The sequence below is a fragment of the Cryptomeria japonica genome, chromosome 11 (assembly GCF_030272615.1).
Source record: "Cryptomeria japonica chromosome 11, Sugi_1.0, whole genome shotgun sequence".
Lineage (NCBI taxonomy): Eukaryota > Viridiplantae > Streptophyta > Pinopsida > Cupressales > Cupressaceae > Cryptomeria > Cryptomeria japonica.
The window spans coordinates 77122766-77194854 of NC_081415.1; the positions used below are offsets into that span (position 1 = coordinate 77122766).

Genomic DNA, 72089 nt, shown 5'->3' on the forward strand with positions numbered 1-72089 from the left:
TTATCAGAACTATGACATTTGCATAGAATATGATATTTTTGTAATAACCCATACAAAATATTTTCAAGTAAAAATCAAACCAGAAAAATCTATTTTAAGTTAGCTTTTCAAACACCCATTTTTTCCTATATTGGTTGATACAAAAACTAGTAATTTTAGCACCATTGTAATGGGGATCGTATTTAAACCTAAAATTTAATTAAATAAAAACACATAGTAGTAATGGTATAAAATTTTGATAGTATAAACATGAAATTTTTAATATTTAATAATAAATACCAAATTGCATATGAAACTCAAAGTATCAGTATATTTTATTTCACTATTAAACACATAAATGAAAATTACAAACTCCACCTTATATAAATGGACTTGATTTTTCAAATGAAGAAAAAGAAACATTTCTAATGCCGACCATAATTTTTCTTTTCTCTAATCTTAGTTTATGTAGTCTAGCCTCGGTCTCTAGCTCTAGTTTTACTACTATAACTATGGGAGGAGATTTAATACAAATAGAACCTAATTGTTGTGAGAAATTTAACAAGAATGAGGCCCTCTAGGAAAACGTGGTGGATGATACTCTTGCTAGCTATGTGTAAGGAATGAATAGCTTTGATCCTTTTACATTAGCATAATTTTCCCAATCATGTTAAACTGAAGAAAGAATTAAAACCTAAAAATGAACAGATTAACAAAGGTTTGAAGCTTAGAGGCAATAAAGTTATTGATGCAATGTTGAATGCTGATAAGTAGAATAAAGACAAAGGTGGACTTGGCAATGAGAAAACTAAAAACTCTATGACTTATAGAAAAATGGGCAAGGGAAAGAAAAGGTGAAGGATGATCAACAAGGTTTCATCTTGGTCCAAAATAGGAACAATGTCAGAAGTACCCCTATTTATCAAATTAGGTATTTTACCTTCAATGGAAATTGTTTTTCATGTAATAAGTTTAGACATAGAGCTAGTTAACGTAGAAGTCAAATCAGAGCACAATCTTTTAGTGGATAGTGTTCAAATTATAATAAATTTTGACAAAAGGTAAATGTATGTAGAAGTAGGATGAATTGGAATAGATATGAAAATAAAATTTATAGTAGAAAGGTTTATTTTTTCAATGGATACTACTATGCATGCAAAAAAGTTTGGGCACAAGGCTATTGAGTGCAAGTCCAACATAAGAAGAAATGGAAGTTTCAAAGATAATGGAAACAATGGGATGCATAGAAAAAGACTACAAAAATGTTAGACATGCTATAATTGCAACAAACCTAGACACCTTGCCAAATTCTACAGAGGAAAGAATGAGAGGAATATTCTAGGTAAGAAGATTGATTTGAATAAATAAAGGCAAAAGATGGAGATGACTTGGGTGAAGAAGGCATATGAGAATATTAAAGGAGATGCTAAATTTCGATCAACACACTCCATTGGTGTTGATTCTTCTTCTAGAAACTAATCAGATGTGCACTATCAATGGGGGGGAACTGAAGATAAATATTTTGTGCCTCTTTAAATCTTAATGCTATAGCTCATTTTAGAATAGAAGAGGTTAGGAGCATTTTCTTTGGAAGGCACTAGGTGATTTAATTGGTTTGGAATATTGTTTGTAGCTGGCAGAAAAATAGAGTATAAATTTTTGTGTTATAATGGTAAAATGCATTTACGAAAGCAAAACCCTAAGAGTATAGGAACAATGAATATATATTACTTTTTGAGTTCACTATGGTCACTTGTGAATTTAAGGGGATTTTGGATGAAATTTTTGATTGACCCAAGGATGATTCTTTTTTTACACAAAGTATTTCTTGTGACCTTGTTTTAAGTGGCAAATTCTAAATTTGTGAGCATTATGAATGAACCATGACTAATTTTTAAGAATAATATGTTCAAACCCACAAAGGAAGACCTCGTTGGTGCTTTCTCTTGTTCCTACTAGAATCATTCATAAGAAGAATACTTATTGATACATTCATCTCAGTGGATGAATTTGATCATAGAAAGATAGGTAATTCTAGAAGAATGCATTTGATTGATAGTATGCAAAGGCTTAAAATATAATATGCTAGTTTAGGGTTTATGAAGTTAGATGCTTGGAATTGATTTTTGGTGTTTCTTGAAGAATATATGATAAGATTTGCAATGAGAAAAAAACATGAGGATTTCATATGGCTAGATCAGCCATATCTGATTACCAAAAAAGCTATAAGAAATGTAATTGGTCTATGATCTACTAGAGAAGTTTTGGTTTTAAAATCAGTAAAGAATGAAATTATCACTAGGTTAACTGGGGTTGTATTTGATAAAAGAGAACTTCAAATTAATAGTATCATCGACCTTAGTTAAGATACACAGTGATGGGTATTTCGTACAAGGTTTACTTTACAAACAAAGAGGGATCTTCATCCTTTATGATTGTATATGTCTCTCATCAAATGGTAAAGGAGAATAGAGATTATTATTTTTTTGATCTCTTGAGGCTCCAATTCATGGATAATATTTGAAGGACGAAGAAAAAAATTTATCATTTCTGATATGTGTCTCTTATTATTTGTTGGGTATTTTATTTATTGATTACATTTCCTAGTAAAAGAAATATTATATGGAGAAAAAATATATCTATTGGTGCCCAGATTAAAAACTAATTAGATAATATGAAGGACAATAGGGCAGCCTATTATAAATATTGGATTTGAGGAAAAATCAGCTCAACAGCTCCCGAAGATTACCTGCATGCAAACCTGTCTCGGAAGAAGAGAAGAAAAAACGTTATGGGGGCCAGAATTCAGAGATCCAGAAAAGAGGAGTCATATTGATTGTGCAACTAGAACGCAATTCAATAATTACAATTGGTATAAAAATAAAAAGAGAGAATACTTACAAAATGATACTTGAAACCCTCAAGGAGAAAACCCTAAAGAATTATAAGATTCCTAAGTTTAGCTTAAGCCTAGAGTATAATAGACTAATAATTAAATAAATAATTATTAGCTAATAAAAGATTACTTTAGCACCCTCCCTTAAGATGAACTTAGGGAGTAGCTAAAAAACAACAAAGGACTTAAATAACATGTAAAAAATGCAAGAAAGCAACAATGGGTCCCGACAACTAGGCCTGATGAGGTACCCAAGTACAATTAAATCTATGTGAAGTGGAGAAAAAGGTGAAAACCCTATGGGAACAAAAATCCTCTCCAAGAAGAGATGAAAGATCAAGTGAAGGACTAAGAAGCCTCCAAACAAGAGTGTTCCAGAAGATAGGAACAAAAATAAGAGCAAGAAGAACACCACTTAAGCATGAAATAGCTGCAAACATTGTGGAAGAGTAAGTATTGATCTAAAGAACCTCCACTGAAATAAAACATGACCAGGTAGAGAATATTATAATTTGCATGAGTGCCCTCAAATGGCACTACTCGAATCAGATGGAAAACAAAGGCAAACAACTGAACTTGAAGATACAGATGGCATGAAACACCAAAGCCTAAAGAGTTGATCAATCAAACCAAGGAAGCATTAGAACAATAGGAAAAACCTCCTCATAACACTGAAAAGGGAGAGGTATAGGTACATTGAAAAAAATAGCCAACAAGAAGTACATGATGAAGAACCAGTAACATCGAAGGTGTAGAGAAAGTACATAGTGTCGTGGAAGGAACACTCACTTGACATACATCATGAGGCTAATGTCGTGGAAGGAAAACTCACATGAAAAAGGTAGATGGAAAACAAAGGCAAACATCAACCCCCCCATGGCACTTTATAAGTAGTGCATGTACAATAAGGCACAAGATGTGCAAGATCCCAAGTATACAATGCATGGTGACACTTTATCTCAGCGTGTTTGTATAAATAAAATGCTACAATGATCAAAAGAGATAGAAGACTGGAAACATAAAGAACAACCAAAGATGAGACATCCTAGTCAATGAAAGAGATCCCAGGACCGGAAACATCCAAGATATTCACCAGTGTTGTAAAGCAAAAAACTGAATAAAATATACCTGGAGCATAATCTAGAAAGAAAAATCATATGAATGGAAAGAAAATAGAACAAGCTTTCCAACAATATAAAGTTTTTGAAAAACAGAGTTCGCATGGTCAAGTTATGTCTCGCGAAGTGCAAAAAAGAACCTCTGGATTTGATAACAAACAACACCATCAAAAATGAAAAAATCAAAAGTTAAAACCTCTAGATCTGGATAGATCTCGGAAAGAGCTTTCCAATGATATAAGGTTTTGCCAAAAAAAACTCTGTTTACCCAAGTTATGGCAAAAAAAAAATTAGCCTGTAAAAAACTTTAAAAAAAACATAGCCCCCTACTAGTGGCGGCTAGGTGGTGGCTGAGAAGAGCAAGCGTAGGAAGCGGTTGGTCAAGTGGAACAATGGCTAGCTAGGGTGAGCAACGACACCTAGGCTGGGTGGGACAGGGCGGGGGGTGGCGGCAGTGGTGATAGGCGGCTCCTAGGGGTGGTGGTGGTTGTGACAGCCATGGTAATTGGTGGGTTACAGTGACCACCATGGGAGCTGACGGTGTTAAGACTGTCGAGTAAACCGCTAGGCTGGCCCCAACGAGTTATAGACCATCAACGGCTCCCATGACCAGTTCGACCCAGGCAAGCCATAAAACTACCAAAAACAAATATTTTTTTTCTCGAATGGTGTGCCTGAGGTTGTATGGTCAGGGCTTAAAATTTTTTGCCTCCAGAACACCTATTACCAAAATAAGTCAAATTTTATATCAAAATTCATGGAAACGGCCTCCTAAATCTAACCGTGAGGTCTGTGTGGCACCAAAATGCACCGAAAAATCAGCTACCCCTATAAATGGAAGAAAACAACTACACAAACCCCCGAATATACACATATGAAGAACAAGGCCCAAAAACTCTCATGAAGAGAACAGTGGCATGCAAATCTGGAGCTCTGATACCATATTGGAGCAAAGGAAAAATCAACTCTACAGCTCCCAAAGATCACCTATATGAAAACCTGTCACAAAAGGAGAGAAGCAAAAATGCTATGGAGGCCAGAATTCAGAGATCCAGAAAAGAGGAGTCATATTGATTGTGCAACAAGAATGTAATTCAATAATTACAATTTCTATAAAAATACAAAGAGGGAATCCTTATAAAAGGATACTCGAAACCCTAAAGGAGAAAACCCTAAAGAATTATAAGATTCCTAATTTTAGCTTAAGCATAGAGTATAATAGACTAATAATTAAATAAATAATTATTAGCTAATAAAATATCACTCTAACAATAATTTTCTTTTGAATATCTTGAAGGAGATGATCATTAGAAGTAGGGTTCCATCAAGATTTGTAGAGAATTATAGAAATGAGATTACCTTGATGGTCAATAAGGACAATTGCTTGAGAAAAGAAATAGAGCCTCAAACTTTATGGGTTACAAATCTTCCCTATAAAAACACAAAAATCGAATGCATGGAAATTGTAGAAATTCTCCTCAAATCACCTAACGATCAATGTGAAGAAAGGTTGGGACTTTTGATGAAAAAATAGGTACTAGTGCATATATTGGAAAGATAGGAGTAGGAAAAAAGGTGAGAATGTCCTTGGAAGAACATAATTTAACTATAAAGAGAACTTAAAGATTATCTACTTCATCTACATAGGTTTCTTCCTCTCACATGCAGTATGCTTCCAAGTTGATAAAATCTAAATAGGTGCATTTTGTCAAGGAGAAAAACCTAAAAACTACAATTGTAGAATGTGAAGAAGATGAACCAGAAAAAGGTAATGAACAGGAGAAAGGTGATGAACAAAAGAAATTCATGGAAGAAGAAAAGATGTCTTCCCATGTATCCTTTGGGATCCTCTTTAGGTACACAAAGTATTGGATATGATCAAACGTCCTGATGGACTAAAAACTATAGGTGATTTGTACCTAGTGATACCAACATATGATCAAGAGATTAATGAACATATGATTTAATCCCAATCTAATTTGAAATAAATTGGTTCCTAATAATGTTGTAGATCTGCTTCCAAAAGTCTTAGAAGAAGACGTAGTTGAGTATATGGCTTCAAAAGATATTAGCGCTGAAGCTACTAAGAAAAATGAAGATAAGGAAGACAAGATATTGAAGAATCTACATATTAAGATGATTAGAAAATGTGAAAAGGTGCATCATTGATTAAAATATTACTTAAATAATCTCAAAATATGTATTGAAGATCTTGTTTGGTTGCATCATTATTGTTTAAGATGGCCCAATGCTACCAAAAAATTCAAGGAAAAATTTGAGGAAACTCTGATGTAGCCAATTCATTTGATGTATACAAGGACTATGATGGTGTTGTTAGAACAAAGAAATACAATCTCCATTCATAGCTATACTTTGTGCAAGAACAGAGAGATAAATACAAGAAACAATTTTGTTCTCTCAAGGATGCAAATTTGAGTTACAATAGAGTTGCATCTTCAATGTGAATGTCATATTTGATTTTTCTCATCTATAATAGGCTCGTGGGATTCAATCCATTCAAGTCTTAGAGAATAGTACAAAAAAAATTTTCCTACTATGAAATGATGATGATTTTTTATGATCCTTTTTTTAGGAGTAATATGGTGAAAAATTTGAAGATTTTTAGGTCTTAGTTTTGAGGGAATGTTGTTGTAGGGGGAGCTTGTAGATGTGTACATATAATAAATTACCCTTTGTTCTTGATCTCAAAGGGGGAGAAGTATTTGGAGAGATAAGTATTTTAGATATTATGTACAAGTGTTGTCGTCAATGACAAAGGAGGAGATTGTTGCAAATACAAGTATAAGTTGATATCAAACTTGTTCATCTAGAAGTTGTTTGGTTGTTTCGAATATGGGTCTCTACAATGCAGTGCTACAAGTTGATGAGAGGTTCTCTCTAACTTTGTGATCATACAGATAAGTGAAGAAGGATTATGTCTAGCGATGGTTCCAACTCTATGTAATATGTCTTGTAGTTGGGCTTCTAGTAGATTTGTTAGTATGAAAGTTGGTATAGACTTGTTTGGTTTGGAAGAGATACTCAACTACTATCTAGGTCTAAAAGTTGTTCTATGGTGTACAGTTGATATATGTCGATGTAGATGTCATCTAGTCGTATGGAGTATGTGTATTGATGTTAATAATAAAAAATTTCCCACTCAACCTAGCCAAGCATGCCATGGCTTGAATTTGGGGCCAAATATTGTGGATTGAGGCACCCTAGGCCACCCGCTCTTAGAAGTGGGGTGCCCTAGGCACCTCGCTTCACCCAATGTGGCCTCAAATTAGGACCTAAGGTTCAAAATGAGAAGGAGAAGCTAGAATGGCATATACAATTGAGCGATGATATGGCCTATCTTAGAAATAAATTGCATAGGGATATAATTTACAATGCTATAACCTCAAGAAGAATAAATAATAACAACGATCATATGTAGTAAGCCATGCTATACTAGGTGACCAAGCTAAGTAATATGAATACTAATAGCTAGCAAACCATATTATATTGGGTGATTCATAGGTGAAGTGTGTCTTTCTACATGAATAGAGGAAACACATCTAGTATTTTCTCTTGTAGGAATAGAGGAAAAACAAGTAAATAATGCTTCATAATTAGCCAATATTACAAAAACTGATAACAACACCTTAGGGGACACATCAATAAGATCAAAGCTTACAAATCCACACGCCCCCATTAAAATATTAGTATATATTCTATGCTAATATTTTAAGGAATAAAAGAGTGAAGGGATATTCAAATAAAGATACATACACATTCCAAAAGAAGGAGATGGTTCTCAAACAACGATACACTCAGCTTGCAATATAATTAAAGGGAATCCTCAAACAAGGAACACCTCAACACAAGTTGTTCTTGCCCCCAATGTATATGCGAGAACAACCACACTAGTTCCACATACTTGACATGCATTATGCCTATTATTTCCCACTATGTTCAAATATTCATTCTCTATATACTTTATTACAATTTTATATGTTAGGTCGGTCCCATGAGCATGAAATTTGACTATTGATATTTTAATATTGAAAATTTTCTTGAGTATTGGACATTCTTTTCTTGATTTTGATAATTTGTTATATTTTTGTGCAATTTCGTTATATAATATTGTGCATAAATGAATTCAATTGGATTCATCTTTACATTAAGGAACACTCATTCTCTCATATATGCTAATCATTTACAAAATCATATACATAAAAGAGAAGAATCATTCTAGGAATTCTTCAATTATAGCACTAAAATTTAGATCAAATATACATGATCCTTGTAGAATATCTACACAGCTAAATATTGTTATAATTAAACATTTCCATTTCTGGAACATTGGCCTTTCCAAATGATTAACCTAGGTGAACTAGAACCTAGCAATCCAATTGCATCTCTAAGGCACTTTTTTAGCATTGCTAGTCCTCAATGGTCAGTACTAATGCAATATCAAGAGCAACTTGTTTTGGGGGATATAGATATTTTATAATAATATAGAAAATAGATTCTTTTATAATTCAAATAAGATGTATGTGTCAATGGACGCTTGGTCTATTGGTGAAGTTGAATGGCTCCAAATGAGTCCACCAGGGATCAGATCTTGTTGAGTGCAAGACTCCAACATCATAAGAGGTTCCCTCGCTTGACTGGCAGCTCGTGGACTTCATGCCCTTGCTGAGCTGTCGTGCTCGCAGATCTGAACCTCCATCACTGCTGACAGATCATAGAGAATTAATAGAAGCGGGTGCAATCTACATCAGACAAATCAGAACGTACTGTATTTTGAAGATTTAATTAAAAAAATGTGGAATATATGTCGATGCTCGATATTTAAGGATAGCTAGAGATTCCTTTGACTTTGAGTTTCCAGAGCCTTTTTAAATACCCGAGCACACAATGTATGCCAATCACTGCACTGCATTCCATTCTATTGATTTTCCTTGTGATTTGATTAAATAAATGGCTTCTCAGTTGCTGCTCCTTTTGGTTGTGGTGATAGTTGTTTTATTTTCTCAAAGTGAAGGCGCCACTCCACAAAACGGCATTCAATCTGCCTGCGAATTGGCTCCTGATCGTAAATCATGCGAGTCAAGCCTTTCTGAAAATCCAGGGTCTTTACGAGGAGGCCCAAAAGATATGACTCATATTGCCCTCAACATGAGCATATCTAACGCCCAAACGGTTGGAGGCTTCATTTCCAGTGACTCCCGCAGATCATCCATGAATGCTAAGCAGAGTCAAGCCGTCGACGACTGCCTCCAACTGTACGATCTGACCGTCTATTATCTGACGGAGAGTCTGTCAATCTTGACAGATTCTTCATTACAATGGAAAGATGCAGTGGATATTCAGAGCTATCTGAGTGCAGCCCTGACGAGCCAGATCACCTGTCTCGACGGCCTCAACGAAGCAAACATCGATCTCCATTTGCTGTCTTTCACAGATCATGTGCCAAACGCGTCCCGGTCAGTGAGTAATTCCCTGGCTATTGTAGAGAAGCTTTTTATCAGAGCCATGAAGTCCTCAAAAACTTCAGTCCACAGCCGACGCTTGTTATCTGACGCCCATCAAGTTGATCACGAACCCCTCGACGACGACTTCTCGTCGTGGTTATCTGGAGAGGACAGAAGATTGCTTCTTCAGACTGTAGCCGGCGTCAATTTGACAGGAAACATGGTGACGGTGGCGCGGAATGGCAGCGGTGATTACACCACAATCACTGATGCCATTAATGCCGTTGCAAACAAAAGTGCAAACAGATCAGTGATTTATGTAACCGCAGGAGTGTACGAGGAATACGTAAGCGTGGCGAGTAACAAATATAATATCATGCTCATTGGAGATGGAAAAGACGTCACTGTGATCACTGGTAACAGAAGCTTTGTAGATGGCTCCACTACTTTCAACTCTGCCACTCTCGGTGTGTTATGGAATCTCTCTCCCTTTTTTTAATTTCTCTTTCTCTTTAAGACAAGTAATGTTGTTTTTGGATTAATTTGTGTTTAATTTTTTAAATGAATATTTAAGATTATGTTTCATGATTAATTATTAGAATAGTGGAGATCTTAAAAATTCGAAAAGAATTGAATTTTGATAATCCAAAATAAGTTAAAAACCTACACAATTTAATTGACATTAAAACCCATATTAATGTAACATGATTCAATGGAATATATGCAGCCACGACTGGGAAAGGTTTTCTTGCAAGAGACCTCACAATTGAGAACACAGCAGGTGCAATAAAGCACCAGGCCGTTGCTCTACGGGTGGGAGCAGATTTATCTGCTTTTTACAGGTGCAGCTTCAAAGGGTATCAAGACACTCTGTACGTGCACTCACTCCGTCAATTCTACAGAGAATGTGATATCTATGGCACTGTAGATTACATATTCGGCAACTCCGCTGTAGTATTCCAAAACTGCACTCTTTTGGCACGAACACCATTGACCGGGCAGCAGAATGTATTCACAGCTCAAGGTAGAACAGACCCAAATCAAAACACGGGGATATCGATTCACGGCTGTAAGGTTACTGCGGCCCCTGATCTGGTTCCTGTTATGAGCTCTGTCCGTACGTACCTGGGGAGGCCATGGAAAGAGTACTCACGTACTGTTTACATGCAATCTTATTTGGATAGTTTGATCCAGCCGGCTGGGTGGTTAGAATGGAATGGTACATTTGCCTTGAGCACGTTGTATTATGGTGAATACGGAAATCAAGGTCCAGGGTCAAATACTTCACAGCGAGTTACTTGGCCTGGTTATCATGTAATGAACACAACTGACGCTCAAAATTTCACGGTAACTAACTACATCTTTGGTGATTCATGGTTACCAGCAACTTCCATACCTTATAATGGAGACTTGTTTTAAAATGTTGAAAAATCCACTTGACTTGTCTTGGATTATTGCATCATCAAATTTATGTGTTCTCCCCTCAGCTACCAAATAAGAGGAAATAAAACCTCCATGAAGAGAAAATGGTGAATTTGTTATTAAATCCTTGTTCTTTTGGCGAATTCAACTGCTTACAAATTTGAAGCATCTGCAAAGTGCTTAGTTGATAAAACTAATTTCAAGTTGTTTATAAATAATTTTAATTTGATTGTTTTATATATTCTGTTAGTATTTCTAACATATAATATTGTTTATTCATGTTAAATTTGTGAGTGTACATCCAAATTCTTACTGTAGTTTCATATATGTTTTCTTTTATTTTGTAAATTTTGATTTGATTTATATATCTTTCAATAGGTACTAATTTGGAGGCAATGTCTATGTAGTATCTAGGATACATTTCTCTCCATGTTTATTAATTGATTACAACTAAAAAAAATTACTGTATTCTAATTTTCAATTAATACATTAACATGGTCAAAGATACATCATGGGTGCTTGCATAGACAATGGTTTAACTTAAATGCTCCATGGAATCAATCTTTAAATTAAAATTCATCTCTTGTTCTTTATTAGTCTATGATTAGTTTAGTTCATGGCTTTTATTATGACTTAGTTCTATGGCTTATAGTTTGTGAACATATAGATGATAATACTTTAATGACTTATGAGAGAAACTTCTCTAGATTATTTAGATATAAAATAAGCTAAAAAGAGTTATACTAAGTAATAGAGTTTGATTTGATCTTTAGTTGCATACATAGTTTATTCTTTCATTTACTTAATTATAAATATCCAATGCTTAATTGTATTTCTTTCATTTAACCTCAAGAAAATACCCTCTTGGATTTAATAGAATTTGAAGGAGGACAATTTCTCCATTGATCAGTTGTTCCATTATAATTTCTCTTATTGATGAGTCATTCCTTCTTTTGTGGTCATCTCTCTTACCCAAGCATTCAATGTGTTCTTTGGAGGAATCAAGATAATAGTTTGAGAGAAAATAGGTTCCTCCTAGGTTTACCTATACAAGCTTCATTATCTTGACCATTGCCATTCTTTGATAATATTATTTTACTTTGTATTGGAAATATTCTCAAAGTGAATGAAGTAGGAGTCCTCTAAATTTGATACAATAGTATATATGTTGTATAGTAATACTTGAATTAATTATTTTTAATAATTAATTATCTAAGTATGTACTTTGAAAATTGTTGCACATCTCAATTATGTATACTAGAATTCCGTTGACATGTTTGATCATTTTAATCATACATCACTATACTTCCTTTCTATAAATGAAATGACCCTTTGCATGCTTTTAATTAACTATATTGAAAACATTGAAAATAACTTTTTTTTGTAAATTCTCTTTGTGGTTATGTTTTTTAATAAAAAAAGTTAAATGTTCAAAGATTTGAGAGAGTACACAATTGTAATTATTGAAAGTATATGAGAAAAAAAAATTATGATACTTGATCATTGAACAAGCATTATTAATGTTTGAAAGAAAGTATCCATATTGTATGGATTTTGTTAGTAACCATGTATTGCTCATCTTCATCATATGATGGTCACATGTTCTTGTAACTCATTGTGAAGTATATGTGAGATAGTATAGGAGTAGCAGATATGAATACCTCATGCCCCATACCATTATTAGGAATCAGATGAATGGCATACTTCATGTCTAAAGAAAAAAAATAAGGGTATCTCCAAATGTCTTACTTTGAAAGGACATATCAAGGAAGTTCAATAGAGTGAGGGAAAACTGATACCAAGGAATTCATCTCTTATGTATGCGAATCAAGGTATTTCCAAGCTACTAATACTAAAATGGTGAACATTGTCAATTGTCAAATATTAAGAATCTAGAACAGTTCAGAGAAGTAGCCAATAAAGGTGATTTCAAGACCCATGAGCCCAATAAGAAAACATAATGGGAGTGCTAGGAATTGGGGATTTAAGAAATATCTACCTGAGTAAAGGGATGGCAAAATTTTTGGCTCTAGAGGTAACCTAGTGCAAATGGTCAAGAAGCCAAGGTTTGAAGGAAAATCATGGAAGTAAGATCAAGACTAAAACATTGATAAAGGAAACAAAATGTCGAGGTTGGAAAAGAGGGGTATTAAGAAGGAGAACTCTAAAATCCTAACAAGAAAAATGGTTGAAGGAATAGTTTAAAGGTAGGCTTGTATGGAAAAGCACAATATCTTAATAGGATCAAAGGAACAAGGTAAAATTAAACGAAAATTTATACCAAAATGGAAAACATTGAAACTCCAACACAAAAAAATCATGCTTAGAATTATTTTAGGATTTTTCGCAAGTTTCAACATATGAAAGCCACATTAGGGATGATGAGGGAGAACACGCATGTGAGATTTGATTAAAGGAAGATTCATTTAAATATTTCTCAAATTAGTTAAATAAATGATGTATGTAGTCAGATCAAAATGCATGGGTGCGAACCAATGGGGGAGGGAGGAGTGACTATCATAATAGGACACAATAAAATTAGGCAACAAAATATTGGACATATGTTAAAAGGGTTTTCAAGTACATGAAGGGTACTTTGGATTATTGGTTAATTTATCATATTACAAATTGTATATGCAAGGATGTTGAGTGTCTAGGATTTTTTTTAACTCATATTGGACTAGAAATATTTGTCAATATATGTGTTTATTCGATTTGGAAGAGAGGTAAGCTTAATAAATAAGAGCCAATATAGAGTTGTTCTATCAAAATTATGATGCAAAACATATTCCTATAGCTTAATGCAATTGAAGATGTTAATCAACAAAATTGATAGTAAGAGCCATATAATTAAAAGAAAACATATCAATGTGTAATATCATTTTTGTGAATGAGGTGGTTAAAAATAGAAATTTTGAACTAAAGAAAATTAATGCGAGGTAGGGGAAACACACCAATAGTGGTTATAGCTAACTTTGCACACCCATAGATCCCAAATGATACATCGGATTTCAACAAATTCTTTTTGTCTCCTTATAATTTAACTGCTTATATCTATTGTTCTAACTTTTGGGTAGGTGAAGCATACTGGTAGTGGGTATAGCTACCTTTGCACACCCACAGATCCTAAATGGTACATTGAATTTCAACAATTTTTTTGTTGTCTTTGTATGCACCTTAACTACTTCCAGCTAAGGTTATAATTATGGGTAGTAATGAGGCATTTTGTGGGATCAATTGTGTGTACAAGGGTCAAAAGGTACACATTTCAAAGTGTCACCCAATACCTACTTAAAGATGTTCCAATAACTGTCCACTCAAAATTGCCAGTTCTTGTGGAAAAGTGTCCCAATAGTTGTGCACTTATATCCTAGTAGTGGTGCACAAATGTGTCAATTATGGATCAAAAATCTAAAAAGTGATCGGCTATTGGTACATGTGAAACCATTTAATGAGCTTTTTATTATCATTTTTTTTGGCCCCTTTAAAATTATAATTGGAAGGTTGGGTGCACAAGGGGAGATTGGTTATTGGAACAGGATCCACTACTAGTGCTCTTCCCCAAGTAACGACATATGCTTTGTGATCCGTTATGTGAACAAGGGTCAAACAGTGATCATTTCAAAGTGTTACCCAATACCTACTTTAAGATGTCCTAATAATTGTGAACTACAACCACCTCAAAATTGGTCATTACTTATGTACAAATTCTCTATTTGTGTGCACTATGGATACCAATAAATTTGTGCAAATTTTTCAATTAAATTAAAAAAAAATCAACTACTAAGAATAAAGTGATTGACTATTCATAAATGTGAAAATTATCAATAAACTTTTAATTATTATTATTTTGATTTCTTTAAAATTAGTAATTAGAAAATTGAATAAACAAAAATGAATGATAATTAAAACATAAGAAATGCATGATGCTCTTTCAAATAGAACGGATTAAATCACACACATTAAGCTTATAATTATAAGTTTAAAAGTGTTAAATATTCAGAGTTGACTGACATTTTCTAGACTTAATATGTTACTTAATGTAAGTTACACTAAAAATATACTTATGTACTTAAAAGTGTTAAACACTCAGAATTGACTAACACTCTCTAGACTTAATATGTTGCTTAGTATGTGTCTTTGACAGAACTCGTAAGTCCATGTGGAAAAAGAGAGCTTGCCATTGTGAGGTAGTTAGGGCAATTTGCGTATGAGAAGCAACGCTTTCACGCGACTCTTAAGTAGTCCGAGTCTTTAACAAGGCTGATCTGAGTCAAAGTCGTGAGTCTCACGAGACATGGCGTGATTGAATGAGGAGAATGGACTCGTGAAATCACTCTCTTTCCGTGATTTTGGAGCGAAATTGGTGCGTTTGCCGTTCTCTGCGGGGCTGCCGTATCTGGTGTGTTTGCAACTCAATTTTCTCTAAAAGAGTTAGTATTGATAGACAACAATCTTTTTGGAGAAATTCTCTTTTGGCTATGTGGCCCCTTCTTGCGATTCCTAAACGTGTCAGGAAATCAGTTACAAAGCATTCAACTCTTCGCATGCAACTCATATTCAATGAAGCTCAATGATAATATGTTCAATGGCAATATACCTTTAAGCATGGGAAGTCTGTCTACGCTTTCATTATTAAATTTGGTAAACAATCAATTGAATGGAACAATCCCTTCCAATTTGGGCAATTGTGTTCTGCTTGTGGTATTAAATTTGGGAACTAATAGTTTGGAAGGAAGCATACCTCAAGAATTTGATAAACTAATAGCCCTGAGATCCTTGGTCCTCACGAATAATAAGTTAAATGGATTGTTCTCTAGTTCAATATTGTTTTCCAGTTTATCATTGCTTCTTGGTCTAGCTCTTTTAAGAATAAGAGTTCTTGATATTGGACATAATTTATTAGAATGTCTGATTCCAAAGTCATTTGGAAATCTTTCTTACTTACAAGCGTTGGTTTTGAAGGGGAATTTGTTTAGTGGTAGAATTCTTCCATAAATTGGTCAATTGAAGAAGCTCCAGATCTTAGACCTTTCTTGCAACAATATTTCGGGCCCTATTCCCTTCACCATTTTATCCTTGCAAGAAATGTCATTAGCAACAAAAGATGAAAATATCTTGTATCAAAATAGGGCATTTTATGGTCAATGTGGTAGGGAATTATATCATGATGCATTGAGTATGGCTTCTAAAGGTACAGAGTTACACGACTCATATATTCTTTCCACACTCACTGGCATAGATCTCTCCAACAATCAATTTCAAATGGAGATGTTCCTCTTGATGTTGGAAAGTTGAAGTTCTTGAGATTTCTACAACTATCCATGAACAATCTCAGTGGAATGATATACCACATAGTTTTGCAGATATGAGTCAACTTATATCGTTGGACCTTTCTTCAAACAAGCTTTGAGGACATATTCCTTTGGAGATTCAATCTTTGAGCTATTTGGCATATTTAAAATTTTTCAATAACAATCTTTTAGGAAGTATACTGCAAAGAGGATGGATAATCCTATTTGAAAATAGATCACATTCTGGAAATCAATATTTGTAGGGATGCCCACTTCCAAAGAATTGGTCTTTGCCTAAATTTGCACCTCCTTGTCCTACAAGTGCTTCTGAAAATAAAGATGAAGAGGAGAGTGAGTAGATTCCTTGGTATCAAATTGGAGTAGGATGGTCATATGGAGCAGGTTTTCTGATTGTTGTAATGTTATTGCTTTCAGTTCAGAGAGAGGAGAAGAAATGATATCATTGACCCAAACCAAAGCTTTCTAGACACACACCCTAGGCGCTTAGCCACTAGACCTAATAGGGACACATTATTGACATCTTGCCCCAACTTATTCAACACTCGTTGTATAGGCCTCTTAGATAGCATAAGAAGACTCCTAAACCATTCCTTCCACTCCAATAGTGCAAACCAAACATTTATTCAAGCACAGACCCTTTGGTTATTCTTCAGATTATGACTGCCTGGGTTGTCCTAATGCAAAAATCTTCATCATATTGATGATCTCATGCATTTTAAATGTATCAATACCTATTTGATACTCTTAGGGGTTTGTGGTACCGATTCTCCCCTTGATCACGTCCAAATAAATGTTTATTTGATGTAATTTTGATTGTCACTTAGTCTTTTTTACTGTTACACAACAAATGTGACATATTGTCACTTATTTCCACCTACAAATGAAATATTTACACGTTTCCCTTTAGAGGCATTGAGAACCTTATCAAAACAGACCCTACCACCATTTTTTACAAATTTTCCAATGGAAGAAGGCTGATTTATGGATTTTTCTTGGTCACTTGAAACCCTAGTTTTTGAACAGGGTTGTTAGAAAGATTGACTTATTAGACCAATCAAACAATAATTTCTTTAGGATTGGTAAGAACACAAAATATCTGCAATAAAATTATCTTTCCACCCACATAAGATTCAAACATGTACTAGTTTGTACCAGGCTGTACCAAACAAAATATAGTCTATCTATGCAAGAAAACAAGGTAAAAAACGTGGCAAAATCAAGTTTCTTTCATTCCAATCTCCTTCCAACACCTCTGCTTGTGTTTTTCATCTCATTTACATACTCTCATCATTCTCGGCCACCCAACCACCATTTAATCTCTTTTGTATAAAATGACAACTTTTGAGAACATTGTGTTGACAACATTTTGCACTTTTTGGCAATTTTGTAACATGGACCTTTTAAACACCCAAACATACTAAAATGCAGAAAGTCAAAGTCAAAGTTTAGTCAACTCACCTCGTCCAGTGGCTCGTCACCAATCACGGCCTGTCGCATGATCTCAATCCTTGAGGGATGCTCCAGTCATCGTGAAGGCATGATGATGGCTATGTGGGTTCCGCTGCAATGAACAATACTCAGAAATCAACAAAGTGACAAATGCAATTGTCACTTTCAAGGTATATATTTTCATTCCTTTATTTTCAAAACCCTAATTTTCCTCTATCACTCATTTCATCATAACTTGAGTTTGGGAGATGCGATTTTTGAACCATTTGTTGCGTAGGAATCATATTTTCGTACCCTTACTCCCGGGATGTTCCAAAACATGCTCTGCTGAAGCCTCTTCAGTGAACATCTCTCATCAATAATTTATCACACAATTTGTCGTAAGTAAACATGCTATCCTGTTTCACCTCCCTAATAAGAAAGCCGAAACAGGGGGGGCATATATCTACTCACAAATTTCATCACTTTCCTTAGTAAGCATTAGGTGATTTTGTCATCTAACATGTGTTTTGTAGGGTGCGGTTCCTAACTGTGTACTGCAGATACCACTGGGGGCTTCGTTCGACAAACTTATGGATATATCCTTTTTCAAATAATGTTTACTTTCCTGTACTTTAGCTTGCATATGCATGTAGTACTCATATGATCGCTAAAGTGGGGGCTAAATGTAGCATCGTAAATTGTACGCACTTGCTAGGGTGGTACAATTTCACACCTAGTTTAGCACCCGCCTTGGCGCATTTTGCATTTTGCATTGCATTTTTTCTTTAGCACTTAATTAATGAAATTAATTAGGTCTAAGGTTCTATTTCATCATCTTCCACATCATAAAGTTGGGCCCTTTCATTAAAGTGTGCCCTTTTCATTTTATTCCTCCAATACATCATTTAATCAAAAACCCTAATTAGGTCCTATTTTGAACTTGGGGGCTTGATTTGGGGGGTCAAAACATCTCGAAGTCACCTGTAACTTCAGAATTCTCTCTAAAATCATCATATCCGACGGCCTTGAAAATTTGGTGAAAAATTGTTGAGACCATGGCGCCCGGAGTGCACACAGTCTCGGACTTTTTTCCCAAAATTTTAGGAGCGCAATCCAATCATAAAATAAAGCTTAACCCCAAGAAATTGGTGGGAGATTCAATCTCTAGGTCAGCCAAAAGTTGAAATTAAGACCTAGGGTTTCATATATAAGAGCTCTCTTTCTTCATTTGAAAGGATCCAAATTTTGGTTTCAGGGACCTTCTATGTAGTGAAAGAGAAGATCTTTGAAGACTTCAATACCATTCAACATCCATCCATCAAGTATTCATCAATTTCATTCATCCATTTAGGTCTTTGAAGGCATTGAGAGCAATAAGGGATCACCGACTGAAGATTGGCTTGTACCCCTCCCTTGGGGTTGGGTATGATTTCATGTTTTTTTCATGTCTTTTGCATAAGCCTCATTATATCATTTGTATTCATGCTTTAGATCACTTTGCATCTTGATTTGGAGCATTTACATTATCATTTACAAGCAATTAGGGTTTACTTTCTAGGTTGCTCTAGTTTGCTTAATTGCATTTTAGGATCTTGCACACACACAAGGTCTGCACACACATTACTTTTACAATACAACTTGGCTATTCGTGGAGGTGGAAATCACCAAAGTGGGGGTTTGACTAAGGCAAAACCCTATATAGCCGCCCACCATACCTTTTCAGATATAAGTGTAGGTTTCAGGATTCGGACGATGCCGCAAGTTGCAGATCCGACGGAAGCAGACCAAGACAGAACTTCACACCAAGTTTCAGAGGAGAAGACCAGGACAGGGGCATGGGGCGCCCTGGTCCTGCCAGGACAGGGGTACTGGGCACCCTGGTCCCTGGGACGGAGGTGCTAGGCGCCCTGGTCCCTCTGTCAAACAGTAATTTTTAGCATTTCCGACAGCTTTCTAGGTTGTAAAATAGCAGTTTCCGGAGCAATTTCAGGGGTAGAATCAGGATAGTGGCGCCTGCGCTCCCATCTCGAACATTTTTACTCAGATTTTAACCCCGGGTACACATTTGCATTCTTGTCTTGTCCTTGTGTTTACAGCTTTCCATTGTTTAATCTCAGTTCTGCAATCTTGTTATTAGTTCATACTTGCATTTTGGGGTTAGGAATTGAACTTGCATCATTTTATCTTTCAAATACAACAAAGGAATAGAAATCCTAATAGGTAGCCCATGGCTCTCTCTTCCACAAAAAGAAGTAGCCAATTGTGTGATACCTCTAGGCTCTTTCATATTCCATAATGTGTGTCAAAAGGTAGGATTAGGGCATGTTAACCTAGTCTCGCTTTTTCCCCTACACAACGGGTACATAATAAACCTCTCCCAAACATCGACTAGAGTAAAAAGATGGAAGATAGCATACAGGACTGCACTTTCAGCATAATTCACAGAACAAAAAATTGGCTTAGGATTTGCCGATTTCATCTAGCGAAGGCAACCAGTTCAAGAAACAAAAATGGAAAAAGGAAGATTCCAAGTAAAAGAACTGTTTTAACTAACATCCCTATTTCTGTTGCAGGAAAGAAGTATGCTAAGATTAAAGAAGAAAAACTTGACTCTAAAGCTACACATTCCATTGGTGGTCGAGTGACCAGGTCAAGATACAAGAAGAATTTTCATCCATTTGCCACCCAACTCATTCTTGATTTGGACGCCGAGGAGGTACAAGGCAATATGGAAACCCCTGTTTCTGATGCTGACAAGGTTTTGACTGATTCAGATGCTACTATCCAAGATTCATAGGTGCTTGATATCCGGTCTAATGCAAGCAATGCTACACTGCCGCCTTCTGGAGGATCTCCACCTATGCAATCTAAGGAACTGACTCTGGCACCTAAATGGTTAAGTGACTCAATTACCAGGAAAAGAAATGTGGTGCCTATTTCAGTGTCGATGGAAGATGTTGTGAGTAAATTCCTGGGAAGATCCATGAAGCCTAAGCGGCTAAAAATGGAGACTATGATTGGTTTTGACGAAGGCACAAAGAATTGGACTGCAGACATTGCCAAACCTACATCTGATAAGGATGTTGCCGCTGCCTCAGAGGCGGATTATACCATTGAGCAATTTGATTTTGGGGTCGGAACTAGAGCAGTTGATGTGAAATATTTGGAGACTTCGACCAAATGGATTATCTCCTGCACTTGGTAGGACGAAAAGGACAAGGCTGAGTTGAAGTAGAATTTAATGCAAATGGCCCAATATATTCATGCTCTACAAAACAGTCTGTTGCCGTTATCTCAAAGCTCAATACCCTTAAGTTTAAAATCCCCAGGTAATCAGAAATTATTTGATGAGGTTCAACAAAACAAGATGATTGTAGAGATTTTCTTTGAATGGCTCACCTCGATTGTGCATCAAGGAACCAATTACATATCTAATTTAGTTCATATTTTCAAAGATGCTAATGAATTTACCAAGGATTTGGATGCCAACTTAATCTTGTGGCAAAAAAAAAAGACTAAATGGGCGGTGATTTCAAAGAAAATGCATGACATTCAGCATTATGGCTTGATGAATTTTCTTGCCGAAAGACAAGTGCCAGGGTTAAACGAAGATATAATGTTTATATGCAAAGAAAGCATAGAGTGGCGCAACCAAATCATTGAACAGAGTCATAGGGAATCAACCAGTCTACGAGGTGAACTAACAACCTTGAGGATGACCATGCAAAAGGATTTATGCTGCGTAGATGTCCAATTGCTTAAGGAAGATAACCAAACTTTGGAAGATGCTGCAGAAATGATCAATCGATTTAGCAACCATATTAAACAAATTAAAGTGGATAAATCCTTATCTGTGGAAGATTTTACGAAGATTTCCAAAGTAGAGTCAATGCTCACAGTCTACTTGGATTACTTCGATTCGCATAGAGACAAAGTGCAGATGGTGAAGAGGAAGAAAGAAATCTGGAAGCAAAGGGTAATACACATCAGCTTGCCACATGTAACAGTAATTCAGGAGTTCTTGAAGGTTCATCGAGAGTGGAGTGCAGCAAATGCGGTTATGGTGTCTGTCCAAAATAACAACCCAGGCAATCTGACCGAGACTGAATCGACATCATGACTAGCACTACTGGTAGTTGTTTGCCAACGAGTCTAGTCATTTTCTAGTTTTAGTTATGCAGTTAAGGTAGTTTCTCATTAACTCTTTCGAGTTAATTTTATCTTTGGCTAAAACTATTGGTCTGGTGACCTATTTATATGTTTTGTAATGACTTTGATGGGGTTCACTATGTTTTTGAAAAACTATCTCTTTAATTTTGTTGAAAGACTTTGTGTATGCAGAAGGTGGATGATCATCTATGAATGAAAAATTGAAATGACAGTTATCTTTAACTTCGAATCTGTGTGTTTGATGTTTGAAATTTGATTTATGTGAAAATCTATTTCAAGACAACATTTGTTATAACTTTCTATGTGCACAGAAAATTATCAGTGAAATTCATCTTTTAAGCTTTTCATTTTGTTTTAGTGTACATGTGAAGTTTGTCGGCTTTATACAAAGAGTTATATATGAATCAGTGCTTGTGTTCATTTGGTGTTGACTAGTGAATGCGATTACCTTTCTGTGTTTTCTGGTGAAAAGTATAATATTGGTTGTGTGTAATTTGGAGCTGATTGAATATCAATTAAAGGGAGTTGTACCTTAACTTAGAGGTTAATCAATATAATGATTTTACAACTGTTTGGTGAAATTTGTCTTTCATTTCTTGAGCTATAGAGTATAAAGATTAAATAAATCATGAGAGACAAATTTGTTTACCAACAGGACTTTAGTTTTAATAGTTTTCATATGTATTGCTTATAAAAATTTCCTTTGGTATTGTTTTGTGCGCTCTCCAAGACTTATGATTGTTTTTTATTGGATCTATAGTGGTTTGGGGCCCTTTCCCACTTAATATAATATAAAAAAAAATCATTGAACACTCTAGATACACATTTAACTATACTTAATAGTTATTATAAATATGAACAACAGTTCCATTTAGTATAATACAGTATTATTTATTGGTAACAATAAAGAATAAAGTATATGATATTATAATTATTTTAATGTTATATTTTTGTATTTAAAGATATTCTCTTATTCATATTGAAAGTCTCATGAAAGAAGTATCAACCATGCTTCCTACTAGTCATAATATAAAATGTACAATTTTTAAGTTATTAAATATGCGAAATAAATTTCTAGGCTAAAGAGTACCTAGTTTCTAAAAAAGAAAAATATTCCAACTTATTTAGCTTGGAAAAGGGAGATTCTTATTAAATTGTTCACTTTGAGCTTTATAATTTGAAAAAGGATTTCTAATTGGGCTTTTAAATTAAAAAACATGTCCTCTATAAGTTTGCATAAGAAATGTAAAGAGGTAATAGGAACACAAAATCAAAAAATGTATTGCCCTTGATTATCAGAACTATGACATTTGCATAGAATATGATATTTTTGTAATAACCCATACAAAATATTTTCAAGTAAAAATCAAACCAGAAAAATCTATTTTAAGTTAGCTTTTCAAACACCCATTTTTTCCTATATTGGTTGATACAAAAACTAGTAATTTTAGCACCATTGTAATGGGGATCGTATTTAAACCTAAAATTTAATTAAATAAAAACACATAGTAGTAATGGTATAAAATTTTGATAGTATAAACATGAAATTTTTAATATTTAATAATAAATACCAAATTGCATATGAAACTCAAAGTATCAGTATATTTTATTTCACTATTAAACACATAAATGAAAATTACAAACTCCACCTTATATAAATGGACTTGATTTTTCAAATGAAGAAAAAGAAACATTTCTAATGCCGACCATAATTTTTCTTTTCTCTAATCTTAGTTTATGTAGTCTAGCCTCGGTCTCTAGCTCTAGTTTTACTACTATAACTATGGGAGGAGATTTAATACAAATAGAACCTAATTGTTGTGAGAAATTTAACAAGAATGAGGCCCTCTAGGAAAACGTGGTGGATGATACTCTTGCTAGCTATGTGTAAGGAATGAATAGCTTTGATCCTTTTACATTAGCATAATTTTCCCAATCATGTTAAACTGAAGAAAGAATTAAAACCTAAAAATGAACAGATTAACAAAGGTTTGAAGCTTAGAGGCAATAAAGTTATTGATGCAATGTTGAATGCTGATAAGTAGAATAAAGACAAAGGTGGACTTGGCAATGAGAAAACTAAAAACTCTATGACTTATAGAAAAATGGGCAAGGGAAAGAAAAGGTGAAGGATGATCAACAAGGTTTCATCTTGGTCCAAAATAGGAACAATGTCAGAAGTACCCCTATTTATCAAATTAGGTATTTTACCTTCAATGGAAATTGTTTTTCATGTAATAAGTTTAGACATAGAGCTAGTTAACGTAGAAGTCAAATCAGAGCACAATCTTTTAGTGGATAGTGTTCAAATTATAATAAATTTTGACAAAAGGTAAATGTATGTAGAAGTAGGATGAATTGGAATAGATATGAAAATAAAATTTATAGTAGAAAGGTTTATTTTTTCAATGGATACTACTATGCATGCAAAAAAGTTTGGGCACAAGGCTATTGAGTGCAAGTCCAACATAAGAAGAAATGGAAGTTTCAAAGATAATGGAAACAGTGGGATGCATAGAAAAAGACTACAAAAATGTTAGACATGCTATAATTGCAACAAACCTAGACACCTTGCCAAATTCTACAGAGGAAAGAATGAGAGGAATATTCTAGGTAAGAAGATTGATTTGAATAAATAAAGGCAAAAGATGGAGATGACTTGGGTGAAGAAGGCATATGAGAATATTAAAGGAGATGCTAAATTTCGATCAACACACTCCATTGGTGTTGATTCTTCTTCTAGAAACTAATCAGATGTGCACTATCAATGGGGGGGAACTGAAGATAAATATTTTGTGCCTCTTTAAATCTTAATGCTATAGCTCATTTTAGAATAGAAGAGGTTAGGAGCATTTTCTTTGGAAGGCACTAGGTGATTTAATTGGTTTGGAATATTGTTTGTAGCTGGCAGAAAAATAGAGTATAAATTTTTGTGTTATAATGGTAAAATGCATTTACGAAAGCAAAACCCTAAGAGTATAGGAACAATGAATATATATTACTTTTTGAGTTCACTATGGTCACTTGTGAATTTAAGGGGATTTTGGATGAAATTTTTGATTGACCCAAGGATGATTCTTTTTTTACACAAAGTATTTCTTGTGACCTTGTTTTAAGTGGCAAATTCTAAATTTGTGAGCATTATGAATGAACCATGACTAATTTTTAAGAATAATATGTTCAAACCCACAAAGGAAGACCTCGTTGGTGCTTTCTCTTGTTCCTACTAGAATCATTCATAAGAAGAATACTTATTGATACATTCATCTCAGTGGATGAATTTGATCATAGAAAGATAGGTAATTCTAGAAGAATGCATTTGATTGATAGTATGCAAAGGCTTAAAATATAATATGCTAGTTTAGGGTTTATGAAGTTAGATGCTTGGAATTGATTTTTGGTGTTTCTTGAAGAATATATGATAAGATTTGCAATGAGAAAAAAACATGAGGATTTCATATGGCTAGATCAGCCATATCTGATTACCAAAAAAGCTATAAGAAATGTAACTGGTCTATGATCTACTAGAGAAGTTTTGGTTTTAAAATCAGTAAAGAATGAAATTATCACTAGGTTAACTGGGGTTGTATTTGATAAAAGAGAACCTCAAATTAATAGTATCATCGACCTTAGTTAAGATACACAGTGATGGGTATTTCGTACAAGGTTTACTTTACAAACAAAGAGGGATCTTCATCCTTTATGATTGTATATGTCTCTCATCAAATGGTAAAGGAGAATAGAGATTATTATTTTTTTGATCTCTTGAGGCTCCAATTCATGGATAATATTTGAAGGACGAAGAAAAAAATTTATCATTTCTGATATGTGTCTCTTATTATTTGTTGGGTATTTTATTTATTGATTACATTTCCTAGTAAAAGAAATATTATATGGAGAAAAAATATATCTATTGGTGCCCAGATTAAAAACTAATTAGATAATATGAAGGACAATAGGGCAGCCTATTATAAATATTGGATTTGAGGAAAAATCAGCTCAACAGCTCCCGAAGATTACCTGCATGCAAACCTGTCTCGGAAGAAGAGAAGAAAAAACGTTATGGAGGCCAGAATTCAGAGATCCAGAAAAGAGGAGTCATATTGATTGTGCAACTAGAACGCAATTCAATAATTACAATTGGTATAAAAATAAAAAGAGAGAATACTTACAAAATGATACTTGAAACCCTCAAGGAGAAAACCCTAAAGAATTATAAGATTCCTAAGTTTAGCTTAAGCCTAGAGTATAATAGACTAATAATTAAATAAATAATTATTAGCTAATAAAAGATTACTTTAGCACCCTCTCTTAAGATGAACTTAGGGAGTAGCTAAAAAACAACAAAGGACTTAAATAACATGTAAAAAATGCAAGAAAGCAACAATGGGTCCCAACAACTAGGCCTGATGAGGTACCCAAGTACAATTAAATCTATGTGAAGTGGAGAAAAAGGTGAAAACCCTATGGGAACAAAAATCCTCTCCAAGAAGAGATGAAAGCTCAAGTGAAGGATTAAGAAGCCTCCAAACAAGAGTGTTCCAGAAGATAGGAACAAAAATAAGAGCAAGAAGAACACCACTTAAGCATGAAATAGCTGCAAACATTGTGGAAGAGTAAGTATTGATCTAAAGAACCTCCACTGAAATAAAACATGACCAGGTAGAGAATATTATAATTTGCATGAGTGCCCTCAAATGGCACTACTCGAATCAGATGGAAAACAAAGGCAAACAACTGAACTTGAAGATACAGATGGCATGAAACACCAAAGCCTAAAGAGTTGATCAATCAAACCAAGGAAGCATTAGAACAATAGGAAAAACCTCCTCATAACACTGAAAAGGGAGAGGTATAGGTACATTGAAAAAAATAGCCAACAAGAAGTACATGATGAAGAACCAGTAACATCGAAGGTGTAGAGAAAGTACATAGTGTCGTGGAAGGAACACTCACTTGACATACATCATGAGGCTAATGTCGTGGAAGGAAAACTCACATGAAAAAGGTAGATGGAAAACAAAGGCAAACATCAACCCCCCCATGGCACTTTATAAGTAGTGCATGTACAATAAGGCACAAGATGTGCAAGATCCCAAGTATACAATGCATGGTGACACTTTATCTCAGCGTGTTTGTATAAATAAAATGCTACAATGATCAAAAGAGATAGAAGACTGGAAACATAAAGAACAACCAAAGATGAGACATCCTAGTCAATGAAAGAGATCCCAGGACCGAAAACATCCAAGATATTCACCAGTGTTGTAAAGCAAAAAACTGAATAAAATATACCTGGAGCATAATCTAGAAAGAAAAATCATATGAATGGAAAGAAAATAGAACAAGCTTTCCAACAATATAAAGTTTTTGAAAAACAGAGTTCGCATGCTCAAGTTATGTCTCGCGAAGTGCAAAAAAGAACCTCTGGATTTGATAACAAACAACACCATCAAAAATGAAAAAGTCAAAAGTTAAAACCTCTAGATCTGGATAGATCTCGGAAAGAGCTTTCCAATGATATAAGGTTTTGCCAAAAAAAACTCTGTTTACCCAAGTTAAGGCAAAAAAAAAATTAGCCTGTAAAAAACTTTAAAAAAAACATAGCCCCCTACTAGTGGCGGCTAGGTGGTGGCTGAGAAGAGCAAGCGTAGGAAGCGGTTGGTCAAGTGGAACAATGGCTAGCTAGGGTGAGCAACGACACCTAGGCTGGGTGGGACAGGGCGGGGGTGGCGGCAGTGGTGATAGGCGGCTCCTGGGGGTGGTGGTGGTTGTGACAGCCATGGTAATTGGTGGGTTACAGTGACCACCATGGGAGCTGACGGTGTTAAGACTGTCGAGTAAACCGCTAGGCTGGCCCCAACGGGTTATAGACCATCAACGGCTCCCATGACCAGTTCGACCCAGGCAAGCCATAAAACTACCAAAAACAAATATTTTTTTTCTCGAATGGTGTGCCTGAGGTTGTATGGTCAGGGCTTAAAATTTTTTGCCTCCAGAACACCTATTACCAAAATAAGTCAAATTTTATATCAAAATTCATGGAAACGGCCTCCTAAATCTAACCGTGAGGTCTTTGTGGCACCAAAATGCACCGAAAAATCAGCTACCCCTATAAATGGAAGAAAACAACTACACAAACCCCCGAATATACACATATGAAGAACAAGGCCCAAAAACTCTCATGAAGAGAACAGTGGCATGCAAATCTGGAGCTCTGATACCATATTGGAGCAAAGGAAAAATCAACTCTACAGCTCCCAAAGATCACCTATATGAAAACCTGTCACAAAAGGAGAGAAGCAAAAATGCTATGGAGGCCAGAATTCAGAGATCCAGAAAAGAGGAGTCATATTGATTGTGCAACAAGAATGTAATTCAATAATTACAATTTCTATAAAAATACAAAGAGGGAATCCTTATAAAAGGATACTCGAAACCCTAAAGGAGAAAACCCTAAAGAATTATAAGATTCCTAATTTTAGCTTAAGCATAGAGTATAATAGACTAATAATTAAATAAATAATTATTAGCTAATAAAATATCACTCTAACAATAATTTTCTTTTGAATATCTTGAAGGAGATGATCATTAGAAGTAGGGTTCCATCAAGATTTGTAGAAAATTATAGAAATGAGATTACCTTGATGGTCAATAAGGACAATTGCTTGAGAAAAGAAATAGAGCCTCAAACTTTATGGGTTACAAATCTTCCCTATAAAAACACAAAAATCGAATGCATGGAAATTGTAGAAATTCTCCTCAAATCACCTAACGATCAATGTGAAGAAAGGTTGGGACTTTTGATGAAAAAATAGGTACTAGTGCATATATTGGAAAGATAGGAGTAGGAAAAAAGGTGAGAATGTCCTTGGAAGAACATAGTTTAACTATAAAGAGAACTTAAAGATTATCTACTTCATCTACATAGGTTTCTTCCTCTCACATGCAGTATGCTTCCAAGTTGATAAAATCTAAATAGGTGCATTTTGTCAAGGAGAAAAACCTAAAAACTACAATTGTAGAATGTGAAGAAGATGAACCAGAAAAAGGTAATGAACAGGAGAAAGGTGATGAACAAAAGAAATTCATGGAAGAAGAAAAGATGTCTTCCCATGTATCCTTTGGGATCCTCTTTAGGTACACAAAGTATTGGATATGATCAAACGTCCTGATGGACTAAAAACTATAGGTGATTTGTACCTAGTGATACCAACATATGATCAAGAGATTAATGAACATATGATTTAATCCCAATCTAATTTGAAATAAATTGGTTCCTAATAATGTTGTAGATCTGCTTCCAAAAGTCTTAGAAGAAGACGTAGTTGAGTATATGGCTTCAAAAGATATTAGCGCTGAAGCTACTAAGAAAAATGAAGATAAGGAAGACAAGATATTGAAGAATCTACATATTAAGATGATTAGAAAATGTGAAAAGGTGCATCATTGATTAAAATATTACTTAAATAATCTCAAAATATGTATTGAAGATCTTGTTTGGTTGCATCATTATTGTTTAAGATGGCCCAATGCTACCAAAAAATTCAAGGAAAAATTTGAGGAAACTCTGATGTAGCCAATTCATTTGATGTATACAAGGACTATGATGGTGTTGTTAGAACAAAGAAATACAATCTCCATTCATAGCTATACTTTGTGCAAGAACAGAGAGATAAATACAAGAAACAATTTTGTTCTCTCAAGGATGCAAATTTGAGTTACAATAGAGTTGCATCTTCAATGTGAATGTCATATTTGATTTTTCTCATCTATAATAGGCTCGTGGGATTCAATCCATTCAAGTCTTAGAGAATAGTACAAAAAAAATTTTCCTACTATGAAATGATGATGATTTTTTATGATCCTTTTTTTAGGAGTAATATGGTGAAAAATTTGAAGATTTTTAGGTCTTAGTTTTGAGGGAATGTTGTTGTAGGGGGAGCTTGTAGATGTGTACATATAATAAATTACCCTTTGTTCTTGATCTCAAAGGGGGAGAAGTATTTGGAGAGATAAGTATTTTAGATATTATGTACAAGTGTTGTCGTCAATGACAAAGGAGGAGATTGTTGCAAATACAAGTATAAGTTGATATCAAACTTGTTCATCTAGAAGTTGTTTGGTTGTTTCGAATATGGGTCTCTACAATGCAGTGCTACAAGTTGATGAGAGGTTCTCTCTAACTTTGTGATCATACAGATAAGTGAAGAAGGATTATGTCTAGCGATGGTTCCAACTCTATGTAATATGTCTTGTAGTTGGGCTTCTAGTAGATTTGTTAGTATGAAAGTTGGTATAGACTTGTTTGGTTTGGAAGAGATACTCAACTACTATCTAGGTCTAAAAGTTGTTCTATGGTGTACAGTTGATATATGTCGATGTAGATGTCATCTAGTCGTATGGAGTATGTGTATTGATGTTAATAATAAAAAATTTCCCACTCAACCTAGCCAAGCATGCCATGGCTTGAATTTGGGGCCAAATATTGTGGATTGAGGCACCCTAGGCCACCCGCTCTTAGAAGTGGGGTGCCCTAGGCACCTTGCTTCACCCAATGTGGCCTCAAATTAGGACCTAAGGTTCAAAATGAGAAGGAGAAGCTAGAATGGCATATACAATTGAGCGATGATATGGCCTATCTTAGAAATAAATTGCATAGGGATATAATTTACAATGCTATAACCTCAAGAAGAATAAATAATAACAACGATCATATGTAGTAAGCCATGCTATACTAGGTGACCAAGCTAAGTAATATGAATACTAATAGCTAGCAAACCATATTATATTGGGTGATTCATAGGTGAAGTGTGTCTTTCTACATGAATAGAGGAAACACATCTAGTATTTTCTCTTGTAGGAATAGAGGAAAAACAAGTAAATAATGCTTCATAATTAGCCAATATTACAAAAACTGATAACAACACCTTAGGGGACACATCAATAAGATCAAAGCTTACAAATCCACACGCCCCCATTAAAATATTAGTATATATTCTATGCTAATATTTTAAGGAATAAAAGAGTGAAGGGATATTCAAATAAAGATACATACACATTCCAAAAGAAGGAGATGGTTCTCAAACAACGATACACTCAGCTTGCAATATAATTAAAGGGAATCCTCAAACAAGGAACACCTCAACACAAGTTGTTCTTGCCCCCAATGTATATGCGAGAACAACCACACTAGTTCCACATACTTGACATGCATTATGCCTATTATTTCCCACTATGTTCAAATATTCATTCTCTATATACTTTATTACAATTTTATATGTTAGGTCGGTCCCATGAGCATGAAATTTGACTATTGATATTTTAATATTGAAAATTTTCTTGAGTATTGGACATTCTTTTCTTGATTTTGATAATTTGTTATATTTTTGTGCAATTTCGTTATATAATATTGTGCATAAATGAATTCAATTGGATTCATCTTTACATTAAGGAACACTCATTCTCTCATATATGCTAATCATTTACAAAATCATATACATAAAAGAGAAGAATCATTCTAGGAATTCTTCAATTATAGCACTAAAATTTAGATCAAATATACATGATCCTTGTAGAATATCTACACAGCTAAATATTGTTATAATTAAACATTTCCATTTCTGGAACATTGGCCTTTCCAAATGATTAACCTAGGTGAACTAGAACCTAGCAATCCAATTGCATCTCTAAGGCACTTTTTTAGCATTGCTAGTCCTCAATGGTCAGTACTAATGCAATATCAAGAGCAACTTGTTTTGGGGGATATAGATATTTTATAATAATATAGAAAATAGATTCTTTTATAATTCAAATAAGATGTATGTGTCAATGGACGCTTGGTCTATTGGTGAAGTTGAATGGCTCCAAATGAGTCCACCAGGGATCAGATCTTGTTGAGTGCAAGACTCCAACATCATAAGAGGTTCCCTCGCTTGACTGGCAGCTCGTGGACTTCATGCCCTTGCTGAGCTGTTGTGCTCGCAGATCTGAACCTCCATCACTGCTGACAGATCATAGAGAATTAATAGAAGCGGGTGCAATCTACATCAGACAAATCAGAACGTACTGTATTTTGAAGATTTAATTAAAAAAATGTGGAATATATGTCGATGCTCGATATTTAAGGATAGCTAGAGATTCCTTTGACTTTGAGTTTCCAGAGCCTTTTTAAATACCCGAGCACACAATGTATGCCAATCACTGCACTGCATTCCATTCTATTGATTTTCCTTGTGATTTGATTAAATAAATGGCTTCTCAGTTGCTGCTCCTTTTGGTTGTGGTGATAGTTGTTTTATTTTCTCAAAGTGAAGGCGCCACTCCACAAAACGGCATTCAATCTGCCTGCGAATTGGCTCCTGATCGTAAATCATGCGAGTCAAGCCTTTCTGAAAATCCAGGGTCTTTACGAGGAGGCCCAAAAGATATGACTCATATTGCCCTCAACATGAGCATATCTAACGCCCAAACGGTTGGAGGCTTCATTTCCAGTGACTCTCGCAGATCATCCATGAATGCTAAGCAGAGTCAAGCCGTCGACGACTGCCTCCAACTGTACGATCTGACCGTCTATTATCTGACGGAGAGTCTGTCAATCTTGACAGATTCTTCATTACAATGGAAAGATGCAGTGGATATTCAGAGCTATCTGAGTGCAGCCCTGACGAGCCAGATCACCTGTCTCGACGGCCTCAACGAAGCAAACATCGATCTCCATTTGCTGTCTTTCACAGATCATGTGCCAAACGCGTCCCGGTCAGTGAGTAATTCCCTGGCTATTGTAGAGAAGCTTTTTATCAGAGCCATGAAGTCCTCAAAAACTTCAGTCCACAGCCGACGCTTGTTATCTGACGCCCATCAAGTTGATCACGAACCCCTCGACGACGACTTCTCGTCGTGGTTATCTGGAGAGGACAGAAGATTGCTTCTTCAGACTGTAGCCGGCGTCAATTTGACAGGAAACATGGTGACGGTGGCGCGGAATGGCAGCGGTGATTACACCACAATCACTGATGCCATTAATGCCGTTGCAAACAAAAGTGCAAACAGATCAGTGATTTATGTAACCGCAGGAGTGTACGAGGAATACGTAAGCGTGGCGAGTAACAAATATAATATCATGCTCATTGGAGATGGAAAAGACGTCACTGTGATCACTGGTAACAGAAGCTTTGTAGATGGCTCCACTACTTTCAACTCTGCCACTCTCGGTGTGTTATGGAATCTCTCTCCCTTTTTTTAATTTCTCTTTCTCTTTAAGACAAGTAATGTTGTTTTTGGATTAATTTGTGTTTAATTTTTTAAATGAATATTTAAGATTATGTTTCATGATTAATTATTAGAATAGTGGAGATCTTAAAAATTCGAAAAGAATTGAATTTTGATAATCCAAAATAAGTTAAAAACCTACACAATTTAATTGACATTAAAACCCATATTAATGTAACATGATTCAATGGAATATATGCAGCCACGACTGGGAAAGGTTTTCTTGCAAGAGACCTCACAATTGAGAACACAGCAGGTGCAATAAAGCACCAGGCCGTTGCTCTACGGGTGGGAGCAGATTTATCTGCTTTTTACAGGTGCAGCTTCAAAGGGTATCAAGACACTCTGTACGTGCACTCACTCCGTCAATTCTACAGAGAATGTGATATCTATGGCACTGTAGATTACATATTCGGCAACTCCGCTGTAGTATTCCAAAACTGCACTCTTTTGGCACGAACACCATTGACCGGGCAGCAGAATGTATTCACAGCTCAAGGTAGAACAGACCCAAATCAAAACACGGGGATATCGATTCACGGCTGTAAGGTTACTGCGGCCCCTGATCTGGTTCCTGTTATGAGCTCTGTCCGTACGTACCTGGGGAGGCCATGGAAAGAGTACTCACGTACTGTTTACATGCAATCTTATTTGGATAGTTTGATCCAGCCGGCTGGGTGGTTAGAATGGAATGGTACATTTGCCTTGAGCACGTTGTATTATGGTGAATACGGAAATCAAGGTCCAGGGTCAAATACTTCACAGCGAGTTACTTGGCCTGGTTATCATGTAATGAACACAACTGACGCTCAAAATTTCACGGTAACTAACTACATCTTTGGTGATTCATGGTTACCAGCAACTTCCATACCTTATAATGGAGACTTGTTTTAAAATGTTGAAAAATCCACTTGACTTGTCTTGGATTATTGCATCATCAAATTTATGTGTTCTCCCCTCAGCTACCAAATAAGAGGAAATAAAACCTCCATGAAGAGAAAATGGTGAATTTGTTATTAAATCCTTGTTCTTTTGGCGAATTCAACTGCTTACAAATTTGAAGCATCTGCAAAGTGCTTAGTTGATAAAACTAATTTCAAGTTGTTTATAAATAATTTTAATTTGATTGTTTTATATATTCTGTTAGTATTTCTAACATATAATATTGTTTATTCATGTTAAATTTGTGAGTGTACATCCAAATTCTTACTGTAGTTTCATATATGTTTTCTTTTATTTTGTAAATTTTGATTTGATTTATATATCTTTCAATAGGTACTAATTTGGAGGCAATGTCTATGTAGTATCTAGGATACATTTCTCTCCATGTTTATTAATTGATTACAACTAAAAAAAATTACTGTATTCTAATTTTCAATTAATACATTAACATGGTCAAAGATACATCATGGGTGCTTGCATAGACAATGGTTTAACTTAAATGCTCCATGGAATCAATCTTTAAATTAAAATTCATCTCTTGTTCTTTATTAGTCTATGATTAGTTTAGTTCATGGCTTTTATTATGACTTAGTTCTATGGCTTATAGTTTGTGAACATATAGATGATAATACTTTAATGACTTATGAGAGAAACTTCTCTAGATTATTTAGATATAAAATAAGCTAAAAAGAGTTATACTAAGTAATAGAGTTTGATTTGATCTTTAGTTGCATACATAGTTTATTCTTTCATTTACTTAATTATAAATATCCAATGCTTAATTGTATTTCTTTCATTTAACCTCAAGAAAATACCCTCTTGGATTTAATAGAATTTGAAGGAGGACAATTTCTCCATTGATCAGTTGTTCCATTATAATTTCTCTTATTGATGAGTCATTCCTTCTTTTGTGGTCATCTCTCTTACCCAAGCATTCAATGTGTTCTTTGGAGGAATCAAGATAATAGTTTGAGAGAAAATAGGTTCCTCCTAGGTTTACCTATACAAGCTTCATTATCTTGACCATTGCCATTCTTTGATAATATTATTTTACTTTGTATTGGAAATATTCTCAAAGTGAATGAAGTAGGAGTCCTCTAAATTTGATACAATAGTATATATGTTGTATAGTAATACTTGAATTAATTATTTTTAATAATTAATTATCTAAGTATGTACTTTGAAAATTGTTGCACATCTCAATTATGTATACTAGAATTCCGTTGACATGTTTGATCATTTTAATCATACATCACTATACTTCCTTTCTATAAATGAAATGACCCTTTGCATGCTTTTAATTAACTATATTGAAAACATTGAAAATAACTTTTTTTTGTAAATTCTCTTTGTGGTTATGTTTTTTAATAAAAAAAGTTAAATGTTCAAAGATTTGAGAGAGTACACAATTGTAATTATTGAAAGTATATGAGAAAAAAAAATTATGATACTTGATCATTGAACAAGCATTATTAATGTTTGAAAGAAAGTATCCATATTGTATGGATTTTGTTAGTAACCATGTATTGCTCATCTTCATCATATGATGGTCACATGTTCTTGTAACTCATTGTGAAGTATATGTGAGATAGTATAGGAGTAGCAGATATGAATACCTCATGCCCCGTACCATTATTAGGAATCAGATGAATGGCATACTTCATGTCTAAAGAAAAAAAATAAGGGTATCTCCAAATGTCTTACTTTGAAAGGACATATCAAGGAAGTTCAATAGAGTGAGGGAAAACTGATACCAAGGAATTCATCTCTTATGTATGCGAATCAAGGTATTTCCAAGCTACTAATACTAAAATGGTGAACATTGTCAATTGTCAAATATTAAGAATCTAGAACAGTTCAGAGAAGTAGCCAATAAAGGTGATTTCAAGACCCATGAGCCCAATAAGAAAACATAATGGGAGTGCTAGGAATTGGGGATTTAAGAAATATCTACCTGAGTAAAGGGATGGCAAAATTTTTGGCTCTAGAGGTAACTTAGTGCAAATGGTCAAGAAGCCAAGGTTTGAAGGAAAATCATGGAAGTAAGATCAAGACTAAAACATTGATAAAGGAAACAAAATGTCGAGGTTGGAAAAGAGGGGTATTAAGAAGGAGAACTCTAAAATCCTAACAAGAAAAATGGTTGAAGGAATAGTTTAAAGGTAGGCTTGTATGGAAAAGCACAATATCTTAATAGGATCAAAGGAACAAGGTAAAATTAAACGAAAATTTATACCAAAATGGAAAACATTGAAACTCCAACACAAAAAAATCATGCTTAGAATTTTTTTAGGATTTTTCGCAAGTTTCAACATATGAAAGCCACATTAGGGATGATGAGGGAGAACACGCATGTGAGATTTGATTAAAGGAAGATTCATTTAAATATTTCTCAAATTAGTTAAATAAATGATGTATGTAGTCAGATCAAAATGCATGGGTGCGAACCAATGGGGGAGGGAGGAGTGACTATCATAATAGGACACAATAAAATTAGGCAACAAAATATTGGACATATGTTAAAAGGGTTTTCAAGTACATGAAGGGTACTTTGGATTATTGGTTAATTTATCATATTACAAATTGTATATGCAAGGATGTTGAGTGTCTAGGATTTTTTTTAACTCATATTGGACTAGAAATATTTGTCAATATATGTGTTTATTCGATTTGGAAGAGAGGTAAGCTTAATAAATAAGAGCCAATATAGAGTTGTTCTATCAAAATTATGATGCAAAACATATTCCTACAGCTTAATGCAATTGAAGATGTTAATCAACAAAATTGATAGTAAGAGCCATATAATTAAAAGAAAACATATCAATGTGTAATATCATTTTTGTGAATGAGGTGGTTAAAAATAGAAATTTTGAACTAAAGAAAATTAATGCGAGGTAGGGGAAACACACCAATAGTGGTTATAGCTAACTTTGCACACCCATAGATCCCAAATGATACATCGGATTTCAACAAATTCTTTTTGTCTCCTTATAATTTAACTGCTTATATCTATTGTTCTAACTTTTGGGTAGGTGAAGCATACTGGTAGTGGGTATAGCTACCTTTGCACACCCACAGATCCTAAATGGTACATTGAATTTCAACAATTTTTTTGTTGTCTTTGTATGCACCTTAACTACTTCCAGCTAAGGTTATAATTATGGGTAGTAATGAGGCATTTTGTGGGATCAATTGTGTGTACAAGGGTCAAAAGGTACACATTTCAAAGTGTCACCCAATACCTACTTAAAGATGTTCCAATAACTGTCCACTCAAAATTGCCAGTTCTTGTGGAAAAGTGTCCCAATAGTTGTGCACTTATATCCTAGTAGTGGTGCACAAATGTGTCAATTATGGATCAAAAATCTAAAAAGTGATCGGCTATTGGTACATGTGAAACCATTTAATGAGCTTTTTATTATCATTTTTTTTGGCCCCTTTAAAATTATAATTGGAAGGTTGGGTGCACAAGGGGAGATTGGTTATTGGAACACGATCCACTACTAGTGCTCTTCCCCAAGTAACGACATATGCTTTGTGATCCGTTATGTGAACAAGGGTCAAACAGTGATCATTTCAAAGTGTTACCCAATACCTACTTTAAGATGTCCTAATAATTGTGAACTACAACCACCTCAAAATTGGTCATTACTTATGTACAAATTCTCTATTTGTGTGCACTATGGATACCAATAAATTTGTGCAAATTTTTCAATTAAATTAAAAAAAAATCAACTACTAAGAATAAAGTGATTGACTATTCATAAATGTGAAAATTATCAATAAACTTTTAATTATTATTATTTTGATTTCTTTAAAATTAGTAATTAGAAAATTGAATAAACAAAAATGAATGATAATTAAAACATAAGAAATGCATGATGCTCTTTCAAATAGAACGGATTAAATCACACACATTAAGCTTATAATTATAAGTTTAAAAGTGTTAAATATTCAGAGTTGACTGACATTTTCTAGACTTAATATGTTACTTAATGTAAGTTACACTAAAAATATACTTATGTACTTAAAAGTGTTAAACACTCAGAATTGACTAACACTCTCTAGACTTAATATGTTGCTTAGTATGTGTCTTTGACAGAACTCGTAAGTCCATGTGGAAAAAGAGAGCTTGCCATTGTGAGGTAGTTAGGGCAATTTGCGTATGAGAAGCAACGCTTTCACGCGACTCTTAAGTAGTCCGAGTCTTTAACAAGGCTGATCTGAGTCAAAGTCGTGAGTCTCACGAGACATGGCGTGATTGAATGAGGAGAATGGACTCGTGAAATCACGCTCTTTCCGTGATTTTGGAGCGAAATTGGTGCGTTTGCCGTTCTCTGCGGGGCTGCCGTATCTGGTGTGTTTGCAACTCAATTTTCTCTAAAAGAGTTAGTATTGATAGACAACAATCTTTTTGGAGAAATTCTCTTTTGGCTATGTGGCCCCTTCTTGCGATTCCTAAACGTGTCAGGAAATCAGTTACAAAGCATTCAACTCTTCGCATGCAACTCATATTCAATGAAGCTCAATGATAATATGTTCAATGGCAATATACCTTTAAGCATGGGAAGTCTGTCTACGCTTTCATTATTAAATTTGGTAAACAATCAATTGAATGGAACAATCCCTTCCAATTTGGGCAATTGTGTTCTGCTTGTGGTATTAAATTTGGGAACTAATAGTTTGGAAGGAAGCATACCTCAAGAATTTGATAAACTAATAGCCCTGAGATCCTTGGTCCTCACGATTAATAAGTTAAATGGATTGTTCTCTAGTTCAATATTGTTTTCCAGTTTATCATTGCTTCTTGGTCTAGCTCTTTTAAGAATAAGAGTTCTTGATATTGGACATAATTTATTAGAATGTCTGATTCCAAAGTCATTTGGAAATCTTTCTTACTTACAAGCGTTGGTTTTGAAGGGGAATTTGTTTAGTGGTAGAATTCTTTCATAAATTGGTCAATTGAAGAAGCTCCAGATCTTAGACCTTTCTTGCAACAATATTTCGGGCCCTATTCCCTTCACCATTTTATCCTTGCAAGAAATGTCATTAGCAACAAAAGATGAAAATATCTTGTATCAAAATAGGGCATTTTATGGTCAATGTGGTAGGGAATTATATCATGATGCATTGAGTATGGCTTCTAAAGGTACAGAGTTACACGACTCATATATTCTTTCCACACTCACTGGCATAGATCTCTCCAACAATCAATTTCAAATGGAGATGTTCCTCTTGATGTTGGAAAGTTGAAGTTCTTGAGATTTCTACAACTATCCATGAACAATCTCAGTGGAATGATATACCACATAGTTTTGCAGATATGAGTCAACTTATATCGTTGGACCTTTCTTCAAACAAGCTTTGAGGACATATTCCTTTGGAGATTCAATCTTTGAGCTATTTGGCATATTTAAACTTTTTCAATAACAATCTTTTAGGAAGTATACTGCAAAGAGGATGGATAATCCTATTTGAAAATAGATCACATTCTAGAAATCAATATTTGTAGGGATGCCCACTTCCAAAGAATTGGTCTTTGCCTAAATTTGCACCTCCTTGTCCTACAAGTGCTTCTGAAAATAAAGATGAAGAGGAGAGTGAGTAGATTCCTTGGTATCAAATTGCAGTAGGATGGTCATATGGAGCAGGTTTTCTGATTGTTGTAATGTTATTGCTTTCAGTTCAGAGAGAGGAGAAGAAATGATATCATTGACCCAAACCAAAGCTTTCTAGACACACACCCTAGGCGCTTAGCCACTAGACCTAATAGGGACACATTATTGACATCTTGCCCCAACTTATTCAACACTCGTTGTATAGGCCTCTTAGATAGCATAAGAAGACTCCTAAACCATTCCTTCCACTCCAATAGTGCAAACCAAACATTTATTCAAGCACAGACCCTTTGGTTATTCTTCAGATTATGACTGCCTGGGTTGTCCTAATGCAAAAATCTTCATCATATTGATGATCTCATGCATTTTAAATGTATCAATACCTATTTGATACTCTTAGGGGTTTGTGGTACCGATTCTCCCCTTGATCACGTCCAAATAAATGTTTATTTGATGTAATTTTGATTGTCACTTAGTCTTTTTTACTGTTACACAACAAATGTGACATATTGTCACTTATTTCCACCTACAAATGAAATATTTACACGTTTCCCTTTAGAGGCATTGAGAACCTTATCAAAATAGACCCTACCACCATTTTTTACAAATTTTCCAATGGAAGAAGGCTGATTTATGGATTTTTCTTGGTCACTTGAAACCCTAGTTTTTGAACAGGGTTGTTAGAAAGATTGACTTATTAGACCAATCAAACAATAATTTCTTTAGGATTGGTAAGAACACAAAATATCTGCAATAAAATTATCTTTCCACCCACATAAGATTCAGACATGTACTAGTTTGTACCAGGCTGTACCAAACAAAATATAGTCTATCTATGCAAGAAAACAAGGTAAAAAACGTGGCAAAATCAAGTTTCTTTCATTCCAATCTCCTTCCAACACCTCTGCTTGTGTTTTTCATCTCATTTACATACTCTCATCATTCTCGGCCACCCAACCACCATTTAATCTCTTTTGTATAAAATGACAACTTTTGAGAACATTGTGTTGACAACATTTTGCACTTTTTGGCAATTTTGTAACATGGACCTTTTAAACACCCAAACATACTAAAATGCAGAAAGTCAAAGTCAAAGTTTAGTCAACTCACCTCGTCCAGTGGCTCGTCACCGATCACGGCCTGTCGCATGATCTCAATCCTTGAGGGATGCTCCAGTCATCGTGAAGGCATGATGATGGCTATGTGGGTTCCGCTGCAATGAACAATACTCAGAAATCAACAAAGTGACAAATGCAATTGTCACTTTCAAGGTATATATTTTCATTCCTTTATTTTCAAAACCCTAATTTTCCTCTATCACTCATTTCATCATAACTTGAGTTTGGGAGATGCGATTTTTGAACCATTTGTTGCGTAGGAATCATATTTTCGTACCCTTACTCCCGGGATGTTCCAAAACATGCTCTGCTGAAGCCTCTTCAGTGAACATCTCTCATCAATAATTTATCACACAATTTGTCGTAAGTAAACATGCTATCCTGTTTCACCTCCCTAATAAGCAAGCCGAAACAGGGGGGGCATATATCTACTCACAAATTTCATCACTTTCCTTAGTAAGCATTAGGTGATTTTGTGATCTAACATGTGTTTTGTAGGGTGCGGTTCCTAACTGTGTACTGCAGATACCACTGGGGGCTTCGTTCGACAAACTTATGGATATATCCTTTTTCAAATAATGTTTACTTTCCTGTACTTTAGCTTGCATATGCATGTAGTACTCATATGATCGCTAAAGTGGGGGCTAAATGTAGCATCGTAAATTGTACGCACTTGCTAGGGTGGTACAATTTCACACCTAGTTTAGCACCCGCCTTGGCGCATTTTGCATTTTGCATTGCATTTCTTCTTTAGCACTTAATTAATGAAATTAATTAGGTCTAAGGTTCTATTTCATCATCTTCCACATCATAAAGTTGGGCCCTTTCATTAAAGTGTGCCCTTTTCATTTTATTCCTCCAATACATCATTTAATCAAAAACCCTAATTAGGTCCTATTTTGAACTTGGGGGCTTGATTTGGGGGGTCAAAACATCTCGAAGTCACCTGTAACTTCAGAATTCTCTCTAAAATCATCATATCCGACGGCCTTGAAAATTTGGTGAAAAATTGTTGAGACCATGGCGCCCGGAGTGCACACAGTCTCGGACTTTTTTCCCAAAATTTTAGGAGCGCAATCCAATCATAAAATAAAGCTTAACCCCAAGAAATTGGTGGGAGATTCAATCTCTAGGTCAGCCAAAAGTTGAAATTAAGACCTAGGGTTTCATATATAAGAGCTCTCTTTCTTCATTTGAAAGGATCCAAATTTTGGTTTCAGGGACCTTCTATGTAGTGAAAGAGAAGATCTTTGAAGACTTCAATAACATTCAACATCCATCCATCAAGTATTCATCAATTTCATTCATCCATTTAGGTCTTTGAAGGCATTGAGAGCAATAAGGGATCACCGACTGAAGATTGGCTTGTACCCCTCCCTTGGGGTTGGGTATGATTTCATGTTTTTTTCATGTCTTTTGCATAAGCCTCATTATATCATTTTTATTCATGCTTTAGATCACTTTGCATCTTGATTTGGAGCATTTACATTATCATTTACAAGCAATTAGGGTTTACTTTCTAGGTTGCTCTAGTTTGCTTAATTGCATTTTAGGATCTTGCACACACACAAGGTCTGCACACACATTACTTTTACAATACAACTTGGCTATTCGTGGAGGTGGAAATCACCAAAGTGGGGGTTTGACTAAGGCAAAACCCTATATAGCCGCCCACCATACCTTTTCAGATATAAGTGTAGGTTTTAGGATTCGGACGATGCCGCAAGTTGCAGATCCGACGGAAGCAGACCAAGACAGAACTTCACACCAAGTTTCAGAGGAGAAGACCAGGACAGGGGCGTGGGGCGCCCTGGTCCTGCCAGGACAGGGGTACTGGGCACCCTGGTCCCTGGGACGGAGGTGCTAGGCGCCTTGGTCCCTCTGTCAGACAGTAATTTTTAGCATTTCCGACAGCTTTCTAGGTTGTAAAATAGCAGTTTCCGGAGCAATTTCAGGGGTAGAATCAGGATAGTGGCGCCTGCGCTCCCATCTCGAACATTTTTACTCAGATTTTAACCCCGGGTACACATTTGCATTCTTGTCTTGTCCTTGTGTTTACAGCTTTCCATTGTTTAATCTCAGTTCTGCAATCTTGTTATTAGTTCATACTTGCATTTTGGGGTTAGGAATTGAACTTGCATCATTTTATCTTTCAAATACAACAAAGGAATAGAAATCCTAATAGGTAGCCCATGGCTCTCTCTTCCACAAAAAGAAGTAGCCAATTGTGTGATACCTCTAGGCTCTTTCATATTCCATAATGTGTGTCAAAAGGTAGGATTAGGGCATGTTAACCTAGTCTCGCTTTTTCCCCTACACAACGGGTACATAATAAACCTCTCCCAAACATCGACTAGAGTAAAAAGATGGAAGATAGCATACAGGACTGCACTTTCAGCATAATTCACAGAACAAAAAATTGGCTTAGGATTTGCCGATTTCATCTAGCGAAGGCAACCAGTTCAAGAAACAAAAATGGAAAAAGGAAGATTCCAAGTAAAAGAACTGTTTTAACTAACATCCCTATTTCTGTTGCAGGAAAGAAGTATGCTAAGATTAAAGAAGAAAAACTTGACTCTAAAGCTACACATTCCATTGGTGGTCGAGTGACCAGGTCAAGATACAAGAAGAATTTTCATCCATTTGCCACCCAACTTATTCTTGATTTGGACGCCGAGGAGGTACAAGGCAATATGGAAACCCCTGTTTCTGATGCTGACAAGGTTTTGACTGATTCAGATGCTACTATCCAAGATTCACAGGTGCTTGATATCCGGTCTAATGCAAGCAATGCTACACTGCCGCCTTCTGGAGGATCTCCACCTATGCAATCTAAGGAACTGACTCTGGCACCTAAATGGTTAAGTGACTCAATTACCAGGAAAAGAAATGTGGTGCTTATTTCAGTGTCGATGGAAGATGTTGTGAGTAAATTCCTGGGAAGATCCATGAAGCCTAAGCGGCTAAAAATGGAGACTATGATTGGTTTTGACGAAGGCACAAAGAATTGGACTGCAGACATTGCCAAACCTACATCTGATAAGGATGTTGCCGCTGCCTCAGAGGCGGATTATACCATTGAGCAATTTGATTTTGGGGTCGGAACTAGAGCAGTTGATGTGAAATATTTGGAGACTTCGACCAAATGGATTATCTCCTGCACTTGGTAGGACGAAAAGGACAAGGCTGAGTTGAAGTAGAATTTAATGCAAATGGCCCAATATATTCATGCTCTACAAAACAGTCTGTTGCCGTTATCTCAAAGCTCAATACCCTTTAGTTTAAAATCCCCAGGTAATCAGAAATTATTTGATGAGGTTCAACAAAACAAGATGATTGCAGAGATTTTCTTTGAATGGCTCACCTCGATTGTGCATCAAGGAACCAATTACATATCTAATTTAGTTCATATTTTCAAAGATGCTAATGAATTTACCAAGGATTTGGATGCCAACTTAATCTTGTGGCAAAAAAAAAAGACTAAATGGGCGGTGATTTCAAAGAAAATGCATGACATTCAACATTATGGCTTGATGAATTTTCTTGCCGAAAGACAAGTGCCAGGGTTAAACGAAGATATAATGTTTATATGCAAAGAAAGCATAGAGTGGCGCAACCAAATCATTGAACAGAGTCATAGGGAATCAACCAGTCTACGAGGTGAACTAACAACCTTGAGGATGACCATGCAAAAGAATTTATGCTGCGTAGATGTCCAATTGCTTAAGGAAGATAACCAAACTTTGGAAGATGCTGCAGAAATGATCAATCGATTTAGCAACCATATTAAACAAATTAAAGTGGATAAATCCTTATCTGTGGAAGATTTTACGAAGATTTCCAAAGTAGAGTCAATGCTCACAGTCTACTTGGATTACTTCGATTCGCACAGAGACAAAGTGCAGATGGTGAAGAGGAAGAAAGAAATCTGGAAGCAAAGGGTAATACACATCAGCTTGCCACATGTAACAGTAATTCAGGAGTTGTTGAAGGTTCATCGAGAGTGGAGTGCAGCAAATGCGGTTATGGTGTCTGTCCAAAATAACAACCCAGGCAATCTGACCGAGACTGAATCGACATCATGACTAGCACTACTGGTAGTTGTTTGCCAACGAGTCTAGTCATTTTCTAGTTTTAGTTATGCAGTTAAGGTAGTTTCTCATTAACTCTTTCGAGTTAATTTTATCTTTGGCTAAAACTATTGGTCTGGTGACCTATTTATATGTTTTGTAATGACTTTGATGGGGTTCACTATGTTTTTGAAAAACTATCTCTTTAATTTTGTTGAAAGACTTTGTGTATGCAGAAGGTGGATGATCATCTATGAATGAAAAATTGAAATGACAGTTATCTTTAACTTCGAATCTGTGTGTTTGATGTTTGAAATTTGATTTATGTGAAAATCTATTTCAAGAAAAGATTTGTTATAACTTTCTATGTGCACAGAAAATTATCAGTGAAATTCATCTTTTAAGCTTTTCATTTTGTTTTAGTGTACATGTGAAGTTTGTCGGCTTTATACAAAGAGTTATATATGAATCAGTGCTTGTGTTCATTTGGTGTTGACTAGTGAATGCGATTACCTTTCTGTGTTTTCTGGTGAAAAGTATAATATTGGTTGTGTGTAATTTGGAGCTGATTGAATATCAATTAAAGGGAGTTGTACCTTAACTTAGAGGTTAATCAATATAATGATTTTACAACTGTTTGGTGAAATTTGTCTTTCATTTCTTGAGCTATAGAGTATAAAGATTAAATAAATCATGAGAGACAAATTTGTTTACCAACAGGACTTTAGTTTTAATAGTTTTCATATGTATTGCTTATAAAAATTTCCTTTGGTATTGTTTTGTGCGCTCTCCAAGACTTATGATTGTTTTTTATTGGATCTATAGTGGTTTGGGGCCCTTTCCCACTTAATATAATATAAAAAAAAATCATTGAACACTCTAGATACACATTTAACTATACTTAATAGTTATTATAAATATGAACAACAGTTCCATTTAGTATAATACAGTATTATTTATTGGTAACAATAAAGAATAAAGTATATGATATTATAATTATTTTAATGTTATATTTTTGTATTTAAAGATATTCTCTTATTCATATTGAAAGTCTCATGAAAGAAGTATCAACCATGCTTCCTACTAGTCATAATATAAAATGTACAATTTTTAAGTTATTAAATATGCGAAATAAATTTCTAGGCTAAAGAGTACCTAGTTTCTAAAAAAGAAAAATATTCCAACTTATTTAGCTTGGAAAAGGGAGATTCTTATTAAATTGTTCACTTTGAGCTTTATAATTTGAAAAAGGATTTCTAATTGGGCTTTTAAATTAAAAAACATGTCCTCTATAAGTTTGCATAAGAAATGTAAAGAGGTAATAGGAACACAAAATCAAAAAATGTATTGCCCTTGATTATCAGAACTATGACATTTGCATAGAATATGATATTTTTGTAATAACCCATACAAAATATTTTCAAGTAAAAATCAAACCAGAAAAATCTATTTTAAGTTAGCTTTTCAAACACCCATTTTTTCCTATATTGGTTGATACAAAAACTAGTAATTTTAGCACCATTGTAATGGGGATCGTATTTAAACCTAAAATTTAATTAAATAAAAACACATAGTAGTAATGGTATAAAATTTTGATAGTATAAACATGAAATTTTTAATATTTAATAATAAATACCAAATTGCATATGAAACTCAAAGTATCAGTATATTTTATTTCACTATTAAACACATAAATGAAAATTACAAACTCCACCTTATATAAATGGACTTGATTTTTCAAATGAAGAAAAAGAAACATTTCTAATGCCGACCATAATTTTTCTTTTCTCTAATCTTAGTTTATGTAGTCTAGCCTCGGTCTCTAGCTCTAGTTTTACTACTATAACTATGGGAGGAGATTTAATACAAATAGAACCTAATTGTTGTGAGAAATTTAACAAGAATGAGGCCCTCTAGGAAAACGTGGTGGATGATACTCTTGCTAGCTATGTGTAAGGAATGAATAGCTTTGATCCTTTTACATTAGCATAATTTTCCCAATCATGTTAAACTGAAGAAAGAATTAAAACCTAAAAATGAACAGATTAACAAAGGTTTGAAGCTTAGAGGCAATAAAGTTATTGATGCAATGTTGAATGCTGATAAGTAGAATAAAGACAAAGGTGGACTTGGCAATGAGAAAACTAAAAACTCTATGACTTATAGAAAAATGGGCAAGGGAAAGAAAAGGTGAAGGATGATCAACAAGGTTTCATCTTGGTCCAAAATAGGAACAATGTCAGAAGTACCCCTATTTATCAAATTAGGTATTTTACCTTCAATGGAAATTGTTTTTCATGTAATAAGTTTAGACATAGAGCTAGTTAACGTAGAAGTCAAATCAGAGCACAATCTTTTAGTGGATAGTGTTCAAATTATAATAAATTTTGACAAAAGGTAAATGTATGTAGAAGTAGGATGAATTGGAATAGATATGAAAATAAAATTTATAGTAGAAAGGTTTATTTTTTCAATGGATACTACTATGCATGCAAAAAAGTTTGGGCACAAGGCTATTGAGTGCAAGTCCAACATAAGAAGAAATGGAAGTTTCAAAGATAATGGAAACAGTGGGATGCATAGAAAAAGACTACAAAAATGTTAGACATGCTATAATTGCAACAAACCTAGACACCTTGCCAAATTCTACAGAGGAAAGAATGAGAGGAATATTCTAGGTAAGAAGATTGATTTGAATAAATAAAGGCAAAAGATGGAGATGACTTGGGTGAAGAAGGCATATGAGAATATTAAAGGAGATGCTAAATTTCGATCAACACACTCCATTGGTGTTGATTCTTCTTCTAGAAACTAATCAGATGTGCACTATCAATGGGGGGGAACTGAAGATAAATATTTTGTGCCTCTTTAAATCTTAATGCTATAGCTCATTTTAGAATAGAAGAGGTTAGGAGCATTTTCTTTGGAAGGCACTAGGTGATTTAATTGGTTTGGAATATTGTTTGTAGCTGGCAGAAAAATAGAGTATAAATTTTTGTGTTATAATGGTAAAATGCATTTACGAAAGCAAAACCCTAAGAGTATAGGAACAATGAATATATATTACTTTTTGAGTTCACTATGGTCACTTGTGAATTTAAGGGGATTTTGGATGAAATTTTTGATTGACCCAAGGATGATTCTTTTTTTACACAAAGTATTTCTTGTGACCTTGTTTTAAGTGGCAAATTCTAAATTTGTGAGCATTATGAATGAACCATGACTAATTTTTAAGAATAATATGTTCAAACCCACAAAGGAAGACCTCATTGGTGCTTTCTCTTGTTCCTACTAGAATCATTCATAAGAAGAATACTTATTGATACATTCATCTCAGTGGATGAATTTGATCATAGAAAGATAGGTAATTCTAGAAGAATGCATTTGATTGATAGTATGCAAAGGCTTAAAATATAATATGCTAGTTTAGGGTTTATGAAGTTAGATGCTTGGAATTGATTTTTGGTGTTTCTTGAAGAATATATGATAAGATTTGCAATGAGAAAAAAACATGAGGATTTCATATGGCTAGATCAGCCATATCTGATTACCAAAAAAGCTATAAGAAATGTAACTGGTCTATGATCTACTAGAGAAGTTTTGGTTTTAAAATCAGTAAAGAATGAAATTATCACTAGGTTAACTGGGGTTGTATTTGATAAAAGAGAACTTCAAATTAATAGTATCATCGACCTTAGTTAAGATACACAGTGATGGGTATTTCGTACAAGGTTTACTTTACAAACAAAGAGGGATCTTCATCCTTTATGATTGTATATGTCTCTCATCAAATGGTAAAGGAGAATAGAGATTATTATTTTTTTGATCTCTTGAGGCTCCAATTCATGGATAATATTTGAAGGACGAAGAAAAAAATTTATCATTTCTGATATGTGTCTCTTATTATTTGTTGGGTATTTTATTTATTGATTACATTTCCTAGTAAAAGAAATATTATATGGAGAAAAAATATATCTATTGGTGCCCAGATTAAAAACTAATTAGATAATATGAAGGACAATAGGGCAGCCTATTATAAATATTGGATTTGAGGAAAAATCAGCTCAACAGCTCCCGAAGATTACCTGCATGCAAACCTGTCTCGGAAGAAGAGAAGAAAAAACGTTATGGAGGCCAGAATTCAGAGATCCAGAAAAGAGGAGTCATATTGATTGTGCAACTAGAACGCAATTCAATAATTACAATTGGTATAAAAATAAAAAGAGAGAATACTTACAAAATGATACTTGAAACCCTCAAGGAGAAAACCCTAAAGAATTATAAGATTCCTAAGTTTAGCTTAAGCCTAGAGTATAATAGACTAATAATTAAATAAATAATTATTAGCTAATAAAAGATTACTTTAGCACCCTCCCTTAAGATGAACTTAGGGAGTAGCTAAAAAACAACAAAGGACTTAAATAACATGTAAAAAATGCAAGAAAGCAACAATGGGTCCCGACAACTAGGCCTGATGAGGTACCCAAGTACAATTAAATTTATGTGAAGTGGAGAAAAAGGTGAAAACCCTATGGGAACAAAAATCCTCTCCAAGAAGAGATGAAAGATCAAGTGAAGGACTAAGAAGCCTCCAAACAAGAGTGTTCCAGAAGATAGGAACAAAAATAAGAGCAAGAAGAACACCACTTAAGCATGAAATAGCTGCAAACATTGTGGAAGAGTAAGTATTGATCTAAAGAACCTCCACTGAAATAAAACATGACCAGGTAGAGAATATTATAATTTGCATGAGTGCCCTCAAATGGCACTACTCGAATCAGATGGAAAACAAAGGCAAACAACTGAACTTGAAGATACAGATGGCATGAAACACCAAAGCCTAAAGAGTTGATCAATCAAACCAAGGAAGCATTAGAACAATAGGAAAAACCTCCTCATAACACTGAAAAGGGAGAGGTATAGGTACATTGAAAAAAATAGCCAACAAGAAGTACATGATGAAGAACCAGTAACATCGAAGGTGTAGAGAAAGTACATAGTGTCGTGGAAGGAACACTCACTTGACATACATCATGAGGCTAATGTCGTGGAAGGAAAACTCACATGAAAAAGGTAGATGGAAAACAAAGGCAAACATCAACCCCCCCATGGCACTTTATAAGTAGTGCATGTACAATAAGGCACAAGATGTGCAAGATCCCAAGTATACAATGCATGGTGACACTTTATCTCAGCGTGTTTGTATAAATAAAATGCTACAATGATCAAAAGAGATAGAAGACTGGAAACATAAAGAACAACCAAAGATGAGACATCCTAGTCAATGAAAGAGATCCCAGGACCGGAAACATCCAAGATATTCACCAGTGTTGTAAAGCAAAAAACTGAATAAAATATACCTGGAGCATAATCTAGAAAGAAAAATCATATGAATGGAAAGAAAATAGAACAAGCTTTCCAACAATATAAAGTTTTTGAAAAACAGAGTTCGCATGCTCAAGTTATGTCTCGCGAAGTGCAAAAAAGAACCTCTGGATTTGATAACAAACAACACCATCAAAAATGAAAAAGTCAAAAGTTAAAACCTCTAGATCTGGATAGATCTCGGAAAGAGCTTTCCAATGATATAAGGTTTTGCCAAAAAAAACTCTGTTTACCCAAGTTATGGCAAAAAAAAAATTAGCCTGTAAAAAACTTTAAAAAAAACATAGCCCCCTACTAGTGGCGGCTAGGTGGTGGCTGAGAAGAGCAAGCATAGGAAGCGGTTGGTCAAGTGGAACAATGGCTAGCTAGGGTGAGCAACGACACCTAGGCTGGGTGGGACAGGGCGGGGGTGGCGGCGGTGGTGATAGGCGGCTCCTGGGGGTGGTGGTGGTTGTGACAGCCATGGTAATTGGTGGGTTACAGTGACCACCATGGGAGCTGACGGTGTTAAGACTGTCAAGTAAACCGCTAGGCTGGCCCCAACGGGTTATAGACCATCAACGGCTCCCATGACCAGTTCGACCCAGGCAAGCCATAAAACTACCAAAAACAAATATTTTTTTTCTCGAATGGTGTGCCTGAGGTTGTATGGTCAGGGCTTAAAATTTTTTGCCTCCAGAACACCTATTACCAAAATAAGTCAAATTTTATATCAAAATTCATGGAAACGGCCTCCTAAATCTAACCGTGAGGTCTGTGTGGCACCAAAATGCACCGAAAAATCAGCTACCCCTATAAATGGAAGAAAACAACTACACAAACCCCCGAATATACACATATGAAGAACAAGGCCCAAAAACTCTCATGAAGAGAACAGTGGCATGCAAATCTGGAGCTCTGATACCATATTGGAGCAAAGGAAAAATCAACTCTACAGCTCCCAAAGATCACCTATATGAAAACCTGTCACAAAAGGAGAGAAGCAAAAATGCTATGGAGGCCAGAATTCAGAGATCCAGAAAAGAGGAGTCATATTGATTGTGCAACAAGAATGTAATTCAATAATTACAATTTCTATAAAAATACAAAGAGGGAATCCTTATAAAAGGATACTCGAAACCCTAAAGGAGAAAACCCTAAAGAATTATAAGATTCCTAATTTTAGCTTAAGCATAGAGTATAATAGACTAATAATTAAATAAATAATTATTAGCTAATAAAATATCACTCTAACAATAATTTTCTTTTGAATATCTTGAAGGAGATGATCATTAGAAGTAGGGTTCCATCAAGATTTGTAGAAAATTATAGAAATGAGATTACCTTGATGGTCAATAAGGACAATTGCTTGAGAAAAGAAATAGAGCCTCAAACTTTATGGGTTACAAATCTTCCCTATAAAAACACAAAAATCGAATGCATGGAAATTGTAGAAATTCTCCTCAAATCACCTAACGATCAATGTGAAGAAAGGTTGGGACTTTTGATGAAAAAATAGGTACTAGTGCATATATTGGAAAGATAGGAGTAGGAAAAAAGGTGAGAATGTCCTTGGAAGAACATAGTTTAACTATAAAGAGAACTTAAAGATTATCTACTTCATCTACATAGGTTTCTTCCTCTCACATGCAGTATGCTTCCAAGTTGATAAAATCTAAATAGGTGCATTTTGTCAAGGAGAAAAACCTAAAAACTACAATTGTAGAATGTGAAGAAGATGAACCAGAAAAAGGTAATGAACAGGAGAAAGGTGATGAACAAAAGAAATTCATGGAAGAAGAAAAGATGTCTTCCCATGTATCCTTTGGGATCCTCTTTAGGTACACAAAGTATTGGATATGATCAAACGTCCTGATGGACTAAAAACTATAGGTGATTTGTACCTAGTGATACCAACATATGATCAAGAGATTAATGAACATATGATTTAATCCCAATCTAATTTGAAATAAATTGGTTCCTAATAATGTTGTAGATCTGCTTCCAAAAGTCTTAGAAGAAGACGTAGTTGAGTATATGGCTTCAAAAGATATTAGCGCTGAAGCTACTAAGAAAAATGAAGATAAGGAAGACAAGATATTGAAGAATCTACATATTAAGATGATTAGAAAATGTGAAAAGGTGCATCATTGATTAAAATATTACTTAAATAATCTCAAAATATGTATTGAAGATCTTGTTTGGTTGCATCATTATTGTTTAAGATGGCCCAATGCTACCAAAAAATTCAAGGAAAAATTTGAGGAAACTCTGATGTAGCCAATTCATTTGATGTATACAAGGACTATGATGGTGTTGTTAGAACAAAGAAATACAATCTCCATTCATAGCTATACTTTGTGCAAGAACAGAGAGATAAATACAAGAAACAATTTTGTTCTCTCAAGGATGCAAATTTGAGTTACAATAGAGTTGCATCTTCAATGTGAATGTCATATTTGATTTTTCTCATCTATAATAGGCTCGTGGGATTCAATCCATTCAAGTCTTAGAGAATAGTACAAAAAAAATTTTCCTACTATGAAATGATGATGATTTTTTATGATCCTTTTTTTAGGAGTAATATGGTGAAAAATTTGAAGATTTTTAGGTCTTAGTTTTGAGGGAATGTTGTTGTAGGGGGAGCTTGTAGATGTGTACATATAATAAATTACCCTTTGTTCTTGATCTCAAAGGGGGAGAAGTATTTGGAGAGATAAGTATTTTAGATATTATGTACAAGTGTTGTCGTCAATGACAAAGGAGGAGATTGTTGCAAATACAAGTATAAGTTGATATCAAACTTGTTCATCTAGAAGTTGTTTGGTTGTTTCGAATATGGGTCTCTACAATGCAGTGCTACAAGTTGATGAGAGGTTCTCTCTAACTTTGTGATCATACAGATAAGTGAAGAAGGATTATGTCTAGCGATGGTTCCAACTCTATGTAATATGTCTTGTAGTTGGGCTTCTAGTAGATTTGTTAGTATGAAAGTTGGTATAGACTTGTTTGGTTTGGAAGAGATACTCAACTACTATCTAGGTCTAAAAGTTGTTCTATGGTGTACAGTTGATATATGTCGATGTAGATGTCATCTAGTCGTATGGAGTATGTGTATTGATGTTAATAATAAAAAATTTCCCACTCAACCTAGCCAAGCATGCCATGGCTTGAATTTGGGGCCAAATATTGTGGATTGAGGCACCCTAGGCCACCCGCTCTTAGAAGTGGGGTGCCCTAGGCACCTCGCTTCACCCAATGTGGCCTCAAATTAGGACCTAAGGTTCAAAATGAGAAGGAGAAGCTAGAATGGCATATACAATTGAGCGATGATATGGCCTATCTTAGAAATAAATTGCATAGGGATATAATTTACAATGCTATAACCTCAAGAAGAATAAATAATAACAACGATCATATGTAGTAAGCCATGCTATACTAGGTGACCAAGCTAAGTAATATGAATACTAATAGCTAGCAAACTATATTATATTGGGTGATTCATAGGTGAAGTGTGTCTTTCTACATGAATAGAGGAAACACATCTAGTATTTTCTCTTGTAGGAATAGAGGAAAAACAAGTAAATAATGCTTCATAATTAGCCAATATTACAAAAACTGATAACAACACCTTAGGGGACACATCAATAAGATCAAAGCTTACAAATCCACACGCCCCCATTAAAATATTAGTATATATTCTATGCTAATATTTTAAGGAATAAAAGAGTGAAGGGATATTCAAATAAAGATACATACACATTCCAAAAGAAGGAGATGGTTCTCAAACAACGATACACTCAGCTTGCAATATAATTAAAGGGAATCCTCAAACAAGGAACACCTCAACACAAGTTGTTCTTGCCCCCAATGTATATGCGAGAACAACCACACTAGTTCCACATACTTGACATGCATTATGCCTATTATTTCCCACTATGTTCAAATATTCATTCTCTATATACTTTATTACAATTTTATATGTTAGGTCGGTCCCATGAGCATGAAATTTGACTATTGATATTTTAATATTGAAAATTTTCTTGAGTATTGGACATTCTTTTCTTGATTTTGATAATTTGTTATATTTTTGTGCAATTTCGTTATATAATATTGTGCATAAATGAATTCAATTGGATTCATCTTTACATTAAGGAACACTCATTCTCTCATATATGCTAATCATTTACAAAATCATATACATAAAAGAGAAGAATCATTCTAGGAATTCTTCAATTATAGCACTAAAATTTAGATCAAATATACATGATCCTTGTAGAATATCTACACAGCTAAATATTGTTATAATTAAACATTTCCATTTCTGGAACATTGGCCTTTCCAAATGATTAACCTAGGTGAACTAGAACCTAGCAATCCAATTGCATCTCTAAGGCACTTTTTTAGCATTGCTAGTCCTCAATGGTCAGTACTAATGCAATATCAAGAGCAACTTGTTTTGGGGGATATAGATATTTTATAATAATATAGAAAATAGATTCTTTTATAATTCAAATAAGATGTATGTGTCAATGGACGCTTGGTCTATTGGTGAAGTTGAATGGCTCCAAATGAGTCCACCAGGGATCAGATCTTGTTGAGTGCAAGACTCCAACATCATAAGAGGTTCCCTCGCTTGACTGGCAGCTCGTGGACTTCATGCCCTTGCTGAGCTGTTGTGCTCGCAGATCTGAACCTCCATCACTGCTGACAGATCATAGAGAATTAATAGAAGCGGGTGCAATCTACATCAGACAAATCAGAACGTACTGTATTTTGAAGATTTAATTAAAAAAATGTGGAATATATGTCGATGCTCGATATTTAAGGATAGCTAGAGATTCCTTTGACTTTGAGTTTCCAGAGCCTTTTTAAATACCCGAGCACACAATGTATGCCAATCACTGCACTGCATTCCATTCTATTGATTTTCCTTGTGATTTGATTAAATAAATGGCTTCTCAGTTGCTGCTCCTTTTGGTTGTGGTGATAGTTGTTTTATTTTCTCAAAGTGAAGGCGCCACTCCACAAAACGGCATTCAATCTGCCTGCGAATTGGCTCCTGATCGTAAATCATGCGAGTCAAGCCTTTCTGAAAATCCAGGGTCTTTACGAGGAGGCCCAAAAGATATGACTCATATTGCCCTCAACATGAGCATATCTAACGCCCAAACGGTTGGAGGCTTCATTTCCAGTGACTCTCGCAGATCATCCATGAATGCTAAGCAGAGTCAAGCCGTCGACGACTGCCTCCAACTGTACGATCTGACCGTCTATTATCTGACGGAGAGTCTGTCAATCTTGACAGATTCTTCATTACAATGGAAAGATGCAGTGGATATTCAGAGCTATCTGAGTGCAGCCCTGACGAGCCAGATCACCTGTCTCGACGGCCTCAACGAAGCAAACATCGATCTCCATTTGCTGTCTTTCACAGATCATGTGCCAAACGCGTCCCGGTCAGTGAGTAATTCCCTGGCTATTGTAGAGAAGCTTTTTATCAGAGCCATGAAGTCCTCAAAAACTTCAGTCCACAGCCGACGCTTGTTATCTGACGCCCATCAAGTTGATCACGAACCCCTCGACGACGACTTCTCGTCGTGGTTATCTGGAGAGGACAGAAGATTGCTTCTTCAGACTGTAGCCGGCGTCAATTTGACAGGAAACATGGTGACGGTGGCGCGGAATGGCAGCGGTGATTACACCACAATCACTGATGCCATTAATGCCGTTGCAAACAAAAGTGCAAACAGATCAGTGATTTATGTAACCGCAGGAGTGTACGAGGAATACGTAAGCGTGGCGAGTAACAAATATAATATCATGCTCATTGGAGATGGAAAAGACGTCACTGTGATCACTGGTAACAGAAGCTTTGTAGATGGCTCCACTACTTTCAACTCTGCCACTCTCGGTGTGTTATGGAATCTCTCTCCCTTTTTTTAATTTCTCTTTCTCTTTAAGACAAGTAATGTTGTTTTTGGATTAATTTGTGTTTAATTTTTTAAATGAATATTTAAGATTATGTTTCATGATTAATTATTAGAATAGTGGAGATCTTAAAAATTCGAAAAGAATTGAATTTTGATAATCCAAAATAAGTTAAAAACCTACACAATTTAATTGACATTAAAACCCATATTAATGTAACATGATTCAATGGAATATATGCAGCCACGACTGGGAAAGGTTTTCTTGCAAGAGACCTCACAATTGAGAACACAGCAGGTGCAATAAAGCACCAGGCCGTTGCTCTACGGGTGGGAGCAGATTTATCTGCTTTTTACAGGTGCAGCTTCAAAGGGTATCAAGACACTCTGTACGTGCACTCACTCCGTCAATTCTACAGAGAATGTGATATCTATGGCACTGTAGATTACATATTCGGCAACTCCGCTGTAGTATTCCAAAACTGCACTCTTTTGGCACGAACACCATTGACCGGGCAGCAGAATGTATTCACAGCTCAAGGTAGAACAGACCCAAATCAAAACACGGGGATATCGATTCACGGCTGTAAGGTTACTGCGGCCCCTGATCTGGTTCCTGTTATGAGCTCTGTCCGTACGTACCTGGGGAGGCCATGGAAAGAGTACTCACGTACTGTTTACATGCAATCTTATTTGGATAGTTTGATCCAGCCGGCTGGGTGGTTAGAATGGAATGGTACATTTGCCTTGAGCACGTTGTATTATGGTGAATACGGAAATCAAGGTCCAGGGTCAAATACTTCACAGCGAGTTACTTGGCCTGGTTATCATGTAATGAACACAACTGACGCTCAAAATTTCACGGTAACTAACTACATCTTTGGTGATTCATGGTTACCAGCAACTTCCATACCTTATAATGGAGACTTGTTTTAAAATGTTGAAAAATCCACTTGACTTGTCTTGGATTATTGCATCATCAAATTTATGTGTTCTCCCCTCAGCTACCAAATAAGAGGAAATAAAACCTCCATGAAGAGAAAATGGTGAATTTGTTATTAAATCCTTGTTCTTTTGGCGAATTCAACTGCTTACAAATTTGAAGCATCTGCAAAGTGCTTAGTTGATAAAACTAATTTCAAGTTGTTTATAAATAATTTTAATTTGATTGTTTTATATATTCTGTTAGTATTTCTAACATATAATATTGTTTATTCATGTTAAATTTGTGAGTGTACATCCAAATTCTTACTGTAGTTTCATATATGTTTTCTTTTATTTTGTAAATTTTGATTTGATTTATATATCTTTCAATAGGTACTAATTTGGAGGCAATGTCTATGTAGTATCTAGGATACATTTCTCTCCATGTTTATTAATTGATTACAACTAAAAAAAATTACTGTATTCTAATTTTCAATTAATACATTAACATGGTCAAAGATACATCATGGGTGCTTGCATAGACAATGGTTTAACTTAAATGCTCCATGGAATCAATCTTTAAATTAAAATTCATCTCTTGTTCTTTATTAGTCTATGATTAGTTTAGTTCATGGCTTTTATTATGACTTAGTTCTATGGCTTATAGTTTGTGAACATATAGATGATAATACTTTAATGACTTATGAGAGAAACTTCTCTAGATTATTTAGATATAAAATAAGCTAAAAAGAGTTATACTAAGTAATAGAGTTTGATTTGATCTTTAGTTGCATACATAGTTTATTCTTTCATTTACTTAATTATAAATATCCAATGCTTAATTGTATTTCTTTCATTTAACCTCAAGAAAATACCCTCTTGGATTTAATAGAATTTGAAGGAGGACAATTTCTCCATTGATCAGTTGTTCCATTATAATTTCTCTTATTGATGAGTCATTCCTTCTTTTGTGGTCATCTCTCTTACCCAAGCATTCAATGTGTTCTTTGGAGGAATCAAGATAATAGTTTGAGAGAAAATAGGTTCCTCCTAGGTTTACCTATACAAGCTTCATTATCTTGACCATTGCCATTCTTTGATAATATTATTTTACTTTGTATTGGAAATATTCTCAAAGTGAATGAAGTAGGAGTCCTCTAAATTTGATACAATAGTATATATGTTGTATAGTAATACTTGAATTAATTATTTTTAATAATTAATTATCTAAGTATGTACTTTGAAAATTGTTGCACATCTCAATTATGTATACTAGAATTCCGTTGACATGTTTGATCATTTTAATCATACATCACTATACTTCCTTTCTATAAATGAAATGACCCTTTGCATGCTTTTAATTAACTATATTGAAAACATTGAAAATAACTTTTTTTTGTAAATTCTCTTTGTGGTTATGTTTTTTAATAAAAAAAGTTAAATGTTCAAAGATTTGAGAGAGTACACAATTGTAATTATTGAAAGTATATGAGAAAAAAAAATTATGATACTTGATCATTGAACAAGCATTATTAATGTTTGAAAGAAAGTATCCATATTGTATGGATTTTGTTAGTAACCATGTATTGCTCATCTTCATCATATGATGGTCACATGTTCTTGTAACTCATTGTGAAGTATATGTGAGATAGTATAGGAGTAGCAGATATGAATACCTCATGCCCCATACCATTATTAGGAATCAGATGAATGGCATACTTCATGTCTAAAGAAAAAAAATAAGGGTATCTCCAAATGTCTTACTTTGAAAGGACATATCAAGGAAGTTCAATAGAGTGAGGGAAAACTGATACCAAGGAATTCATCTCTTATGTATGCGAATCAAGGTATTTCCAAGCTACTAATACTAAAATGGTGAACATTGTCAATTGTCAAATATTAAGAATCTAGAACAGTTCAGAGAAGTAGCCAATAAAGGTGATTTCAAGACCCATGAGCCCAATAAGAAAACATAATGGGAGTGCTAGGAATTGGGGATTTAAGAAATATCTACCTGAGTAAAGGGATGGCAAAATTTTTGGCTCTAGAGGTAACTTAGTGCAAATGGTCAAGAAGCCAAGGTTTGAAGGAAAATCATGGAAGTAAGATCAAGACTAAAACATTGATAAAGGAAACAAAATGTCGAGGTTGGAAAAGAGGGGTATTAAGAAGGAGAACTCTAAAATCCTAACAAGAAAAATGGTTGAAGGAATAGTTTAAAGGTAGGCTTGTATGGAAAAGCACAATATCTTAATAGGATCAAAGGAACAAGGTAAAATTAAACGAAAATTTATACCAAAATGGAAAACATTGAAACTCCAACACAAAAAAATCATGCTTAGAATTTTTTTAGGATTTTTCGCAAGTTTCAACATATGAAAGCCACATTAGGGATGATGAGGGAGAACACGCATGTGAGATTTGATTAAAGGAAGATTCATTTAAATATTTCTCAAATTAGTTAAATAAATGATGTATGTAGTCAGATCAAAATGCATGGGTGCGAACCAATGGGGGAGGGAGGAGTGACTATCATAATAGGACACAATAAAATTAGGCAACAAAATATTGGACATATGTTAAAAGGGTTTTCAAGTACATGAAGGGTACTTTGGATTATTGGTTAATTTATCATATTACAAATTGTATATGCAAGGATGTTGAGTGTCTAGGATTTTTTTTAACTCATATTGGACTAGAAATATTTGTCAATAAATGTGTTTATTCGATTTGGAAGAGAGGTAAGCTTAATAAATAAGAGCCAATATAGAGTTGTTCTATCAAAATTATGATGCAAAACATATTCCTACAGCTTAATGCAATTGAAGATGTTAATCAACAAAATTGATAGTAAGAGCCATATAATTAAAAGAAAACATATCAATGTGTAATATCATTTTTGTGAATGAGGTGGTTAAAAATAGAAATTTTGAACTAAAGAAAATTAATGCGAGGTAGGGGAAACACACCAATAGTGGTTATAGCTAACTTTGCACACCCATAGATCCCAAATGATACATCGGATTTCAACAAATTCTTTTTGTCTCCTTATAATTTAACTGCTTATATCTATTGTTCTAACTTTTGGGTAGGTGAAGCATACTGGTAGTGGGTATAGCTACCTTTGCACACCCACAGATCCTAAATGGTACATTGAATTTCAACAATTTTTTTGTTGTCTTTGTATGCACCTTAACTACTTCCAGCTAAGGTTATAATTATGGGTAGTAATGAGGCATTTTGTGGGATCAATTGTGTGTACAAGGGTCAAAAGGTACACATTTCAAAGTGTCACCCAATACCTACTTAAAGATGTTCCAATAACTGTCCACTCAAAATTGCCAGTTCTTGTGGAAAAGTGTCCCAATAGTTGTGCACTTATATCCTAGTAGTGGTGCACAAATGTGTCAATTATGGATCAAAAATCTAAAAAGTGATCGGCTATTGGTACATGTGAAACCATTTAATGAGCTTTTTATTATCATTTTTTTTGGCCCCTTTAAAATTATAATTGGAAGGTTGGGTGCACAAGGGGAGATTGGTTATTGGAACACGATCCACTACTAGTGCTCTTCCCCAAGTAACGACATATGCTTTGTGATCCGTTATGTGAACAAGGGTCAAACAGTGATCATTTCAAAGTGTTACCCAATACCTACTTTAAGATGTCCTAATAATTGTGAACTACAACCACCTCAAAATTGGTCATTACTTATGTACAAATTCTCTATTTGTGTGCACTATGGATACCAATAAATTTGTGCAAATTTTTCAATTAAATTAAAAAAAAATCAACTACTAAGAATAAAGTGATTGACTATTCATAAATGTGAAAATTATCAATAAACTTTTAATTATTATTATTTTGATTTCTTTAAAATTAGTAATTAGAAAATTGAATAAACAAAAATGAATGATAATTAAAACATAAGAAATGCATGATGCTCTTTCAAATAGAACGGATTAAATCACACACATTAAGCTTATAATTATAAGTTTAAAAGTGTTAAATATTCAGAGTTGACTGACATTTTCTAGACTTAATATGTTACTTAATGTAAGTTACACTAAAAATATACTTATGTACTTAAAAGTGTTAAAAACTCAGAATTGACTAACACTCTCTAGACTTAATATGTTGCTTAGTATGTGTCTTTGACAGAACTCGTAAGTCCATGTGGAAAAAGAGAGCTTGCCATTGTGAGGTAGTTAGGGCAATTTGCGTATGAGAAGCAACGCTTTCACGCGACTCTTAAGTAGTCCGAGTCTTTAACAAGGCTGATCTGAGTCAAAGTCGTGAGTCTCACGAGACATGGCGTGATTGAATGAGGAGAATGGACTCGTGAAATCACGCTCTTTCCGTGATTTTGGAGCGAAATTGGTGCGTTTGCCGTTCTCTGCGGGGCTGCCGTATCTGGTGTGTTTGCAACTCAATTTTCTCTAAAAGAGTTAGTATTGATAGACAACAATCTTTTTGGAGAAATTCTCTTTTGGCTATGTGGCCCCTTCTTGCGATTCCTAAACGTGTCAGGAAATCAGTTACAAAGCATTCAACTCTTCGCATGCAACTCATATTCAATGAAGCTCAATGATAATATGTTCAATGGCAATATACCTTTAAGCATGGGAAGTCTGTCTACGCTTTCATTATTAAATTTGGTAAACAATCAATTGAATGGAACAATCCCTTCCAATTTGGGCAATTGTGTTCTGCTTGTGGTATTAAATTTGGGAACTAATAGTTTGGAAGGAAGCATACCTCAAGAATTTGATAAACTAATAGCCCTGAGATCCTTGGTCCTCACGAATAATAAGTTAAATGGATTGTTCTCTAGTTCAATATTGTTTTCCAGTTTATCATTGCTTCTTGGTCTAGCTCTTTTAAGAATAAGAGTTCTTGATATTGGACATAATTTATTAGAATGTCTGATTCCAAAGTCATTTGGAAATCTTTCTTACTTACAAGCGTTGGTTTTGAAGGGGAATTTGTTTAGTGGTAGAATTCTTCCATAAATTGGTCAATTGAAGAAGCTCCAGATCTTAGACCTTTCTTGCAACAATATTTCGGGCCCTATTCCCTTCACCATTTTATCCTTGCAAGAAATGTCATTAGCAACAAAAGATGAAAATATCTTGTATCAAAATAGGGCATTTTATGGTCAATGTGGTAGGGAATTATATCATGATGCATTGAGTATGGCTTCTAAAGGTACAGAGTTACACGACTCATATATTCTTTCCACACTCACTGGCATAGATCTCTCCAACAATCAATTTCAAATGGAGATGTTCCTCTTGATGTTGGAAAGTTGAAGTTCTTGAGATTTCTACAACTATCCATGAACAATCTCAGTGGAATGATATACCACATAGTTTTGCAGATATGAGTCAACTTATATCGTTGGACCTTTCTTCAAACAAGCTTTGAGGACATATTCCTTTGGAGATTCAATCTTTGAGCTATTTGGCATATTTAAACTTTTTCAATAACAATCTTTTAGGAAGTATACTGCAAAGAGGATGGATAATCCTATTTGAAAATAGATCACATTCTGGAAATCAATATTTGTAGGGATGCCCACTTCCAAAGAATTGGTCTTTGCCTAAATTTGCACCTCCTTGTCCTACAAGTGCTTCTGAAAATAAAGATGAAGAGGAGAGTGAGTAGATTCCTTGGTATCAAATTGGAGTAGGATGGTCATATGGAGCAGGTTTTCTGATTGTTGTAATGTTATTGCTTTCAGTTCAGAGAGAGGAGAAGAAATGATATCATTGACCCAAACCAAAGCTTTCTAGACACACACCCTAGGCGCTTAGCCACTAGACCTAATAGGGACACATTATTGACATCTTGCCCCAACTTATTCAACACTCGTTGTATAGGCCTCTTAGATAGCATAAGAAGACTCCTAAACCATTCCTTCCACTCCAATAGTGCAAACCAAACATTTATTCAAGCACAGACCCTTTGGTTATTCTTCAGATTATGACTGCCTGGGTTGTCCTAATGCAAAAATCTTCATCATATTGATGATCTCATGCATTTTAAATGTATCAATACCTATTTGATACTCTTAGGGGTTTGTGGTACCGATTCTCCCCTTGATCACGTCCAAATAAATGTTTATTTGATGTAATTTTGATTGTCACTTAGTCTTTTTTACTGTTACACAACAAATGTGACATATTGTCACTTATTTCCACCTACAAATGAAATATTTACACGTTTCCCTTTAGAGGCATTGAGAACCTTATCAAAACAGACCCTACCACCATTTTTTACAAATTTTCCAATGGAAGAAGGCTGATTTATGGATTTTTCTTGGTCACTTGAAACCCTAGTTTTTGAACAGGGTTGTTAGAAAGATTGACTTATTAGACCAATCAAACAATAATTTCTTTAGGATTGGTAAGAACAAAAAATATCTGCAATAAAATTATCTTTCCACCCACATAAGATTCAGACATGTACTAGTTTGTACCAGGCTGTACCAAACAAAATATAGTCTATCTATGCAAGAAAACAAGGTAAAAAACGTGGCAAAATCAAGTTTCTTTCATTCCAATCTCCTTCCAACACCTCTGCTTGTGTTTTTCATCTCATTTACATACTCTCATCATTCTCGGCCACCCAACCACCATTTAATCTCTTTTGTATAAAATGACAACTTTTGAGAACATTGTGTTGACAACATTTTGCACTTTTTGGCAATTTTGTAACATGGACCTTTTAAACACCCAAACATACTAAAATGGTCTTAAATGACCTTATTTGAACAAAACAAAACCAAACAACATAAAACCCAAAATCTTTCCATATGACCAAAACATGCATCAAAGATTCCCTTGCATCATACTCCCCAAGGGAGAGAAAGAATTCACGTTCCACTTGAATGAAGATCTTAAATAGTATGGCCATGTTTGAGGATATCAACCTCAATCATCCAAGTGGCATATTCAATGGGAAGCTCATTCCACTCGACCAAGTATTGAAGGTACTTCTACCCTTGGATCTTTTTGAGCTTCTTGGTGTCAAGGATGCATTCTAACTCCATAGGTCAGTTGGGTGGAAGGTTTGTGACCCATTAAACATCTAGGAGTGCTTGTGAACCTACTACATCACCTACAACAACATCCCCTTTGTAAGGGTACAAATTAGATACATTGAAGATAGAAGAGATGCCAACTGGGTAACCCAATCTTATGTGCATTGGCTCCAAACTTGTGCATATTCTTGCAAGGACCAATCTTTTTAATTTGCAACTTGGAGTATTGACCCTTGGAGAATGTTGTTTTCTTGATATGGGCTACCACCATATTCGCAACCTTGAAATCAACTTCTTTTATCTTTTCATCTGTCATTTCCTTGTACTTATCAACATTATGTTGGAGCTTCTCCTTTACTTGTTGATCGATTTCCTACATGACAACAACAAATTGCTCTCCTTGAGCACTTTGTCTCTCCATTCCACTGATATCTCTCAATTCAAAGACCCCTCTAAGCTAAATTCCATAAACAATTTGAAAATAACTCTTCCCAACTCTCATGTTCATCGAGTCATTGTAGGTAAACTCTGCTCTAATTCCAAAAATGATGCAGAGGAAGGACTGAAATCTAACATGAAACAAAGATTCATGAAGATATCATTAACTCCAACCAAAGTTTTCTAGACACACACCTTAGGCACTTAGCCACTAGGCCTAATAGGGACACATTATTGACATCTTGCCCCAACTTACTCAACATTGTCTATATAGGCATCTTAGACTACATAAGAAGACTCCTAAAACATTCGTTCCATTCCAATAGTGCAGACAAAATATTGATTCAAACACAAAACCATTGGTTATTTTAAGATTACGACTACCAGTGCTATCCTAATGCAAATATCTCTATCATCTTGATGATCTCATGCATTTGAAACTTATCAAGACCTACATGATACTCTCAAGGGTTTATGGTACTAATTGTCCCCTTGATCAAGTCCAAAAAATCATTTATTTAATGAAACTTTGACTATCCCTTAGTCTTTTCTACTGTTACACAACAAATGTGACATATTGTCACTTATTTCCACCCACAAATGAAAGATTTACACCTTGCCTTCTATAGGCATTGAGGACCTTATAAAAAAAAAACCTTCCACCATTTTTCACAAATTTCCAATGGGAAGGTTGATTTATGCATTTTTCTTTGTGACTTGAAACCCTAGTTTCCGAACAGGGTTGTTATAAAGATTGGCTTATTAGACCAATCAAACAATCTTTTCTTTAGGATTGGTAAGAACACAAAACATCTCCAATAAAATTATCTTTCCACCCATTTAAGTTTCAAACCTATACCAATGTGTACCAAGCTATACCAAACAAAATACAATCCATTTACACAAGAAAACAAAGTAAAAAATGTGCCAAAATAAATTTTATTTCATTCCAATCCCTTTTCTCATGTTTTTCATCTCATTTACATACTATCTCATCATTCTCAATTTCCCAACCACCTTGTAACCTGTTTTGCACAACATGATAACTTTTGACAACATTATGTGGATAACATTTTGCACTTATTGGCAATTTTGTAACATGAACCTGTTCAAGACCCAAACATACAAAAATTCTCTTCAAAATGATCCTAAATGGTCTTAAATGACCTTATTTGACCAAAACAAACCCAAACTGCATATAACCCAAAATTTTGCCATATGACCAAAGCATGAATCAAGGATGCCCCTGCATCAAGAAAGTACTTCAAGAGGGTTGATGATATTTTGAAGTTTACATTTCCTTTCCTTCATAATAAGAGATTATGAATTCTTATTTGTTCATGGTAATTAAGCAAAAACTATGTTTTAGAATAAAACATTTGATTTCTTACCTTATTTTGCAAGCTGACTATATTTGATGTAGTTTTTAAATTGTAAGACAAAAAATAAAATCATTTGTGTCATCCTTGCATAATATGCACATCATTATTATTGGTCTTCCATTTAACTTCTTGTTGCATTTGAGTTGGTATTATAGGACTGTTTCTTTTTGAAGGAGCTAACAATAAATGTATGATGGCGTTTTGGTTTTAGAAATGCTTATTTTTTAAGAGCTAGAAACATTAAAATATGTAGGTATCTTATTTGCATGAAACACTTGTTTACATAGAAATATTAATTGATATCATGATTCATTTTTATTGATGTTGTTCACTAAGAGGCATCTAGAGTGAAAGCACATGATTTGTGTACATTTTTATTCATTCAATTTAATTTGACAATCGCTTACCTATTGTAAGGCATGAGCAAACAAAACATAGTGATATGCTATACGCTTGCAAGATCAAAATGTAATGTTCAACATGGTTTCGAGTTCCAAATATTGTTGTACAAGGTTAAAATAGACTTGAAAGATATCATACTATTAATTGGGAAGTAATTTTTAGGATGGAGAAAATATAGAAGTTTCTATGGCACCTACATCTTAGTCTGGCTGAGAAATTTCTTTCAAAGGTATTGAATCTATGGGTAAAGAACCTATGAAATATAAATTATTTTGTGCTTTGTATTGATGCTTGTTGTTATGAAAAGTTAGGTACAATATTTGTCAAATTTATGGCCGATTATTTGCATGGGTATTTTTAACTAGAAGAGAATATATGTTGAATACATCAAGAGATATTATCATTTAAAATTAAATAGATAAATTTATAATTTACATAAAAATTTAAAATAAATTTCAAATCTTCAACTCTTATAATGATAAATAAAAATACACTAATTAAAAATAGACATAATTATTGCAATTATTTGTCCATTATGATATTGTACATTGTAATTGTTGATTGGAAAGTGAGTAAACTTGCTATCAATTGTAAATATGATTTTCAGCAAAATCTATATTTTTGTTCATTTCCATTAATCACTCTGAACATTTTAGAATGTTTTCAAATTCACTAGTTTAACATAACTTGAATCATTTAGGTTAGTCGGGTATGTTTTATTGATTGATTGAGGAGTAAAGAATTTCCATAGGCAAAAGTGGTATACATATTGTTGTAGAATATTCTTGTGCTACAACAATTAAAATATTGCATACAAACACCTCTTCTAAGTTTTTCCCATTCAATAAGAATATTAAGGGTTAAAGTTAGAAAAATTAAAACTAGTATGGATGGTTCATATACATTGTATTTTTTTAGATAAATTTTTTTTCAATGAATGTTTCTGATTAAGGTTAAACAAGTTTTGAGGGTACCCAAAACCCCATACAACAAGTTTTGAAGGACCTGAAATCCTCAGATTTTACCAAGAATTGGAACCCACAATACAACACTACCAAGAGGAAAAATCATAAAAAAAAAACCAACAGCCCAACCTCTGCCAAGACTAAAAAGACCAGCCTCTTCACATACACAAGGGTTTTACTAAGGCTCCCTAGTTAACCTTCAACTGAGACCATGGGTGTTTCCACGTAACCATAACCTTCAAAGACACCAGATTACAACAGATGGACATACATTCAAAATATGGACACATGGGGTTTTGAAAGGCTCCCCTAACCTTTAGATTAGGTTTTAAACTAGCCCCCAAAACCAGCAGAGAAGGGTTTTCCAAGGCTCTCTTAACCTATAACAAAGGCCTTAGGCAGCCACAAGTAAAACCTATCCTTAACAAAAACCAACAATTGGCCAGACCCTTAAAAATTACTAGCATCTAGCCTGACTGTGGGTTTTAAAAGGCTCCCACAACCAGAAATAGGAAACAAAAGGATAAACATAGAGAAAATGCCAAAAGGGGGATTTTGAAAGGCCTCCCGAACCTTCGAGATGGGTTTTATAATGGACCCCATAACCAATGGGAAGAAGCCACTCACCACCCAATATTTGATCAAAGTCCACCTTCTAGCACTACACCTCTCCACCTCTATAAGATAGGGAACCACCTCAATAGGAGTTGAAAAGATGAATAACATCAGCTGAAAGAGTCAGGCTTCAAGCCTCAAAACATAGTCCAACAACCAAATAACCATCTCATAATGCTTAGCTGGATAGAAGGGTTTTGAAAAGTCTCTCAAAACCTTGAGCTAAAAGAGAGGCCTGAACTAGATAGAATCCATACTGACAAGCTCCACTGAAATCTCCACCTCTATAGGAGAAGAGGGAAAGAAACCCAACAGCAAGGAGAAAGACACAAAAGAATACCGAGCCTCGAGAACCAGGACATCCAATACCCCCAACAGGAGCCATCCCACAAAATGCAACCCACAACTTTACACCTCTATAGAAGAATGATCCACCTCAATAGGAAAAGATGAGAGAAATGAATAGATGACACCTTGAAAAACACCAAAGAACCTCTTGAAATGAATAGAACAAGAAATGCACTCACAATCTACAAGAAAAAACTCTAAAACTTCACACCAAAATGGGACAAGGACCTCCCACATAGAGACCCCTTACAACACTAGATCCTTCCTTAAGGGCAATAGACAACCCAAGGGGAGAGGGGAATCAAAAAACCCATAGAAGAACCATTCCCCTAAAACTCCACCCGGGTCCCAAACAAACCCCTTAGTCCAAGGCTCAATTAGGTGAACACGAACAATGTACAGAACAAAGACAACATCTGTCGCAACTACCACAAACACCTTTCTGCACTACACAACAACCACAAACATCGAATCCCCCTCACACTCCCACCAAGTCCACAAGCAAAACCCAACATTGAGGGTCCTGAAAGCCACCGAGAAGGAGGGAGGGAAAGGGAAAGCCTCCCTTCACAACACAAAGACTGCATCAACATCAAAGAGTGGCGCAAGGGTCAACACAACAACCAAGCACCCTTCAACAGCACCGTCAGCAATCAAAATCACCTGTATCGCCACTGCAACACCCCATCTGTAGCTACTAACCATAGTATCCGCTCCAAACAAACACCCACAGACAAAAAATTAGATGACTGAGAAATAGGGATATGGAAACTGAAGCAGAGAAAATAGAGGGGGAAGAGATGAGTAAGCATTCTCCTCAACATCGTCATCGCCTTGCCCTGATTCATCTACCTCCCAAGTAGAAACCCTAACCTTGCTCCTCCTGACGGTCCCACTCCCGCTCGCCATCATCCAATGGTTGTTGTCAATGAATGTTAATCAGATATAGTAATAATGTATTTTTTCTTTATCATTATAGGAGTTAAAAATTTGAGATTTATTTTAAATCTCTCTAAACTATGTAGTTTGAAATTTTACACATCGAATGTTTATATAAATTATAAATCCATCTGTATAATTTAATTATATTTCTTTTTAAGCAAGGAGACACCTCTATAATGATATCTCTTAGCGTGTTCTACATATATTTCTCTAAATATAGCTATATATGCTAACATAGCTTCTTATAAATATTTGAAAAAGTTTGATGATAAATTTTTAGTCTCTGCCTTTTAAGGCGGAGACTAATGCTTTAGCTGCACCTTTTTTAACAATTAGTTTGCATTGAAATTTGTGTTTCCAATAAAAAATTGATATATACTATAGTTTACAATCATATCATTTTTTTATATTTTATTAATTATATATATATATATATTTTTTGATTGGCAGTCTTATTTTTGCTAGTGATTTTTTTATTTTTTATTTGAAAATAAAGCTAAAACTTTTCTACAAAGATAAAATATTTTTTTAATATTTTTTAATGTTTAAATTTCCTACTTAACTCATGCCGGATGCATGCAATCCACCACATTGACTATAAAATTTTCTTGACCGCATATTTTAATCCAAACTCAAAATAAGCCTTCACCTTGGTTAAATGGGTCATACAACCCTTTAAAAATTATCCCCATAATTTCATCGAGAATTCCTTGAAAATAAATATTTGGACGAAGGGTGCTTACAAAAAGTTCCCAATAAAAATAAAATAAAAATGCTTTGATAGGGTTTTTTTAATATTCCACATTTTTTATTTTAAGATGCATTCAAGGATTAAGCGAAGGATAGTCAAAACTTCCCTTTTTTTTTAATTTCAAACTTTTTAAAATTTATTCGTTTAAATATATATTTAGATAATAAATATAACATATAAATAGTTATTAATTATACATTTTAAATTTAATAATATTTTTTATTTTAAAATTTGAATAATTATTATAGTATAATCTATAAAGAATAATTTATAACATATTTAATTTTTATAAATTTTAAATTTTTATTTATTTTAATAATTATTATAAAAATATAATTGATATACAAAATTTTCAACATATAAATAGTTATTCATTATACATTTAGAAATTTTATAATATTTTTGTATTTTCAAATTTAAATAATTTTTATGTTGTAATATATAAATAAAAATTTATATGTTTAATTTTTATAAATTTTTATTTTTTTATTTTAATAGTTATTATATAAATATAATTATTTATATAGAATTTTCTATAAATATATTTTAAATTTTTTTTAATAATTTGATTTATTTTTTATTATTTTTATTAATATTTATATTTTGATATATTTGAATTTTACATTTAATTTGTTATTATATATTTTAATTTAGATTTGAAATTAATTTGATTTATATTTATGTCTTATTAAAATTTTCAAAATATTGAAAAAAAAAATTATTTATATAATATCATTAATATTTCAATTTTAATAAATTAAAAAATAGTTTTATTTTAATGAAATTATTTATTAACTTAATAAGTTTATTTTTTTATATGGTCATCGAGGTATTCATCCTAAGGATTCTCTACAAATTGATTAGGGAGGGCGTAGGATTTCAATTAGAATTAGTTAGAGTTACTTTTAGGCATGTTTATTTAAGAAGACAATTTTCAATTAAGAGACCTTATAACATTGCCATCTATAATATTAAATCTTAAGACGACTTCAAGGTGTGTGAAAACTAAAGATGGAGTAGTGGTATTAATATGAATTTAAGTTATGATAAAAATAATATAATTCTTATTTTTCTATGGAAGAGTACGCAATAGTCATACATCCCAACTTTGTGTCTATCAAGCTCTTAAATGCTAAGTCAATCTTTCACAAAAAAATAGTATGTCTTTGAAGGTAAATCAAGACCTTACAACTATTGTTGAGGTTCTAGGTGTCAATAAAGTAGGCACAACAATTAAGACCATTAATATTTATTTGAAACATCTCAAAAAATTTATATGAAAACATGTACATCAAGGGATGCATTACTAATAATTTGAAATGTGTTACCACATGATTAGTCATTTCATTCCAACAATCCAAGGATAAAAAATCACCCTCCTTATCTCTATCTCTATATATATCTCTCTCATTCGCAATCACGAACACAGTCCTAGATTATCCTCTCTATATTACCCTTTATCTATATATCTCTCTCCCCCTCTTCCTCTCTCTCTCTCTCTCTCCCTCTTCATCTCCCTCCCTACATATTGATCTATCCCTCCCTCTCCTCTTCTCTCTTTCTATCTCTACCTATCTCTCTATCTCTCCACCCTTATTCTCTCTATTCCTCTCTACCTATTTCTTTTCTCTCCCCCTCTTCTCTCTTTCTCTCTCCTCTACTTATCTTTCCCTCACTTCTCTTTTTTCCTTGTCTACCTATCACTCTTCCTTTCTATCCCTTCCTCTCCCTCCCTCTCTCTATCTCTCCTCATTTGTCCCTCTATTGCTCGCTCTATCTTCCCATATCTCTCATCTATCCATCTCTTTCTCGATTTCTCTTCAAGCCATCTATATATATATCTCTCTCTCTATTTCTCTTTGCATACATCACTATCTCCCTCCCCCCTCCCCCCCCCCCCCCTCTCTCTCTCTCTCTCTCTCTCTCTCTCTCTCTCTCTCTCTCTCTCTCTCTCTCTCTCTCTCTCTCTCTCTCTCTCTCTCTCTCTCTCTCTCTCTCTCTCTCTCTCTCTCTCTCTCTCTCTCCCCCCATACCTCTATATCTATATCTATTTTCATATCTCTATCTCTACATATTTTTCATTCATTTCTCCCTCTTTCTACCTCTCAACATAAAACAACATTTACTAAAAGATTAGCCAATTGATTTCACGTGCTACACTTGAAGGTAT

General features: G+C 34.5%; 3 protein-coding genes across 3 annotated transcripts; all 3 read left to right on the forward strand.

Annotated features, from left to right (window-relative positions):
* Positions 1-8892: 8892 nt before the first annotated feature.
* Positions 8893-10973, forward strand: LOC131859746 (pectinesterase-like). Its single transcript, XM_059213769.1, has 2 exons — positions 8893-9922; positions 10183-10973. Exons 1-2 carry the CDS (start codon positions 8962-8964, stop codon positions 10872-10874), a joined length of 1653 nt encoding a protein of 550 aa, XP_059069752.1. The 5' UTR covers positions 8893-8961; the 3' UTR covers positions 10875-10973.
* A 21003-nt stretch (positions 10974-31976) lies between these two features.
* Positions 31977-34057, forward strand: LOC131859751 (pectinesterase-like). The gene is made up of 2 exons (XM_059213774.1): positions 31977-33006; positions 33267-34057. Exons 1-2 carry the CDS (start codon positions 32046-32048, stop codon positions 33956-33958), a joined length of 1653 nt encoding a protein of 550 aa, XP_059069757.1. The 5' UTR covers positions 31977-32045; the 3' UTR covers positions 33959-34057.
* Positions 34058-55060: 21003 nt separating this feature from the next.
* LOC131067232 (pectinesterase-like) lies at positions 55061-57141 on the forward strand. The gene is made up of 2 exons (XM_058002189.2): positions 55061-56090; positions 56351-57141. The coding sequence occupies exons 1-2, from the start codon at positions 55130-55132 to the stop codon at positions 57040-57042; spliced, it is 1653 nt and encodes a 550-aa protein (XP_057858172.2). The 5' UTR covers positions 55061-55129; the 3' UTR covers positions 57043-57141.
* The last annotated feature ends 14948 nt before the right edge of the window (positions 57142-72089 follow it).

Excerpts from the sequence above, each read along its gene's own strand:
- LOC131859751 (XM_059213774.1), top strand. The coding sequence starts at position 32,046 with ATGGCTTCTCAGTTGCTGCTCCTTTTGGTTGTGGTGATAGTTGTTTTA. Across the intron at positions 33,007-33,266 it reads TTTCAACTCTGCCACTCTCG|CCACGACTGGGAAAGGTTTT; the intron begins GTGTGTTATGGA and ends GAATATATGCAG.
- LOC131859746 (XM_059213769.1), top strand. The coding sequence starts at position 8,962 with ATGGCTTCTCAGTTGCTGCTCCTTTTGGTTGTGGTGATAGTTGTTTTA. Across the intron at positions 9,923-10,182 it reads TTTCAACTCTGCCACTCTCG|CCACGACTGGGAAAGGTTTT; the intron begins GTGTGTTATGGA and ends GAATATATGCAG.
- LOC131067232 (XM_058002189.2), top strand. The coding sequence starts at position 55,130 with ATGGCTTCTCAGTTGCTGCTCCTTTTGGTTGTGGTGATAGTTGTTTTA. Across the intron at positions 56,091-56,350 it reads TTTCAACTCTGCCACTCTCG|CCACGACTGGGAAAGGTTTT; the intron begins GTGTGTTATGGA and ends GAATATATGCAG.